At 44.4% G+C, this 72,089-nt stretch overlaps 1 protein-coding gene across 1 annotated transcript; it reads right to left on the bottom strand.

Moving 5' to 3' along the window:
- Positions 1–37,513: 37,513 nt before the first annotated feature.
- PROSER2 (proline and serine rich 2) lies at positions 37,514–65,200 on the bottom strand. The gene is made up of 4 exons (XM_032221477.1): positions 64,991–65,200; positions 46,271–46,515; positions 39,322–39,553; positions 37,514–38,812 (listed from the first exon to the last, which is right to left on the bottom strand). Exons 2-4 carry the CDS (start codon positions 46,403–46,405, stop codon positions 37,803–37,805), a joined length of 1,377 nt encoding a protein of 458 aa, XP_032077368.1. The 5' UTR covers positions 46,406–46,515; positions 64,991–65,200; the 3' UTR covers positions 37,514–37,802.
- Between the last annotated feature and the right edge of the window lie 6,889 nt (positions 65,201–72,089).

Raw genomic sequence — 72,089 nt, 5'->3', positions numbered from 1 at the left:
GATGTGGTGGATGTGGTGTGGCTTGTGGGTGTGGTGTGGCTTTGTGGGCGTGGCAGGGTAAGGATACTGCAAAATCCCATTCACATCCCACCACACTAACCTGCTTTCCAGCTCCGTTCTCCTGTCAGGGCAACAAAAGAAGATCAGCTGAGAGGCAGGGGGGCGGGGCCAGCCCCATTTGCCGGTTCTCCGAACTACTCAAAATTTCCGCTACTGGTTCTCCAGAACCTGTCAGAACTGGTCTGAATACCACCTCTGATGCAGCGGAATTGCAAAATGCTGACACTCTGGACCTTATACTTGCGAATGGCATCTTGACCCATGTACAGGTAGTCCTCGAATTCTGACCACAATGGAGCCTAAATTTCTGTTGCTAAGCGAGGCAGTTATTAAGTAAATTGTACTCCATATTTCGACCTTTCTTGTCACAGTTGTTAAGTGAATCGCTGCAGGTGTTAAGTGAGTCACATGGTTGTTAAGTGAATCCAGCTTCCCCACTGACGTTGCTTGTCAGAAGGTCGCCAAAGAGGATCCCATGACCCCAGGACACTGCAACCGTCATAAATGTGAGTCAGTTGCCAAGCATCCCAAGTTTTGATCATGGGTCCATGGGGACGTTGCAATAGTCATAAATGTGAAAATTCTTATGTCATTTTTTTCCAGGGATGTAACTTTCAACAGTTACTAAATGAACAGTTATAAGGTCTATCTGTATGTATGTGTATGTGTATATGTGTGTGTGTGTGTGTATGTATGTATGTATGTATGTATGTATGTATGTATGTATGTATGTATGTATGTATAAAGGATGCAGTGGCTCAGTGGCTAAGACTATGAGCTTGTCAAACAGAAAGGTCAGCAGTTCGGTGGTTCGAATCCCTAGTGTTGCGTAATGGAGTGAGCTCCCATTACTTGTCCCAGCTTCTGCCAACCAAGCAATTCTAAAGCATGTAAAAAATGCAAGTAGAAAATAGGAACCACCTTTGGTGGAAGGTAACAGCGTTCAGGGTGCCTTTGGTGTTTAATCATGCCGGCCACATGACCACGGAGACGTCTTCGGACAGCGTTGGCTCTTTGGCTTTGAACGGAGATGAGCACGCCCCCTAGAGTCAGGAACGACTAGCACATATGTGCGAGGGGGACCTTTACCTTATCTGCATATATCACAGTGGCTACATTCCTGAACCAGCTGAAATGTCTTTATTGATGTATTTATTAATGGAATTTGCTCTTCTTGAAATCTAAATATCCTTTCCTCCAAACTCTTTCAAAATAGCCCAATTTTGTTTTAGTTTATTTTCCCAAGGTTGGGCTCTGCTAACTGCTAATTTGTGCCAGTTCTATTCAAGAACGTTGAATATGATGGAGGAATCTTGAAGAGTCAGCTTTCTAACCACTAACCGCAAGGAACCTGGTTTGAGGAAAAAGGAACTCGGCTGTGCCCGAAACCACAGTGTTAATTCATGATGTGGCAGCTGGACTTAACCCAAGAAATTTTCTTTAGCTGCACATCCTGGTATTAAATAAATTTCTCTTTCGAAGAGCAATGGATCTCCAGCAAATAATAGAGTTGGAAGGGACTGTTCTGACCCAGCCTTAGAAGAAGCAAGAAACAGACTCCTTGTCACAAAAAACCCTACTTACCTTTTGTGAATTAATGGCATTCACCCACCGAAAAGTCCAGGCAATAGTTCTTCAAGGATTTAACTGCAGTACTGACCTTATCAGTTCCTTGCGATAATTTTAAGGCCATGAGCTTCCAGCCTAAAAGTTGCAAATTAAGTTCTGGCAAGCAGTCCTTGTGGCTTGAAACACAATGAGCAAAATCTTCAGAAATGCGAACTGTTGTCTCCTACGACAACCACTCCTCTTTCTATTTATTCCCCAGCCAGGGAGGGGCCATTCAATGTTCATGTGTGCTTTGCTTCCTTAGTCGACTCCTTGTCCTCCGTTGTTCCCCTCTCCTAACAGCTCTGCGCATACATGCATCTGGAACAGGCCCCAGCTGCTCTTCCTCCTCACTCATCTCAGCCTCCAAGGCAGCTGAGAAATGTCAGACGGCCCTGGCTTTATCTCTGCGTCCAATGCAGACACCACATCAGAGCCTTCCCGGACTCCAGCACTGGCCCAAGTTCCTCCCCAACCTCCTCATCTTCCAAGTTTCCCGCTAGCTCCACTGGCAGTTGACGGGCCACAACAGGGACCTTGGTGGTCTTCTACTCCAATTCCCTATACAGGCAGGAGATGCTATACCAGTGATCCCCAAACTTTCTGGCTTGGCGGACTGGTGAGGGGATGGTTCTACGCAAGCGACAGGTATGTTCGTGGGCGCAGGAGCCCGCATAAATGGAGCTTTATGCTTGAGCCCTTACCACTCACACCAATGAAGCTGCAAGTGCTAGCCAACAACTTGCACAGCCCAGGTCTGAATGGGCCATGTGCCAATAATTATGTTGGCGGCCCAGGGGTTGGGGACCTCTGCCGTATACCATTCCAGACAAATGGCTATCCTGTCTCTTCTTGAAAGAGGTGATTAGAATTAGACACAATTGGACAGGGGAAACTTTTACCTTTTTATTTCACTCTAGCAAAACCAAGTCTTTAGGACCTTGCGACGATGTTCCACAGGGAAGGAGCTTCTTGGTCCCGTTAGATGGACTTTCTTAAAAGAGATGAGCTGTAACATTCCTTGCCTCCCTGCTTTGGCGGATCGATAGATGTCATTGGGAAAAGACATTCCTTCAAATAACCCGGTTCCAAGCCACATAGGGCTTTGAAGGTGACAACCAGCCCCTTGGATTGGACCAAGAAGCAAATTGGCAGCTGACGGAGATGATACCTGTGGACATCAAGATCCACCCCAAAATTACGTGGACCGCAGCATTTTGAACCCACTGAAGCTGCCAGATACTTTTCAAGGGCAGTCCCTTGTAGAACACTTTGCAACAGTCAAGATGGGAGGTGACTAGGCCATCGGTAACTGGGAGGAAGGATTGTTGGTGTCACATCTTCTCATCAGGATATTTCTGAACCCTACAGAGATGAACAGCAGATGGAAACTCCAAAGTTTTGAAAAGGCAGCTACAAGTTGCTCATTTCCAGACTTCAGAACTAACCTTGTCAAAATTTGGCAGGCTCTGTCGTGTGATTGCCAACTGATTAAACGCAACATCCTTGCTCTTGTGCTTTCTCAGTAGTTTGATCTACAAAATAAAAAATCAGATGAAGTTTTTCCACTGGATGGATATATAAACCGTGTTGGATGTTCTTGTCCCTAGAATCAACCACCGTGGAAGACACGCGGAAAACAGGCTCTTATAGAAGTTGGCAGCCGTCCCTTAAATATTTTTTAAAACCATATAAAGATGTCAATTGGTAAACCTCACTGGGGAACCGGTGAAAGAAGAGAGAGGCAAGCTGCTATTAAAATGTCTCGGTTCCTATTGAATGTAATTTCGATGCCATCATTAATAACTCATGTCACAACAAGGGAATTATCCATCTGTCCTGGAGATGATTAAGTTGGAGCCCTCAAGCTTTTTTCCCATCCCAAATATTTAACACAGGACAGAGAGAACATCGGAAAGGAACAATCAGCGCACACATCTGGTCAAACTTTGCAACAGAAGAACCGTGGGCTCAAAGCTTTCTCTTGCTGCTCTTTCTTTATCTCTATTAGTGCTACCAAAATGTTCTGCCAACTGAACGATGTGACAGCTTTATGTTTTGCTGTCAGTGCTGAAAAAGAGAGATGGCAATAGCAGAACCAGAGGAAGTATGAATGGAACAAGTCAAATTGGGAGATGTTATTTATATCCTGCCGGTATTTTTTTTAATCAATTACTCAAAGCACCAAACATATCTTGTGTGTGTGTGTGTGTGTGTGTGTGTGTGTATAAATCAGCTCAAACCCCCACTGGCAGTTAAAAGGAAGAAACAGCCGAGATCTCACATTGCTCCTGGAAGCACGAAGCCTGAAGATGATGAATGAGACTTTGTCGAAACGTCGCCAAGACACCTCCAATTTTATGTGGGAGAAATCCAACACACGCACACATACATACATGGTCTTGTTGTATTTGGGTCTTTTCCCATGTAAGATTGAGATTGTCTTGGCAACGTTTCAGCAAGGTCACACTCGCCATCTTCAGGCTGGGTTTTGGGCTATATATATATAATATAATATAATATAATATTATATTATATTATATTATATTATGTATGTATGTATGTATGTATGTATGTATGTATGTTGTATTTGTGCTCATAAATAAATAAAGGGAGACTATTTATTTATTTATTTATTTATTTATTTATTTATTTATCAGCACAAATACAACAAATGTAACAAAAAGGCAACAGTAAAAATATTGGGTTTCTGCCTGGACGGTCTCTTGTGACGAGCCGAAGGACAGAGAATGGAAGTAGTGATCTTCCTCCCATATTTGGGCATACCGGGGGGTTGTAAAATCTAATATATATGTAGATAGATAGATAGATAGATAGATAGATAGATAGATAGATAGATAGATAGATAGATAGATAGATAGATGATAGATAGATGATAGATAGATAGATAGATAGATAGATAGATAGATAGATAGATGATAGATAGATAGATAGATAGAGATAGAGATAGAGAGATATAGATATAGACATAGACATAGACATAGATATAGACATAGACATAGATAGATATAGATACAGATACAGATACAGATACAGATTCAGCAACAACACTGTGTGGTAGGTTGGGCTGTGTGTGTGTGTGACGGGCCCCAAAGTCACCCAGCTGGCTTTTCATGCCTAAAGTGGGATTAGAAGCCAGTTTTTTCCCAAGTTGCCAAGAGAAGTCCATATAAGATCTACCAAGAAAGCAAGTAGAACACAAATACTACAAACAGCAAGAGATATAAGATTGCACTACTAATGGAAGGATACAGGATGATGTAATGCAATGTTATAATAAAAACTAATTTAAATTTAGTTAAATTTAGAATATTACCCATTAAATGAAGTAATAATAGTTATAGTCAAATAAATGATGGATAATAATCCATATATATATATATATATATATATATATATATATATATATATATATATATTAGATTGATAATTGGAAATTTTATATAAATTGTAAGTGAGGACTATGGAGAGGATGCACAAAAGTTTTGTAACCAAAGATAAACAATTTTAATAGAATATAATATAAAAATGTAATATTACGGATGGTTTTAGGATGATGTAATGAAATGCTATAACATAAATTTATTTTACATTTAGCATATTTCACATAAAAAGATGTAATAATGGTTATAGTCAATAAACATTTAATAATGATAATTGTGTACATATATATTAGATGATGATGTGAGATTCTATATAAATTGCAAGTGAAGACTATTGTGAGGAAGCACAAACGTTTTGTAACCAATTGACATAATGTTCGAAACTGGAGGATGGTTTTTATATTTTGTGTATGTTTATGTTTGTTTTAAAATAAATATTTTTTTTAAAAAAAGAAGTCAGGTTTCCCAGTTAGCAGAAGTTTGTCTTTCCAGTAGACCTGGTAATGTATTGTAGGAAGTTATCACCCACCCATCTCCTAGAAAAATGAAATATCCTGGGAAATAGTTTTTATTCCACCATATCCTGCAAACACCTCAACTTTCTTTCTGACGACCCCCAGATGCCCAAACAGGCTATCTTAAATTCCTGTTGTCACCACAACCCACTTCTAGAAACCACCAAAGTGGAAAAGGTTGTGTTTTTGATTCAATAGAGATGGCCCAAAGCCGATTTACTTAATTTACATATAGTTAGTCAATCCTAATGAAGGCAGAAGAAGGTTGCCTTCCTCATTCCCCTAAGCTAGAGGATTACTCATGGCTTAGGGCAGGGAAGGGGAACCATGGCCCTTTCGTGACTTGTGGACTTCAGCTCCCAGAATTCCTGAGAAAGAAGTGGGGAACCATAGGGCTTTCGTGACTTGTGGACTTCAACTCCCAGAATTCGTGAGGCAGAAGCGGGGAACCATGGCCCTTTCGTGACTTGAGGACTTCAACTCCCAGAATTCCTGAGCCAGGGGTGGGGAAACCATGTCCCTGTTATGACTTGTGGACTTCAACTCCCAGAATTCCTGAAGCAGAAGTAAGGAACTGTGGGCCTTTCGTGACTTGAGGACTTCAACTCCCAGAATTCCTAAGCCAGGGGTGGGGAAACCATGTCCCTGTTATGACTTGTGGACTTCAACTCCCAGAATTCCTGAGGCAGAAGTGGGGAACCAGGGTCCTTTCGTGACTTGAGGACTTCAACTCCCAGAATTCCTGAGCCAGGGGTGGGGAAACCATGTCCCTGTTATGACTTGTGGACTTCAACTCCCAGAATTCCTGAAGCAGAAGTAAGGAACTGTGGGCCTTTCGTGACTTGTGTACTTCAACTCCCAGAATTCCTGAGGCAGAAGTGGGGAACTAGGGGCCTTTTGTGACTTGTAGACTTCAACTCCCAGAGTTCCCGGCTAGCTCAGGAATTCTGGGAGTTGAAGTCCACAAGTCACAAAAGGCCCACGGTTCCCTATCCCTGCCCTAAGCCATGAGTAATCAGATTTGTCTTACCGTGTTGAGGAAGCACAGTTCCGTGGTTTGCAAGGTCAACCGAGGGCATATTGGGTGGTGTATACAGTTACTCAGCTGCACTCTGCGCAATAAATCTGTTAATCAAATTGCTGGTGTTACTTCTGAGTAATTAATATTTCCCTGTTAATATGCTGAAATCCTTTGGGGGGGGGAAGCTCTAAGACCATTATGAACTGAGACCATAAAGCAGTTGTCAAAGCAGCATCCCCACAAAATTCTAAGCTGCGATTGTTTAATTCCACTCTGTTGCTGGTGTGAGTTTGCAGGACAGCCTAAAACTCTTGATTTACAAATTTTATTTGTGCCAGAAGCATCATAATTAAAATAAGGCATACTAGATGACTTAAAATTTTAAAGTGCAAAATATGTACAAATTAAACAGATCTTGCGTGGAAACTGGCTCCCTTAATTGCATTTGTCACACTGCCATGAGATTTAAGTATACAATGATTGGGACACAAAGGGTAGGTAAATAGATTAGATTAGATTAGATTAGATTTGTTTTATTTATATGCCGCCCTTCTCCGGGAGTGACTCAGGGCGGCGAACAACTCAAAAGGGGAAAGGGGAAACATAGAACACAATACAAATAGTTAAAATAGGCAAGAATCACACAACCACACAGGTCGAGAGGGGAGGGAACTCATCAACCCCAGGCCTGCCGGCAAAGCCAGGTTTTGACGGCTTTTCGGAAGGCCTGGAGAGAGGTGAGGGTCCGAATCCCTGCGGAGAGTTCATTCCAGAGGGCCGGAGCTGCCACAGAGAAGGCCCTCCCCCGGGTAGTAGCCAGATGACATTGGCTGGTAGACGGAACCCGGAGGAGGCCAGCCCTGTGTGATCTAATGGGTCTTTGGGAGGTAATTGGCAGCAGGCGGTCTCTCAAGTACCCAGGTCCAATACCATGAAGGGCTTTATAAGTTACGACTAGCACTTTGAAGCGTATCTGGAGACCGATCGGTAGCCAGTGCAGCTTGCGGAGGATAGGTGTAACGTGGGTGTACCGAGGTGCACCCACAATCGCTTGCGCGGCTGCGTTCTGGACGAGTTGAAGTCGCCGAATACTCTTCAAGGGCTGCCCCATGTAGAGCGCATTGCAGTAGTATGCATATGTGTTGTTGCCTGCATGCCATCACAATCACAATCACAATGAAGACACCGGATTGCTCCATTCATTCAGGGAGTCTCTGGATCTTGTTTTACACGTACTTACAAATGAAATTGTGCCATAGTTTAGGGACAAGTGTCTACATTCACACACCAAAACTAGCACAAACAAGCCACACCTTAACTATGTGCTGTCAACTTTGTGTTCTGCTTCTTTCTCCTAAACCTCAACTCCAGTTTTCTTTCCCTGGGTGCCCCAAAGTTTAAATCCGGGCACGCATCAACCCAGGATCGGATTAACAGAATAACAAGCGTTGGAAGGTCCCTTGGAGGTCTTCTAGTCCAACCTCTTGCTGGAGCAGGAGGCCCTATATAAGATGTTAGACAAATTATGTAGAGATTCTCTGTCATCCAGGTCATGGTGGTCTCCCAAAGAACCCTTTTTTTCAGGAGGCAGTTGAACTTTCTGGGTTTTTTTTCTTCGAAGATGTTTCACTTCTGATCCGAGAAGCTTCTTCAGCTCTGGATGGTGGGGAATGGAAGGATTTGTACTCCTTGCAGACAGCTGGTCATTTGCATCCTTTTATATGACCCGTCAAAACCACGCTCGACTAAACCGCGCCCGATTAAAGCGCGCCGCTGACGTCATCAACAGGGCGACAACAGCCAGCGCGGAGAAAGAAGGGCGCTTTAAATAGCGCTTTGAAAGCAAGCCGATTCAACTTAAGGTAAGGGTTAGCTTTAGGGTTAGCTTTAGGGTTAGGTTAAGGGTTAGGGTTAGGGTTAGGGTTAGGTTTAGGGTTAGGATTAGGTTTAGGGTTAGGATTAGGTTTAGGGTTAGGTTAAGGGTTAGGGTTAGATTTAGGGTTAGGTTAAGGGTTAGGTTTAGGGTTAGGTTTAGGGTTAGGTTAAGGGTTAGGGTTAGATTTAGGGTTAGGTTTAGGGTTAGGTTAAGGTTAAGGGTTAGGTTTAGGGTTAGGTTTAGGATTAGGTTTAGGGATTAATTTTAGGTTTAGGGTTTACAGCGTGCTTCTGTCTCCGCGCTGTTGTCGCCCTGTTGATGACGTCAGCGACGCGGTTTAGTCGGGCGCGGTTTAGTCGACCGCGGTTTTGTGGTGGAACCGCCTTTTAGAGGGTCTTTGAAGCCCTTGGAAGTTTATCTCTGTCCTCAGGGTCACCTGAGTTAGTGCTCCTGGTTCCAGTAGCCTGCAATTTTTTCCCTCTGGAAATCCATTCCTACTCCCACACCATTCAAAGGGTGTACATCCCAAATTCTATAGCTAAACATCTGTAGAGATTCTCAGTCCTCCAGGTCATGGTTGTCGCAAAGATGCTTTTTTTTCCAGGAGGCAACTGGATTTTCTTTTCTTTTTTTCTTTTGAAGACTTTTCACTTCTGATCCCAGAAGCTTCTTCAACTCTGAACAGGCTAGTGGGGGGAATGGAAGGGTTTATATTATATTCCTTTAGAGCAGTGGTCTCCAACCTTGGCAACTTTAAGACCTGTGGACTTCAACTCCCAGAGTTCCTCAGCCAGCAAAGCTCTGAGAGTTGAAGTCCACAAGTCTTAAAGTTGCCAAGGTTGGAGACCACTGCTTTAGAGTCTCCACTAGCTTGTCAGAGCTGAAGAAGCTTCTGGGATGAGAAGCGAAACGTGTTCAAAGCAAACAATTAAAAAAAAAACCAAGTAACTCCAGTTGTCTCTTGAAAAAAGCGCCTTTGGGGAGACGTCAGACCAATGGGTCTCTCTTGAAAAAGCCTGCAGTAATTCACACGCTCTTTACAAAGCGGGTCAGGCGCTTCGTGGACGAGGGGGACAATGACCCCCGTTGCCTCGAGACACGTGGTGAGCCCAATAACCCACCCTCCTTTGGTGCTCGGTGACCCGGGGTCCCGCGTGGCGTGTGAACCCATCATCCCCACCCCCAGCCTCTCCATCTTCCGCGTGGCAGAGCGCAGCAAAAAATAATAATATCCCGATTAAGCTTCGCAGTTTTTCCAAAGCGCCAGCCGTTTGCAAACGTGGTCTTGGGAGGGGTTTTTTTTTGGGGGGGGGGGGAGATTTGCAACCCGGCCCCACTGCGGACTTTTCCGCATTCCGATCCAGCCCGCGAAGCCAGCCACGCCCGAGAGCCTGAACGAGCCTCCCGAGGGCTCTTTAAATAGGATCTATAAATACGAAGGGGCAGGTTGGCCGTCCATTGGCTGCTGCTCCCGAGGGCTTGGCGCAAGGGCGTCTCTTCATTGGAGCAGGAGGACTAGAGCTCCTCCCCTCCTCCCCCTTTCTCCTCGCCTTTCAAGCGGGAGGGGCTCGCTGGCTGTTTGCAGCCTCGCCGTGGATCGCTTTTGCTTTTCCGCGCAAAACTGGAGGGTTGGGCTTGAAGAAGGGGCAGCGTAAAGCTGCCGGGCGCTCTGCATCCGTGCAGGGGAATGGTGGTGGCTTTCTTTCTTTCTTTCTTTCTTTCTTTCTTTCTTTCTTTCTTTCTTTCTTTCTTTCCCATCTTTCTTTCACTCCTTCCTTCCTTCTTTTCTCTCCTTTCTTTCTTTTTCTTTCTTTCTCTCCTTCCATCCTTTCTGTCTTCCTTTCCTTTCTTCATTCCTTTCTTTTTCTTTCTCTCTCTCTCTCCTTCTTTCCTTCCTTCCTTTCTTCTTTCTTTCACTCCTTCCTTCTTTCCTTCCTTCCTTTCTTCTTTCTTTCACCTTCCTTCCTTCTTCTTTCTTTCTTTTCTTCCTTCCTTTCCTTCCTTCCTTTCCTTCCTTCCTTCTTTCTTTCTGTCTTCCTTCCTTTCCTTCATTCCTTCCTTCCTTTCTTCTTTCTTTCACGCCTTCCTTCTTTCCTTCCTTCCTTTCTTCTTTCTTTCACTCCTTCCTTCCTTCTTCTTTCTTTCTTTTCTTCCCTCCTTTCCTTCCTTCCTTCCTTTCTTTCCTTCCTTTACGTTCCTTCTTTCTTTCTATCTTCCTTCCTTTCCTTCCTTCATTCCTTCCTTTTTCTTTCTCTCTCTCCTTTCCTTCTTTCCTTCCTTCCTTCCTTTCTTTCTCTCCTTCCTTCCTTCCTTTTTCTTTTTTCTTTCTTTGTTTCCTTCCTTTACCTACCTTCCTTCCTTCTTTCTTTCTCTTCCTTTTTTCTTTCCTTTCTTTCTCTTTCTTGATTCCTTCCTTCCTTCCTTCCTTCCTTCCTTCCTTCCTTCCTATTCTGCCAGGATTGAAAGAAACACCACCCTCCACATTTAGTTGCACCAACAGTGGGTCAGAACCCAAAGTGGAAAACTTTGCCTCTTCATGCAGTGTGGTGTGGATTTTGGTGTTAAAGTAGCATTTCTCAAACTGAAGGTGTGTGGACTGAAAAAAGAGTCACTTAAAAAGTGTCCAATGACTGTTTTTTCACACGGTTGAACGACTGTTATGGTACAGGTGGTCCTCGACTTACAACAGTTCAGTTAGTGACCGTTTGAAGTTGCAATGGCACTGAAAAAAGTGACTTGGGACCATTGTTCACACTGATGACCTTTGCAGCAGCACGTGAGATTTACATTCGGTTGCTTGACAACCGACTCATATTTATGACGGTCGCAGCGTCCCAGGGCCAAGGGATCACCTTTTGCGCCCTTCCAACCAGCAAAGCCAATTTCGCTTAATTGCTACTAATTTAAGAACTGCCGTGATTCACTTAACAAATCTGGCGAGAAAAGTCGTAAAGCGGAGCAAACTCGCTTAACAAATGCCTGAGCCTGAAATTTCTGTTGTTAAGTGGGCTGTTTGTTAAGTGAGCTTTGCCCCATTTTACGACTTTCCTTGCCACGTTTGTTAAGCGAACCACTGCGGTTGTAAAATGAGTAACCCGGTTGTTAAGTGAATCTGGCTTCCCCATTAACTTTGCAGGTCAGGAGGTTGCAAAATGGGATCACGTGACCCTGGGACCGTCAAAAATATGAGACAGTGGTCAAGCACCTGAATGTAAATCCCTTGACCACGGGGATGTTGCCTAAGGGTGGAAAATAGTAGTAAGTCACTTTTTTCAGTGCCGTCGTAAGCTCGAACCCCCACTAAGTGAACCGTTGTAACTCAAGGACTCATGTTTTGGTTTTCCCATTTCCGCACAAGCCACACTGCCAAAGGGGGTTAGTGAGAAGGAGAAGTTCTGTTTAGTTTTAATTTGTCAAGTGAATTTTGCTCTTATTTTACCCCCCAAAATAACACAGCTTAAAATTGCAGCCCCAAATTTCTAACTGTTTGTTTATTGGATTTATATGCCGCCCTTCTCCCAAAGGACTCAGGGCGGCGTACAACATAAAAAACACACACATTACAAAAGTTAAAAAGGAAATTAAATAAAGCATCCCAAAACAAACCCAATTAATATTAACAATTTAAAAATTAGATTAAAATTAACAATTAAATTAATTCTATATTTTATTTTGATCAGGCCAGGCCGGCTTGCTGGAAAAGCCAACTTTTTAGGGAGCGTCGGAAGGACCGGAAAGTTGGGGATTATACGAAGCTCCGGGGGCAGCTCATTCCAGAGGGAAGGGGCTCCCACAGAGAAGGCTCTCCCCTTGAGGGTCGCTAGCCGACACTGTCTGGCCGACGGCACCCTGAGGAGGCCAACTCTGTGGGATCGCACTGGACGGTGGGAGGCTACCGGTGGCAGTAGGTGGTCTCGCAGGTACCCTGGGCCTAAGCCACGGAGCGCTTTAAAGGTCATAATTAGTACCTTGAATCGCACCCGGAAGACAACCAGCAACCAGTGCAGGCTGCCTAAAAGGGGTGTGAAATGGGAGCACCTAGGTACCCCTATGATAACCCGCGCGGCCGCATTCTGGACCAGCTGAAGCCTCCGGGTGCTCTTCAAGGGCAGCCCCATGTCAAAGCTAAAAAAACCACGCTGAACTGCCCGGACTATCATGGTGTTGTTTATGGAGAGGGTGAAACCTGTACATTTCCATTAATATGCCCAAACGCAGTTGTACAACCGGTCGCACTAAACCCATGATGGCAAACCTGTGTCACAAGTGGCACGCAGAGCCCTCTCCGCAGGCACGTCAGCCGTCGGCCCAGCTCAGCTCTATCGCATATGCGCACACGCCTCCTGCCGGCCAGCTGATTTTCGGGTCTTTGCCACGATTGCGTGGGACACATGTGGGAGCCATGCATGCGCGGGAGTGGTGGTGTTGCATGCACATGCATGGGGGACATGAGGGAACACGGGGGTGTGGTTTTTAGTTCCAGGGAGGCCTACTAGGCCCAAAACGGGGTGCAGGAGTGGTCGCATGTGCAGGAGTGGGAGGGAGCATAGGGGGGTTACAAGTGCATGCGCAGGGGAAGAGGGCGTGTGGGCGTGTGTTGTGCGCACATTGCATTATGATTGTGGGCGTACGCTTGCGCACGTGCTATTGTGCACACACACACGCTTTCAGCCCGCGATGACGAAAGCTTAGCCATCCCTGGACTAAACGATGATTTTGCCATCTGCCTAACATTGTTTGAGTGGCAAACAGGCATCCTCTGGTCTTCCTTTTAGCGGGAGATGCCGAAGGTTTAATCTACTGGATATAAAATATTTTGCATTCTTTCTCAGCTTGTGGGAGGGAGTTTTCCCCGTCCCTAATTCTCTGGCTCCCGGATCTCTTAGCATGACGGTTTGCGTCACTCCCAGCCATGAATTATGGGACTTGCAATCCAACATCACTGGAGAGCATTAGGATGGGAAGGCTCTTTCATTGCCAATGAATTTTAGGATGGTTGATGGGTTTATCATGAATCCCAAAGTTTTGCTCCCTCCCCTTCCTATTTCTGCTCATAGCTTTTGTCCTCCTCCTCCTCCTCCTCCTCCTCCTCCTCCTCCTCCTCCTCCCCCTCCTCCTCCTCCTCCTCTTTATCATCTTCATCTTTGTCTTTCCTCCTCCTCTTCCCTCTTTCCTTGGCTCCTCCTCCTCCTCATTGTATCCTTCTCCTATTCCCCTTCTCCTTTTTCTCCTCCTCTTCCTCTTTCCTTTGGCTCCTCCTCCTCCTCATTGTATCCTTCTCCTATTCCCCTTCTCCTTTTTCTCCTCCTCCTTCTCTTCCTCTTTTTTGTATTCATCTTAGTCCTCTTCCTCTTCTTTCCCCCTATTTCCTTCTCCTCTTTCCTTTGGAATATCTTAATCTCCTCCTCTTCATTGCTAGTCTCCTCCTCTTCCTCCTCTTCCTCTTTTTCTCTCCCTCTCAGTCCTCCTCTTCCTCTTCTCCTACTTTCCCCACATTTCCTTCTCTTCTTTCCTTTGGAACATCTTAATCTCCTCCTCCTCTTCATTCTACTCTCCTTCTCCTCTTCCCTTCTCCCTTCTCCTCTCCTCCTCTTCCTCTTTTTGTATTCATCTTAGTCCTCTTCCTCTTCTCCTTCTTTCCCCCCCATTTCCTTCTCCTCTTTCCTTTGGAATATCTTAAATCTCCTCCTCTTCATTGCAGTCTCCTTCTCCTCTTCCTCTTTTTGTCTCCCTCTCAGTCCTCCTCTTCCTCTTCTCCTACTTTCCCCACATTTCCTTCTCTTCTTTCCTTTGGAACATCTTAATCTCCTCCTCCTCCTCTTCATTATACTCTCCTTCTCCTCTTCCCTTTCTCCTCTTCCTCCTTCTCTTCCTCTTTTTGTCTTCCTCTTTGTCCTCCTCTTCCTCTCCTCCTCCCCCCCCCCATCTCCTTCTCCTCTTTTCTTTGGCTCTTCTTGTAATCTCTCCTTTCCATTTTCTTCTGCTTTCCCCTCTCTTTATCTGTCTCCTTCTGCTTCTTCTTTCCTTCTTCTCCTTCCTCTCCTCTTCCTCCTCTTTCCCCTCCTTGTCCTCCCACCTCTATTTTGCACAACCCGCATAATTTTATTGTAAAAGGTCTTTCAGAAAACCAAACATTGTTAATCCCTGGTGTTCCAGGAACTTACATTCGTTCATGATTCCATAACCCCTCCAAGCAGAGGTCAAAGCTAAAAAAAACCATGCTGAACATTTCCTGCCCAGAATTCGCCCTTCTGGACAATATTTGAAAGTTTTAGATTTCAGTAAGAGACTGCCCTCTATTGGTGGGAATAGGCATCAGCTCTTCTGCAGTTTAAAAGAGAGGATTAAGAAACAAGAGAAAAACAGAAGAGAAGAGAATAATGGAGTGGAATTGAAATAAAAGAGAATAGAGTAGAGTAGAGTAGAGTAGAGAAGAGTAGAGTAGAGTAGAGTAGAGTAGAGTAGAGTAGAGTAGAGTAGAGTAGGGTAGGGTAGGGTAGGGTAGAGTGTTCACCGACAAATGTGTGCACGACAAAAGCGTGCCCACAAACCCTTGGCGAGAAAACAGCGAGGTCGAAATCACGCCCACAACAGCGCGCCGACAAAAGCGCACCATCAACAAACAACGCGAAAACAAGGTAATAACCCTAACCCTAACCCCAACCCCTAACCCCTAACCCCTAATCCCTAACACTAACACTAACACTAACCCCAACCCCAACCCCTAACCCCCAGCCCCTAACCCCCAACCCCTAACCCTAACCCTAACCCCCAACCCCTAACCCTAACTCTAACCCTAACCTTTACCTTAACCTAATCATGCTTTTGTCGGCGCGCTGTTGTCGGCTCGCTGTTGTCGGCGTGATTTCGAACTCACGGTTTTCTCGCCGCGCTTTTGTCGTGCACGTATTTGTCGGGTCACGGAGTAGAGTAGAGTAGAGTAGAACAGAACAGAATAACACAGTTGGTCTTCTAGTCTAACCCCCTGCTTAGGCAGGAAACCCTACCATTTCAGACAAATGGTGGTCCAATCTCATTTTAAAAAGTTCCAGTGTTGGAGCACCCACAATTTCTGGAGGCAAGTCATTTCACCGATTAATTGATCTGTCGGAAAAATACTCTTTGTTTCTAGATTGCTTCTCTCCTTGATTAGTTTCCACCCATTGCTTCTTGTCCTGCCCTCAGATGCTTTGGAGAATAGCTTGACTCCCTCTTCTTTGTGGCAACCCCTGAGATATTGGGAGACTGCTATCATGTCTCCCCTAGTCCTTCTTTTCAATAGACGAGGTTAGACAGAGAGAAGCAACATGAATGAAATGAAAGATGAATGTAATGGCATTTTTAAAAAAAAGTTTAATGGAAAAATCCTGCAATTCAATTAATTGGACTGAATCATTTTTCTAGAGGGATATTTTGTTATACTTAAACTGAGCCAAGATGAGTGGTGAAATATCACTTAAAATAAAAGGAGGGCAGGGAAGTATTGTGATATTTCATTTCACCTGTTTCAGTCTCCATTCTATTTCAAGTTTATCTCTTCCTTATTTTAGACATACCCAATTCCGTTCTTCACATGTTAACCCCCTAATCATCCTGGTTTCTCTTCTCTGCACTCTTTCTAGAGTCTCAACATCTTTTCTATAGTGGGGTAACCCAAACTGGATGCAGTGCTCTAGGTGAGGCTTTACTAAGGCTTTATAGAGTGGTATTAGTCTGTCACTTGATCTTGATTGTATCCCTCTGTTAATGCAGCTTAGGATTGCATTGGCTTTTTTGGCTGCCACCGCACACTGCTGGCTCCTATTTAGCTGGTTGTCCACTAAGACTCCAAGATCCAAGGGAGCCGAGGTGGCGCAGTGGTTAAATGCAGCACTGCAGGCTACTTCAGCTGACTGCAGTTCTGCAGTTCGGCTGTTCAAATCTCACCGGCTCAGGGTTGACTCAGCCTTCCATCCTTCCGAGGTGGGTAAAATGAGGACCCGGATTGTTGTTGGGGGCGATATGCTGACTCTGTAAAACCGCTTAGAGAGGGCTGAAAGCCCTATGAAGCGGTATATAAGTCTAATTGCTATTGCTATCCCTCTCACAGTCACTGCTATTAAGCCTGGTTTCACCCGGTGTATATGTGCAATTTTGGTTTACTTTACTTTTCTCTACGTTGAATTTCATTTTGTTGGATAGGACCCGGTGTTCAAGTCTGTCAAGATCTTTTTGAATCCCAAGCTTGTCTTCTGGGGTGTTGGCTATTCCTTGCCAGCTTAGTGTCCTCTGCAAATTTGATGAGTTCCCCATCTGTTGTGGCCCAGCAGGAGCTGTTGGAGCTGCCACCAGACTCCGACAGCGAGGGGCCCTATGAGTCGGCTCTGGAGGATGTGGAGGACCCTGAACAGGGTTCCGACTCCGAGCAGGGTGCAGAGAGGCTGGATGGCCACCAGGAGGCGCCTGAGCCTTGGACCAGTGGGGAGGAGACAAGGGAGAGTGAGTCGGACGCCAGCAGTGAGTTGTTCCTGGATGCACGGCACCGAAGAGCTAATAGGCGTCAGGAACAGTTGCGCAGTTACAGGAGGTAATTGCACTCAGCTGGTGGTCATTAGGCTCCTCTCCAGACTATAAAAGGACTGCTTGTGCCCATGCCCCTCTTGCAGAAGTCAACGCAGGAACGAATGTCGGAGAACATTAGTGTGAGCTTGACAGGCTGGATTATCTGTGCTGGATTGCTGCCCAAGCTTGTCTGTGCCAGTTTGCTGCCAAGGACCTGTCTGTCTGTTAATTAAATGCCGTAACTTATCCTTGGCTCGGAGTGTGTGTTGGTGTGGGATGAGGGGGGTCAGAACACCCATCTATCCCATCATCTAAGTCATTTATGAGTGCATTGAAGAGTCCTGGGCCCAAGACAGAACCTTGTGGTACTCCACTACTTTCTTCCCTCCATGTAGACATAGATCCATTAAGGGTTACTCTTTGAGTACAGTTTGTCAGCCAGTTACAAATCCATGAAGCTGTTGAGTCCCATTCAGTTGACCAAACTGGTTCAACCTTGTCTCCCTCTTCAGAATTGGCCTTTAAGTGCTGGCATTGAAACTGAATTGCTATTTCGTGCTTAAGGAACAGGGTTGAATCAATTTGCCCTCCTTAAACACATAATAGTAACAGTCAGGATCCTCCCACTTCCCAGCATTGTAATCTTTCCTGCTTACCTCTTTGGCTTTATTCTTTTTTCCCCTCTGTTGTTCTTGTTGTTACTGTAATCAGGGAAGTGCTTCAGGGGTGGGTTCCGGCTTCATTTACTGCCGGTTCACTCAGCGATGCGCTATACGTCCATGTGCAGTATTAAAAAAATTGCTTCTGGGCATGCGCAGAAGCAAAAAAACAAGACAGGCGCCACCAATAGAACTGGTTTAGATGTATGGGCGGCTGAGTTACTACCTACTCGGCTGAACTGGTCCGAACTGGTAGGAACCCACCTCTGAAGTGCATATTGCTTTCCGTTTCACAGTCAGTTTGATTTAAGTATTATAAGTCTACGGAGTCTGTTTTTTTTTTTTTTTTCCTATTTCTAAGATGGGCATTAAAAACAGCGCCACCAGGTGGCACTGCTGGCCTCTGTAATTTCATGCCAAGTTTGAATCTGGCATTTACAGAACAACACTTTGAATTATAACTTCCAAACTGCAATGCTGTACAAGAAAATACTCAGCAAGGAGTCTCTGAAAGTCACAAACAAATCTTCACACTAATGAAACGAACAAATTGTCTCCTGCAAACTCCACTCCCCACTTTCGCTCCTCTTTATTCCCTCTGGGAGGGGCCATTCACCGTCCACCTGTGCCCTTACTCCTGAGTTGATCCTTGTTCCTTAACTGTTCCCTTCTCCTGGCAGCTCTGTGTATGCACACATTGGGAACAGGCTCCAGCTGTTCTTCTGCCCCACTGATCATCGTCTCTGAAGGCAGCTGATAACTGTCAGACGGCCCTGGCCCCCTCTCTGCTTCTGACGCAGAGTCCTCGTCCGAGCCTTCCCCAGACTCCAGGACTGGCCCATGTTCCTCCCCAACCTCCTCACTGTCTGAGTCTGCCACCAGCTCCACTGGCCGCTGGCGGGCCACAACACTGGTATTTTACGGTTTAAAATCTATTTATAATTCCCAGCCAGCGACTAAATGGCCACATTCACAGAACACACTTATAGGCTTTGCAATAAACCGAGCTATAAACTGGCCCGAATTGCAGAGTTTACCCAACGTGATAAGCCACAAAACCAGAGAACTGAGCCAGACCATGAATCAAGGTTGACAGCAGCCGTGCCTGAAATACTGGATGAAAAAAAGCAACTGTCAGATTAACTACGATTTACTTGCACATGTCTGGACGTTGCCCGTTGGGTATTTCTTTTGAGCTTCATTTTTTAAAGTTTCTTTGTTTGGAAGTTAATCGATAGGCATTTAACAGCTTTGTAAATAATGAGACTGGGACTAATCAAGCTTCGGGCAAGCTTTAAAAGGTAAACAAGCGTTATTGTTTAACAAGGTTGTCAATAACAGCAATTAAGCAATTAAGCAATTAAGTCAAGTGTCAATTCTGTGAAAGTTTGCTGAAGATTAGTATTTTCCCTTTCCCATTCCCTGTTAAAAAAAAAACCCTCCGTTCCTTGTTAATGCAGAATTACTGAAAGATGCTTTCAATCCTCATCATTTAACGACCCCATAATCCCTAGCGGGGTGGAATCTGGGCAACTGAATGGAGCTAGGAAAGCGTTTAATGGCCGGTTGCCCTTCCTGTCGCCAATGCACAGCTTTGTTCCGCAGCTATATTCGCATTGTGCTCTGGGAGAGAAATATCAGCCTAGGATCAAACACACAGCCTCCTAATTGTGAGGCAAGGGGTCTACCCCTAGGCCACTGCCCCACTCTACTGAAAGATGCTTTCAATCAGAGGTGGGTTCCTACCAGTTCGCACCTATTCGGTAGAACCGGTTCGTCAAATCTACCGAACCGGTTAGAAGAGGTTCCACCAGTGGACCCGGAAAGCAGGCCACACCTACACAAGAGGTTCCAAAAATTTTTGAAACCCACCACTGGTCCTTGGATATGATTATTCTACACTATCATGCTCATATTTATAAAACTCAGTGCCTCTGTGAAAGGTAAGGATGACAACTGCGTTTGTGGTGCAATCAGAACATTGCGTGTGTTGAAGTTGTTTTAACTCAAACCAAAGATGCCTTTTAAAAAACAAGTTTACATCATATTCTTATGCATGCCACTGCTGTGTGTGAGGTAATTTAAGGTGGTTCTGACAAGTGTCATCGGCATCTTCATATCCGGTCACATGGATGGCAAGCCACTCCCATCCGGTCACATGGGTGGCAAGCCACTCCCACAAAGGAGGCCACACCCACAGAGTAGGTTCGAACAATTTTTGAAACCCACCACTGCTTTCAATGTTGATGAGACATTGCCACAAAAATTGTGCTACGTTGCAGGAAAGTCAAGGTTTGCCAACTACACAGCATTTGCCAAAAATGCTACCAAATCTAAAGCAAGCTTTGAAACTGGTAGCCGGAACAAATATTTAGATAATGGCACACAATTCATCCATTCAAGGCTATCGTCTTTAGGCTGCCAAATCCACATGTCCAGCAGATGGCAGCAAAGGATTAGCATTTTTTTTTAAAAAATCTCTGTCGCCATCAAGAGGTCATCTTGGATTAGGCAAGCACAGGTAATCCTTGATTTACCACCTGTGTCAATTAGTGACCGTTCAAAGTTAGAACAGCACAGAAAAAAAGGGATCTGTGACCGTTTTTCACACTTATGACCATTGCAGCATTCCCCAGGGTCACGTGATCAAAATTTAGACGCTTGGCAACTGGTTCATGTTTTATGACGGTTGCACGGTGTCCAGGGATCACGAGATCCCCTTTTGCGACCTTCTGACAAACAAAGTCAACGGGGAAACTAGGTTCCCTTAACAACGGTGTTACGAAGTTAACGACTGCAGTGAGTCGCTTAACAATGGTGGCAAGAAAGGTTGTAAAATGGGGCAAAGCTCAAGATGCATCTCGCTTAGCCACAGAAATGTTGAACTCAGTCCTGGTCGTAAGTCGAGGACTGCCTTTAGAATGGTCAACAAAGGCACAAAGGACCCACTCAATCATTTGTTGTTGCAGTGGTGTGCATTATATTTGTCCCCCTAATTGAAGTTCCAACCCTCTTGAGCAAAATTCAGCTTAGATCCAATTCCCAAGTTGCCTTAAGGACTCTTTCGAAACCATGCTATTCCATACTGCAGAAGTCCTCAACTTATGACCACAATTGGAAGCAGAATGTGTCTTTTAAGCAAAATGGTTGTTAAGGGAGTCATGCCTAGCTTTCTGGCCATAGTTGTTGCTAAGCAGATCATCATTAAGTGAATTAGGGAGTCATTAAGTGAATCTGACTCCCTTCCCCTTTGACTTGGCTTGTTGGAAGACAGCTGAGAAGTTTGCAAATGTCAATCCACTCATCCTGGAGTGTTGCAATCATTGTGAGTGCATGCATGAGGGGAAAAAGAAGAAAGAGGTAAGGAGAGGAGGGTGGAAGGGAGAGGAAGGGAAGGAGAAAGGGTAGGAAGGGGAAGAGGAAGAGTAGGGGAGAGGTAAGGGAAGAAGAAAGAGGTAAGGAGAGGAGGGTGGAAGGGAGAGGAAGAGAAGGAGAAAGGGTAGGAAGGGGAAGAGGAAGAGTAGGGGAGAGGTAAGAAGAAAGATGTAAGGAGAGGAGGGTGGAAGGGAGAGGAAGAGAAGGAGAAAGGGTAGGAAAGGGAAGAGGAAGAGTAGGGGAGAGGTAAGGGAAGAAGAAAGTGGTAAGGAGAGGAGGGTGGAAGGGAGAGGAAGAGAAGGAGAGAGGGTAGGAAGGGGAAGAGGAAGAGTAGGAGAAAGGGAAGGGAAGAAGGAAGGGGAAGGAGAGGAGGAAGGAAGAAAGTAGAGAAGGGAGGGAGGGAGAAAAGAAAGGGAAAATAAGGTCGTGTTACAACAGGCGGAAGGGATGGTAAGCAAAGCAACTCAAACTGTATATTATAACCTATTAAATGAAATGATAAATGTATAAGAATGACAAATGTAAAGAAGAAGAATTATGTGAATATATACTTAAAGTGGTATGTAAGAGAATTTAAAAAAATTAAAATTTTCGGGGGGGGGAGCAACTAAAAAGTAAGCGCCTGCCAAGCACCTGAATTTTGGTCATGTGATTATTGGGGGATAGCTACTACGGCTTTTCAGCGCCTTTGTCACTTTGAATGGTCGCTAAATGAATGGTTGTAAGGCGAGGACATCCTGTAATAGATTGACTGGAGGCTTCTTCTGAAGATAGGCAACCAATCCACTGACATGTAAATATCATGGGAAACTGGGTATGTCTAGTTTGGGGGTCGGCAACCTTAAACACTCCGAGCCACAAAGCTCCCAACCAGAAGTCCCCCGTTCAATTCTGGAGCCAACCGGAAGTCAGGTTGCCCTACCATAGAGTCTCCTCCTAGTGCGGTGTCTTTTTTCCTCTACCAACTGAAGTCCGGTTCCCCCACCATAGAGTCTCCTCCTAGCATGGCATCCTTTTTCCTCTACCTGTCCTAACCGAAAGCCCTATCAATTGTGGAGCCAACTGGCAACAGGGAGCCGCAGCAGAGGGATGAAAGAGCCACATGCGGCTCCAGAGCCACAGATTGCCGACCCCTGGTCTAGTTTAATGAAAAGAAGGACTAGAGGAGATATGATAGCAGTCTTCCAATATCTCAGAGGCTGCCAGACAAAAGAGGGAGTCAAGCTGTTCTCCAAAGCACCCAAGGGCAGGACAAGAAGCAATGGGTAGAAACTAATCAAGGAGAGAAGCAACTTAGAACTGAGGAGAAACTTCCTGACGGTAGGAATAATTAAACAGTGGAACAGTTTGCCACCAGAAGTTGTCGGTGCTTCAGCACTAGGGGTTTTTACGACATGGGGACTCCTGTTCAAGCAGTGGGTTGGACTAGAAGACTGCCAAGGTCCCTCTCAACTTTGTTATGGTGTTATTCTATGTTCTGCTCTATGTTCTATGTATGAATCCCATCTTCCTGTAAGGTGAGTATGAATTTGAGACCAGTTATTGGGCAAATGCAACAAAGGATCCACAGCCAAATTTTTCAGCGATGCGATCGACCGAATCCAATTTAGCCCTTTGGAAAAAAATCAAATCATGTTTTCATCTGCCTCTCAAGATTAATTCAAGTGTAAATTAAGGAAAAGAGACTGGTCCACTTCTTCAATAGCTAATCAAATTAACCATACATTGAGTGGAAATATTTCTCTCTGGCCCCCTAGGAAAGCATCACGTATTTCAGACATGAGTTTTTAATAAAATAAAAAAACTTCTTTTGGAATCGATTATTCCACTCTCTGCAAGACCGTTTCATCAGCAATCAATAACTGGGACTCTGTAATTGAATAATGATTGATTTAGCTGGCTAGAAATGCATTTGGTTAATTCCTGGCTTTCTGAACTGCAAAATAGGGCCAATAATCCAACGTTACTTGGGGTTAAATTAATAAAATTACAAAGAAGCACTGCAACTTCTAGACAAATCTTCATACACAGACGCTCACACATGTACATGTGCCAAGAAAGCAGCTCAACAGGTAATGATACATATAGAGAGTTGATAAATAGATAAATTATAGAGAAGAGAGAGAGAGAGACTAAGTGAGAGACAGATTAAATAGAGATAGATAGATGATAGATAGATAGATAGATGAAAGAAAGATTAAATAGTGATTAGATAGAGATAGATGATAGAGAGAGAGAAGATAGATAAATTGACAGACAAATGAGCGAAAGAGATTAAATAGTGATTAGATAGATAGAGATAGGTAGGTAGATAGATAGATAAATAGATAGATAAATGATAGAGAAGAGAGGAAGAGAGAGAGAAACAAATTAGATAGATGTATGTATGGATGGATGGATGGATAGATGATAGATAGATAGATAGATAGATAGATAGATAGATAGATAGATAGATAGGTAGGTAGGTAGGTAGGTAGGTAGGTAGGTAGGTAGATAGATAGATAGATAGATAGATAGATAGATAGATAGATAGATAGATAGATAGATGGATGATAGGTAGATATAGATAGATAGAGAAAAGAGAGAGACAAGATAGATAGATAAATAGAGAGACAGACAGACAGACAAATGAGAGAAAAAGATTAAATAGCAATTAGATAGAGATAGGTAGATAGATAAATAGATAAATGATAGAGAAGAGAGAGGTAGAGAGACAAATGAGATAGATAGATAGATAGATAGATAGATAGATAGATGAGATAGATAGATAGATATAGATGATAGAGAAGAGAGACAGACAGACAAGATAGATAGATAAATAGAGAGACAGACAGACAGAAAAACGAGAGAAAGAGATTAAATAGCGATTAGATAGATAGAGATAGATAGGTAGAGATAGATAGATAGATAGATAGATAGATAGATAGATAGATGATAGAGAAGAGAGAGGAAGAGAGAGAGAGACAAATTAGGTAGATAGATAGATAAATAGATAGATACAGTTTTTCCCTGAAAATACGACCTACTCAGAAAGTAAGTCCTAGCTTGAGTTTTTACATATGCACCCAATATAAGTCCTGCCCTCAAAATAAGCCCTAATGAAGACCCCACCCATTCCAGGGTGCACGGGTAAAAAGTAAGCTCTGGGTCGATCTGAAGCTCTGTTATTAACTACAGAGGCCTTCAGGAAAGCCTTGCTGGCTGCAGAAGAAATGGGCTGAGGCCTGGCTGCAGCTATCCAATACCAAAGAAGTTCCTGAGGGCTTCTGACATCGAAAAGCAGGCCAGGGGCGATGCACGCGAAGGAGGTCAGTGGACAACCCCCCACCCACCCCTTTATTCGGAAAATCGAGGCCGAATATCAGCTTGTGTGCTGGAGCCGACAGCAACACCTCGCGTGCCCTCAGAAATGCCTTCGCCTGGACTTAGGATCTGAAGCAAAATTGCTGGATTTTAGCAATTTGGGAGGAAATTTATCGCTGGAGTTTTTACCGTTTGGAAAAAGAAAGCCGATTTTGTTCTGAGGTTAATTTCTCCCAATATTTGCTCTAGGGCGTAATCTTTCTTCCTGCCAAAGTTCTATTTGGTGAGCCTAGAAATCCATTTTTTTTTAAAACAAAATATTTTATTACGGATGGCTCTGCTTTAGAAAGAAAACCATGAAAAGAGCGCTTTGTTGAAGATTTTACGTTACGAAGCACACAAATTAATGGGGGTGGCCAACTTAGAAGAGAGGAATAGCAGGAAGGGGGAAAGAACGGTTTAAGGAGGGTCACCAACCCAACTTATGATGGGACAGGACATCCTATGTCTTTTTGCAGTGAAAAGGAACTCAACCTCTGGAATATTTCCCCATAGATGCCCCTTCCATAAATACACATGCACACTTTTTATCAGGATTCTCTTTCAAATTGCTTAATGCCGGTATGCATAATTCTGTGCCCTGGGTAGCATTTATCTTCACAACAGCCTTGTGACAGCCAGGGTGAAATCCAGCAGATTCTGGAGAACTGGTAGCGAAAATTTTGCATAGTTTGGAGAACCGGTAGCAGAAATTTTGAGTAGTTCGGAGAAACTGACACCTCTGGCTGGCCACACCCACATCTATTCTCTGCCTCCTGAGTCCCAGCTGTTTGGGAGGGAATGGGGATTTTGCAGAATCCTTCCCCTGCCGTACCCACCAAACCACGCCCACAAAGTCACACCACGCCCACAAAGCCACACCCACAGAACCGGTAGTTAAAAAATTGAATTTTACCATTGCCTTGTGAGGTAGTTTGCACTGAGCAAAATGAGAATGTTATACAAAAAACCATCTTCCGTAGCTTGCTAGGGATTTGAATTCAGGACAAGGCCCTGCATTAGAACGTAGAATAGAAGATCCTAGGGATCTTCTAGTCTAACCCCAAGCAAGAGACCCTATACCAAATGGCTGTCCAGTCTCTTGCAAAGCTCCAGTAATGGAGCACCCACAATTTCTGGAGGCAAGCTGTTCCACTGATTAATTTTTCTAACTGTCAGGAAATTTCTCCGTAGTTCTAGGTTGCTTCTCTCCTTGATTAGTTTCCACCCATTGCTTCTTGTCCTGCCTTCAGGTGCCTTGGAGAATAGCTTGACTCCCTCTTCTTTGTGGCAACCCCTGAGATATTGGAACACTGCTATCATGTCTCCGCTAGTCCTTCTTTTCAGTAGAATATGTTAGGCAGAGAAAAACCAACATGAATGAAATGAAAAACGAATGTAAAGGTTTAGTGGAAAAGCCTTGTAATTCGATTAATTGGACTGAATCATTTTTCTAGAGGGATATTTTGTTATGCTTAAACTGAGCCAAAATGAGTGGTGAAATATCACTGAAAAAAAAGGGGGGGAGAGGGAAGTATTGTGATATTTCATTTCACCTGTTTCAGTCTCCATTCTGTTTGAAGTCTTTTGAAGTCAAAGGTTGCATATTTCTGTGGTTGCATAATGCAGGCGAGCGGTTCCTATTTAATTTACAACGAGGTTTACTCTATTTCTCTCTCTCTATAAATGGCTGTGTGTCAGGAGTGGTATTCAGCAGGTTCTGACCAGTTCTGGAGAACCAGTAGCAGAAATTTTGAGTAGTTCGGAGAACTGGTAAATACCACCTCTGACTGGCCCCACCCCCCCCATCTATTCTCTGTCTCCCGAGTCCCAGCTGATTGGGAGGGAATGGGGATTTTGCAGTAACCTCCCCCTGGAGTGGGGAGGGAATGGAGATTTTACCATATCCATTCCCTACCGCGCCCACCAAGCCACGCCCACAGAACTAATAGTAAACATTTTTTAATCCCACTACTGCTGTGTGTGTTTGTGTATGTTCCAGCATAACTCTGGAACGCCTTGAGCAATTTCAACCAAACTTGGTACACAGATGACTTACTTTTTGGAAACAAATACTGGGGGGGGGGGAAGATACTCCTAACACCCCCCGGAGAGTGTGTTCTGTTAAGATACAGCCTGTACTGCCTTAAAATGGCTTCTACTGTACTGCCGTAAATGGCTTCTACTGTACAGCGCAGTGGAGATATCATGGTAATGGCTTCACATTACTCCACAAGGGGGCTCCCTCTGGTAAGGGGGAAAATCCATCATTAGAAATTATGTTTGGTCCGGACATTTTCCCCCCTATAAATAAATACCCGGGCAACGCCGGGTTATGAGCTAGTAAATAAATAAACAATATGTTTCAACCACAACTTGGTACACAGATGACTTACCTTCTGGAGAAAAATACTGTGTGGGTAACATCCCTCAGGTGTGTGTGTGTGTGTGTGTGTGTTCTGTTAAGATATAGCCAGTTGTGCCTGAAAATGGCTTCTACCATACTGCCTTAAATGGCTTCTACTGTACAGCGCTGTAACGGCTTCCTAGTACTCCACAAGGGGGCTCCCTCTGGTGAGGGGGAAAATCCAACATTAGAAATTGAGGTGACGTTCATGGAAGGAGGGTTGGGATAAATAAATACCTGCGTTATCAGCCGGTTTTCTATAAAGGAGCAAAGGTTGCTCGGGCTGGCTGTGATAAGAATAGCCTGGCATATAGACAGGCAACCAGGAAGAGTTGCAACAGAAAGTTGCAGAATGCTCCATTTGATATCTCTTCCTAAAATCTATTTATTTATTATTATTTTATCCTACCTTTATTACTTTATAACTCAAAGAATAACTCAAGGTGGCAAAACGATTAGTACTGTTATCATTATAAAGGAGTCATTATCTTTAGTAGTATTGGCAGTTTGGTCTTACAGTTCTGTTTTGGGTAGGTTGTATTTTTTTCATGTTGAAATATATATTTATATATATAAACAATACATCAAACTAGCCGATAATCCGGCGTTGCCCCAGTATTTATTTATAGCGGGAAAATGTCCGGACCAAAAGTAATTTCTAATGTTGGATTTTCCCCCTTACCAGAGGGAGCTCCCGTGTGTAGTACTGTGAAGCCGTTACCAGGGAAGTTACTGTACAGTAGAAGTCATTTTATGATAGTATAGTGGAAGCCATTTTAAGGCACAACAGGCTGTATCTTAACAGAATACACACCCTGAGGGGTGTTAGAGATGTCTTACCCCCACAGTATTTTTTTCCAGAGAGTAAGTCATCTGTGTACCAAGTTTGGTTAAAATTGCTCAAGGTGTTCCAGAGTTATGCGCGCATGCGCACACATACATGCACACAGAGCCATTTTTATATATTTAGATTCTCTATACAGGAAGTCTTTGATTCAGGGACAAAACTGGGACCAGAATGTCTGTTGCAAAGCAAGGCTGTTGTGAAGTGAGTCTTGGCCAATTTTACAACCATTTTTTGGGGCCACAGTTGTTAAGCGAATTGCTGCAGTTGTTAAGTGAGTCAGGTGGTCATTAAGTGAAACCGGCTTCCCCATTGATTTTGCTTGTTGGTCGGAAGCCAGTTGGGATGGTCACCAATGGCAATCACAACTCAAGATGTGTCAACCTTTGTAAATACATGCTGGTTGTCAAACACTAAAAGTTTGATTATGTGACCATTCTACAACGGTTGTAAGTTTGTGGACCAGTTCAGGGGTGGGTTCCAGCTGTTGCTACTGCCGGTTCACTCAGGGACGCGCTGTGCATGTACGTATGCGCAGTACAAAAAAATTGCTTCCACGCATGCGCAGAAGCAAAAAAACCAAGATGGTGGCGGCCACAGCACCACCGATAGAACCAGTTCTGGGGCGTGGTAGGCCGAGTTACTACCTACTCGGCCGAACCGGTCCGAACCGATAGGAACCCACTTCTGGACCAGTTGTAATATACATTTTTCAGGGCTGTTGTAACTTCCAGCAGTCGCTGAACATAATGGCTGTAAGTTGAGGGCAACTTGTTCTTTGGGGGGGGGGGCACCCACAATCCTTATGTGGAGATAACAACAGCAACAATAACAGTGTTGGAATTTGCAAATGGAAGGTGACGGACTTTGGAAGACAAATTTAGCAATCAAAAGCTCTGGAGGTCATGCTAAAAAAATTCACAAATATTTTGACATGTTAAATGCACTGGGCTTAACACCAGTGATTTAGCAAAAACATGTTTTGTTTGGAGCTTTAGATATACTATGAAAACACCTCCACTGCTCCTTCCTTCAAACATCAGAAAATACTTAAGAAAATACTTAAGTCTAAAGACGGATATTCTTGGAATTGATAGACAATAATCATACCATCAATGATATCGAAATGGCCCTTGAATCGGCTCAATGAACAGCACTGGCAATCCAAAAAAGGAAAAGAGGCAAACTGGTGAAATAAAAGATATTTGTTCAGGTCAGAGTTTTGCAAGCTTGGCCACTTTAAAATACGTGGACTTCAACTCCCAGAATCCTCCATTCAGAGATATGGTTAAATCACATGATATATAGTTAAGGGAACTACCTTATTTTTCGGAGTATAAGACGCACTGTTTTGAAGAGGCAAATAAAAAAAAAAGTTTTTGCACTCTGCAGACCTCTCGTTTTTTGTTTTTTTTAAAGCTTTAGGACGCTTGTAGAGTGCTCCTGGGCCTGGGGGGTGGGGGTGGGGCCACAAACGAGCAAAAAATGACCCATTTTTCATTCATTTCTGCTCTCCCCAGCATCCAGGAGCATCTGAAAGCCTCCTAAAGGCTGTGCACGGCCATTTTGATGAAGGGGCGGGGTTTCAGGAGGCCAAAAATGCTGTATTCAATGTATAAGATGCACCCAGATTTTCAGCCTCTTTTTTGAGGGGAAAAGGTGTGTCTTATACTCTGAAAAATACGGAAGGTACATTCTAGCCCCGTGATGGCGAACTTATGTCACGTATGCCACAGGTGGCACGCAGAGCCCTCTCTGTGGGCACACATGCCATCGCCAGCTGCTCTCCTGGTTTCCGGCACACCCATGCAAGCTGGCCAGCTGGTCTTTGCGGGTGCAGCCACACTGGAAAACGGCCTGAAAACAGGCCAAAAAACCGCCCCCCAAATAGGCCGTTTTCTAGGCCGTTTATAGGTCTGTTTTTGGGGGCCATTTTCAGGCCATTTTTCAGGCCGTTTTTGGTCTGAAAAATGGCCTGAAAAACACTTTGAAAACGGTTGGGAAAATATCCAAAAAAAACAGCCAAAAAATTGTCAAAGCCCAGACTGTTTTTGGACCATTTTCAGGCCATTTTGAGGGGCGTTTTTTTTGGGGGGGGGGGCGTTTTCAGGCTGTTTTCGGGCCATTTTTTGGGCCGTTCTTGTCCTGAAAAACGGCTCTAAAAATGGCCTGAAAATACCCCGAAAAACAGCCTGACAACAGCCCAAAAAACAACTAAAAATGCCCAAAAAAACAGGCATGCCCACGCCGGCCAGTTGGTCTTCGGATTTCTGGAGCTCCAGTGCGCATGCCTGCGCATTCCGGTTTGGGCAGTGGGTGCCAAAAAGGCTCGCCATCACTGTTCTAGCCTATTGAAGAGAAGGATTAGAAGGGACATGGTAACTCTCTTCTAGTACTTGAAGGACTCTTAAAGAAAAGAGGGAATTATTCTATATTATTTCAGACAAGGGATTATCCAGTCTCTTCCTAAAAACTTCTGGTGATGGAGCGCCAGTGGTGGGTTTCAAAAATTTTTAGAACCTCTTCTATAGGTGTGGCCTGCTTTGGGGGAGTGGCTTGCCGGCCATGTAACTGGGTGGGAATGGCTTGCCAGCCATGTGACTGGGTGGGCGTGGCCAACTTGTAAAATGTGGTGAAACTCAGTTAACAACGCTCTGCTTAGCAACCAAAATGATGGCTCAGAAACTCTGGCATTTGAAGCACGCAAGTCTTAAAGCTGTCAAGTTACAAGACCCTTGCACCACTAACCCTTTAGAAAAAAAAACCCCAGGGGTGTTCAAACTTGACAGATTTAAGACTTGTGGACTTCAACTCCCAGAATTCCTCCTCTTGCTCTTCATCTTGATGATGGGCGGATGGGCGGGGGGAGGGAGCTGGAACCGGTTCTAAACGGCACTGTAGATTTGTGGAACCTCTTCTATAGAAGAGGTTAGAACTGGCAGGAACCCACCCCTGTGAAGCGCCCACAAATTCTGGAGGCAAGATGTTCCACTGGTTAATTGTCCTCAATGCCAGGAAATGTCTCCTTAGTTCTAAGTGGCTTCTCTCCTTGATTAGTTTCCACCCATTGCTTCCTGTCCTGCTTTCAGGTCCTTTGGAGAATAGGTTGATTAATTTCCTCTTCTTTGTGGCAACCCCTTAGATTTAGGAAAACTGCTCTCACGTCCCCCCCTAGTCCTTCTTTTCTCTAGACTAGCCAAACCCAAATCCTGCAACCCTTCTCCATATATTTTTCTCTCCAGGCCTCTAATCGTCTTCACTGCTCTTCTTTGCACTTTTTCCAAAGTCTCAGCATCTTTTTTGTAATGGGGTGACCAAAAACTGGATGCAGGATTCCAGAGGATTTGGGGAGTTGCAAGTGATACTCATGTGTAACTTCCACCCTGAGGGGCAAATAACATGGGTTTTGTTATTTGTTAACTAACACAGTTGGTTTGTATTTTAATCTGATTTATACTCTGTCTTTTAAAGCGATGTTCAAGATTTATTAGCTTTTAACATTCCTAAACTGGTAAATAAGCTGGAGGCTAGTTCCTGGTAAGAAAAGTTTGTTAGTACAAATTGAGGTCTGGCTTATCTCTTGTGAACCCTAAACAACCTTTCTCCTTACAATTTATTCCCCTTCGGACCTCATTTTAATAAACATGTATGCTATTATCCTGTCCAAGCAACTGTCCTCTTTTAGACTTCTTTGTTATGTTAACGATAAAAGGGAATGCAACAGGGGTGGGTTTCAACCGGTTCGCAGCGGTCCCCGCGAACTGGTTGGTCGGCGAACCCGGAAGTAAGTAACTTCCTGGAATGGCGAAGGGCCCACCTGCCTGCGCGCGCTCCTTACTGATCTTTGAAGGCTTCTGTGCTTCCACGCAGGCGCATGGCACATACAGCGCCTGCGTGATTCTCCGTGAGCAGTTGGAGCATCGCGCAGGCGCTACAACGCATGCGTGAACTGTGCGCGTGCATGAGGATGCCGCCGGCCCTGTTCCAACCAAACTGGTTGGAATGGGATAAGCAACCCACCACTGGAATGCAAGCTACAGATCGGGATTCCCTCTTTGAATGAGGAATCCCTTTTGCCTGAATATTCTGATCAATTGTAATAAAATGATCTTGTCTCAGTTTGTCTCATTGGAAAATGTGCACACCGAGGCAGGAGCCTGAAAAGGCCATAATATTTGGCCATCAACCCTCACCTTTGCCTTAAACAACTGTGTGGTTTTTTTTTTGCCCAAACCTGGCTGCTTTAAGGCACGTGGACTTCAATTCCCAGAATTCCCCAGCTTCCAAAGTCACTAAACAAATGATTTTGAGTCTAGGGCTACCTGTAGCTGGAGTGTTGAGTTTTTTGTTTTGCTAACCTTCTAGTCTTCACCAAACAACACGAACAATGTCAGGAAAATGATTTAGTAACTTGCATAGCCACATTTTTGTCACTTGGCTGAAGGAATACGGCTTCTTTGTGTTCCAGCCCCAAATGGAGAAGAAGGAATGCTTTGATATGATTCAATCTATCAGCAACCCTGAACTGCCAAGAGAAGGATTGGAGGCCGGAAGGTAGGAGCAGCTTGCTCGTGGGGATAACTGTAGAATTGTTCTTTCTTTTCTAACATACGTGATTGCCAAAAACAGATTTCCCATTCATAACGTCTTTGTTGTCTTCAATTTCTCTCTTGTATGTGTGTGTGTGGAGGGGGGGGGGATAGGTTGAGGAATACAATGGCATTTTGCTATCTCATAGGCAGTGCTCAGTTTCCAAATCGAAAAGCCGGATCTTTTGCAGTGCGAGATGAACAGTTCAAAACTCATCTTTCGTAACCTTAAATGACCTCATATTTCTAGGTTCCTTTCTCCTAAATCCTTGGAAGGATTATAAAGATTATAAAGATGACCAGTCCCTGAACATGTGTATCTAAAATGCATGGGATAATTTTTTTTAGTTAATTACTCAGTAAGTTCTTACACTAACTTCCTCCCTTTGCATGGGATGTTCCATCTGGTGGTAATGGGTGGCTGCATGGATAATGTCATTCCGTGGTTAAATCACTAGATGGCACTGTGTCTCAGTGCTGTCAGGCATTTCTTGTGCAGTCTTATGCTCTCTTTCAAGGCCATCAAAAATGTTTTCAGTTACTTTCTTGACCAGTGTGCCCCCTCAAAGTCAATTATGAGAAGAGATCTGTACAATTCAGGTTCCTCATGCTAAACACAACACTTTCATCATATCTCGTGATTAGCCAGTGTTTTCATAATTAGCATTAATATATTATATGTGGGAGCAGCATCCACTTCCTTTTACTTTCAATGATTCTATTCTGATTAATTGGTTAATCATTTGCAGCCTCCCTCCCGGCAGGATTATAATACTGGAAACACAAGGTGGCTTCATTTTGGTGCAATTTCAGATCATTTTGCAAGGTTTTTGAGGAAGAGGGGAATAAGAGTTGGAATAGTCGGTGGTTGTCTCCGAATGATCTCCCGATCCCATTACTATCCTTAAATTTCCTCTCAAATTGGTTGAAAATATGCAGGCAACCGATTTTGCTAGTGGGCTCCAGCCCCACACATATTCTATTCTTTTTCCCCCTCCCCACTTGGGGTTGCAGAGATGGTATCCAGCAGGTTCTGACCAGTTCTTGAGAACCGGTAGCAGAAACTTTAAGTAGTTTGAAGAACCGGCAAATACCACCTCTGGCTGGCCACGCCCCATCTATTCTCTGCCTCCCGAATCCCAGTTGATCGGGAGGGAATGGGGATTTTGCAGTATCCTTCTCCTGCCATGCCCACAAAACCACGCCCACAGAATCAATAGTAATTTTTTTTGAATCCCACTAGTATAGGGTTGCTGGGCGGTGCTGAATCCTGAAGTTTGCTACTGGACTTTTTCCTGGGAGGTTAGATGACATTCATGTGAGGGACCCACCCCATAATGTCAGGTCTGCCTGAGAGTTTTTCATAGATGCATTACAGAATCAGTTTGGTCTGGTGATAAGGCACCAGGATGGAAGCCAGCAGCTGGTGAGTTCTAGTCCTGCCTTAAGGCATGAAAACTAATTTGTTGGACTTTACAGGTGGACCTCAGCTTGTAGCAAATCATAAATTTTCTAAAAAAATTAGAAAATAAAAATTTAGTGATTGTTCAAAGTTGCAACAGCCCTGGAAACAGTGACTTAAGACCAGAGGTGGTATTCTACCGGTTCGGACCGGATTGCCTGAGCCGGTAGCAGAAATCGCTGGTGGCTCTGCCCACTGGCGCCCGACTCTACAGCACCCCATTTAGGCCATTTTTTCTCCAAAAGCACATGCGCGGAAGAATCTGTGCATACGCGGCGGTGGCATGTGCAAGCAAAGCCAGCGTGTCCGCACGCTCACATATGCGAACTGGTGGGAAAGGTAAGTGTATACCACCCCTGCTTATGACCATTTTTCACACAATCATTTCAGCATCCCCACAGTCACGGGATCAAAATTCAGACGCTTGGCAACTGACTCATATTTATGACGGCTGCAGTGTCCCAGGGTCATGTTGTGGTGACCTTCTGCCAAGGAAGAGCCGAGGTGGCGCAGTGGTTAGGGTGCAGTACTGCAGGCCACTTCAGCTGACTGCTAACTGCAGTTCGGCGGTTCTAATCTCACCGGCTCAAGGTTGACTCAGCCTTCCATCCTTCCGAGGTGGGTGAAATGAGGACCCAGACTGTGGGGGTGATATGCTGACTCTGTAAACCGCTTAGAGAGGGCTGAAAGCCCTATGAAGCGGTATATAAGTCTAACTGCTATTGCTATAAGCCTGTGTTTCTCAACCTTGGCGACTTTAAATCCTGTGGACTTCAACTCCCAGAATTCCCCAGTCAGCTTTGCTGGGGGATTCTGGGAGTTGAAGTCCACAGGATTTAAAGTCGCCAAGGTTGAGAAACACTGCTATAAGCAAAGTCAACGGGGAAGAGAGATTCACTTAACAACCATCGTGTTACTAATTTAACACCTGCAGTGACTCACTTTAACAAGAAAGGTCGTAAAAAAGGGGGGCCAAACTCACTTACCAAAATGTTTCACTTTACAACGGAAATGTTGGGCTCTGTTGTCGTCGTACAACAAGGACTATCTGTGCAGGCAAGGGGCGGGGGGGGGGGCGGGCGGGAAGAGATGTACTTTTGGACTTGCAACCAGTGTATCCTTACAATACAGTGAGTCCTTCTGTGGGTGTACTTCTTGTTCTGAACTATCTCGCAAGGCTGATGCAACCCTAGGAGAAATTTCAAAGAGGCGATTTTCCAACCATCCCAACAAAAGTATCATGAGACGGTTCTGGGAACAGAAGGATATTTATTCTAGTGAAATCACAGGCGGCGCTATTGCTTCAGCATGAGGTCAACATGACTAGCTTACTCGTCACAGGCCATCATCACACCATGTCGACATAAAGAGGGCTTGAGATGAAACGAGAATTCACAGCATTGCCGCTACAATATACTTTAGCTGAAAGGATCCGACGGGTAAGGAGGGCATCGAGTCCAAGAAAAGGCTCTCTTTCTTATCACGCGGGGCAATTTCTGGGCTCCTTACCTTCCAGGGCTACACCCTGGAGTAAGAGAGCTGCATCCCCAAGATCCATAATATCAGAAGTGCTGGCTCACGTCTGCCATTCGGTACCAGTTTGCCATGAACCCGTGTGTGCATGTGTGTGTGAGAGAGAGGGAGGGAGGGAAAGTGCTGGGGGAGAGTTATGTTTTCGTAGATTTTCACGAGTGTAGGTATGCTGGTCTTGTTGTATTCGGGTCTTTTCCCGTGTAAGATTGATTTTGTCTTGGCAACGTTTCGGCGACGTCCCACTCGCAATCTTCATTAAGCTGAAAACACCAGCCTGAAGATGGTGAGACCTCGCCGAAATGTTGCCAGTATGCACGCAAATATCAGTTCTGGCTTTGGCTTACAAGTGATCTTAAGATATGTGCTAGTCGTTCCCAACTCTAGGGAACGGTACTCATCTTCATTTCAAAGCCGAAGAGCCAGCGCTGTCCGAAGATGTCTCTGTGGTCATGTGGCCGGCATAACTAAATGTTGAAGACGCACGGAACGCTGCTCCCCTCCCACCAAAGGTGGTTCCTATTCTTCTACTTGCATTTTTATGTGCTTTCGAAGTGCTTGGTTGGCAGAAGCTGGGACAAAGTAACGGGAGCTCACTCCGTTGCATGGTGCTAGGGATTCGAACCGTTGAACTGCTGGCCTTTCTGATCGACAAGCTCAGCGTCTTAGCCACTGAGCCACCGTGTCCTTACAAATGGTCTTACAACAGTTCATTTAGTGAACGCTCAAAGTTACCACGGCACTGAAAAGGGTGACATGACCATTTTTCACTGTTACAACAAAGTGATCACGAGGCTTTAGGACGATTGTGGTGTTCCGTGGTCCTGTGAACACACTTTCCGATCTTTTGACAAAGTCAATGGGAAATCAAGATGCACTTAACAACTGGATGCTAACTTATCAACTACGGTGATTCACTTAACAACTGTGGCAGGAAAGGTCCTAAAATGGGGCAATATTCACTTAACAATCGGAACGCTTAACAACAGAAATTTTGGGCGTTAGTGAACTTCAGCCACTAAATGAACTGTCATAAGTCGAGGACTACCTGTATCAGTTCTTTACGTCACTGGATCCTTCACTCTTTGGTAGGCTCCATGTACAACTGTGTACCTAGTTCTAAGAGCTTATGTGAGCTTACATCTGGACAACCTCCAGATGTGTGGATTTCAAATCCAAGCCCATCTGGAAAGTGCTCGAGTTGGGCTACCCTACCTTAATAGAGGTAGTGTACCCTGTAGTAGATGTGGTAGAGGAAAGAGCAGATTATCATATGCTTCAATGTGAAGCCTAGGAGGTCAGAAAATGGGGTCACCCAAGATTGCAACCCAGACTTATGACATATTGGGTCCCCCTGTTGTGGCCCACCAGCGGCTAGTGGAGCTGGTGGCAGACTCAGACAGTGAAGAGGTTGGGGAGGAACATGGGCCAGTCCTGGAGTCTGGGGAAGGGTCGGATGAGGGCTCTGCGTCGGAGGCAGAGATGGGGCCAGGGCCATCTAACAGTTATCAGCTGCCTTCGGAGTCGGAGATCAGTGGGGCAGAAGAACAGCTGGAGCCTGTTCCCGATGTGCACATGCACAGAGATGCCAGGAGAAGGGAACAGTTAAGGAACAAGGGCTGACTCGGGAGTAAAGGCACAGGTGGATGGTGAATGGCCCCTCCCATAGGAAATAAAAGAGGAGCGAAAGGGGAGTGGAGTTTGCAGGAGACAATCATTTCATTTCCTTAGGGTGAAGATCTGTTCCTGCCTTCTTGCCAAGGAATTGCTGCTACAGCGTGGCGTTTGGAAGATATCGGCCTGGCAGTTCTCCAAGCCTGATAAAGGTCTGTAGTTGTGAAATCTCATGAAAGACTGTTTGCCAGGACTTTGCGGAAGAGGAATTCCCTTTGACCTAAATAAAAGAAGTTTTATTGGGACAAGGAGTCAGCTTCACGATCTTGGGAAGCCTAGGTCAGAACACCCCGATCATTTTTACACGACTGATTTTTAGCAGCACAGGGACCGGGAAGTTCCAGGAAACAGAACATGGATGCAATGGGTCCTTTTGTCAAATCCAGCAGGCCCGATATTTTTCAAGCTATCAACCAAGCTGAAAATGTTTGCGACAGTCTTGCCAGCTACTCTGCAAAAGCAATGATTTGCAGTGTTAAATACTTGCAACAATCAGAGATAGCAGGTTCATTACAAATTTGAGCTGCCCGATACATGGGGGATATATACATTTATCCTTACAAAACTCCTTAATACAGTCCTCTTGGGATCTTTTGGGTTTTATCCAAGGGATTCCGATGTACGTGGCCAGTGATACACACAAGGCTTACACATGGACTGTCCGTTGACCTTCATTTAACTTGACACTCTCATTTTCACCTGGGCTTTTATGAATGGCCTTGAAGTCTTCAATAAGCACGGTGAGTTCATGTCAAGGACATCCATCCCAAATGCCAGCAGAGAACAGTGGTGTTCCAAACACTTAATATTTCCTTCGCCTGCATGATAAATAGAATGGATTTCATTGGAATTTGTCAATCTGTCGTAATGTGCTTTAGATGTTCTTCTCGTTCCATTATTCTTTCAGAAGTCCCAGTTTTCGTAGAGCCTCCCTCCGGGCTTCTTCTGTCGAACCACGGCCGGAAAACTGTACTGTGACACCTTTGGAATGGAGTCCTGCAGATTTGGGCAATGTGCTCAACTTTCTCTGTATGTCGAGGATGAGGTCTTGTTGGGGTTGTCCAGAAATACTTGGCCAAGCAGACTTGCCATCCACAAGGTCAACATCTGGCTTGACAGTCATTGTTTTGTTCAGGGTGGGTAACAAATTAGGATCCTTTTTCATGATTTCATGGGTGTTTTGATAGTCATTTGGTGTACCACATTCTTGTTCAGGCCTCTCATTCTTTGTGGTGGAAAGGATTTTGAGAGGATGGATGAGGTGGGCCCGAGCAAGAGTTTTCTCAACCAGGCTTAAACTACTCAAGGGTTTGTGGTCCGTGGACTCAGAAGGTAAATCTCGTAAAGGCAAGCTTTGGCTGGGACCCAGAAGTCCACGCTTCTGCAGCCTCTCTTCCAACTCATTTAGTAGCAAGGCTGAAGCGTTGACGTTGGCCAACACTTGAGCCTTGCGCTCTTGAACGTTGACGGCTGCCTTGGAGATGATTTTGCTGAATTCCCGCTCGCTGGCATTGGTGAAGCTGATGTTTTTCGGGAACCTCTGGGGTTTGGGAGCAGTTGGAGGTGGGGCACAAGGCTTGACCTGCTCCCTACTGCAGAGAGTGGAGGAAGTGGAGATGGTCCTCCTCTTGTTGGGGTCCCTTTCCTTTAGAGAAGAAAGCGAGGAAGAACTGCCTTCTGCCTGCTGCTCCAACAATTTCTCGGCAATCAGAAGTGGTGTGGGGATGGAGTGAAGGAGCTTCGGATGCGGTACAGTAGGCTGAATGGGATACGTCTCACAGACCGGCAACGGAGGTGGCGAAGGCGGTGTTGGCGGAAGAGAAACTGGATGGAGACAGACATCTTCTTCTGATGGTTCAACATCCTCCAGCTTTGGCTCATCCAGCTTCCAAGTTTCCTCTGATGCTAGGAAGAAAAACAAAAGAACCTATTAGATCTGTTTTAGAAGTTACGCGGAATGGTCCCGAGGTCTACGGAAATTCTCAGTCATGCAGGTCATGGTTGTCCCGAAGGTGTTGTTCTGACCTAGGTTTTCTGAGAAAGCATAAATCACACGCTTAGTCCCAAAAACCCTCTTTTATTTAAACGGATGTAAATTATGGTCATTCACAGCCTGTAATGATTCACAAGCGGTGAATGTGAAGAGTCCGACAGATGTCTGCTCGAGTTGCCAAAGTCTTTCAGATAAGCACCCCCCTTTATCTTCCTTGAAACACTGCCAGAGACCTAATGGCCAATTAGTTTTGCAAAGCCAAATGTCTCCCAGTCAAACGGAACTTCTCAAGAGTTTGAACCGAGCAGAATGAACTAATTCTGGTCGGTTCAACTCCAACTGAACAATCTTATTCCTTGGAAGTCCGCCTCTTTAGTTCCCAGAACACAAATTCACACCTGGGCAAATAGTTTCACTTTACCTGGTTCCGTGCTGCTCTCTGGTGCTGATGGGACCAATTCTATCAGCTCTTCAGACCCGGAATGGTCAGGTGTGTTTTCCTCCACCAGCTTTGGGGAATTGCAGAAGACCCCACTGTCGTGCAAGCCTTCCTCCTCCTCCACACCGTCATCCAAAGAATCCATAGTTTCTTCGAAAAAAAGTAGGACGTCCTTTTCTTCGTGAGTTAAACCTTTCAACCGTTCATCTTCATCCTAAGATTTAACCACAAAAGGCAAACTCAGGTTTTTTTGTATATGAGAAGGTACAGGCAGCCCTCGGCTTACAACAGTTCATTTTGTGACCTTTTAAAGTTAAACCAGCACTCAAAAAAAAAAAAGCAATGGATGCCTTTTTTTTCCACCTTTACCGTCACTGCAGCATCCTCACCTCACACGGTATCAAAATTCGGATGCTTGCCAACTGGTTCGTATTTATGATGGTCACAGTCTCTATGGGTCATGTGATCCCAGGGGTGGGCTTCAAAAATTTTAGCAAGCGGTTCTATGCCTGGCTGCTGGGTGGGCGTGGCCATGGTGGGTGTGGCCTAGTCGGCCTCCTGCACCATGGTGGCGGAGGGGTGTTTTTGCCCTCCCTGGGCTCCGGAGGCTTTCCTCGAGCCTTCGGGAGGACGGAAATGGCCTCCCCAGGCTCCGGAATCCCTCTGGAGGCCAGAAACGGGCCCATTTCCAACCTTCTCAAACTTCCAGTAGGCCTGTTTTTCTCCCTCCATGAGCCTCCGCGCATGGCTTGTACTTACCTGCATCCAAAATTGGCTGTGTGGGGACTCCTGGGAGGGGTTGGGTGGGGTGGGCATGGCCAGCCAAGAGTGGGATGTGGGGATTCTCCGAATTGCACAGAATCTTAACTGGAGGTTTTCCCGAACCCCTGCGAACCTCCAGCAGCCAACCCCTGCCCAGGATGGTGCAGGAGGCCAACTAGGCCACACCCACCATGGCCACACCCACCCAGCAACTGGGTAGAGAACCGGTTGTTAAATTATTTGAAGCCTACCACTGGAGGGGAAGGGGGAAGGCAATTTTTCTCGCCTGTCTCAAGTCAAATTACTGGGACAATTTACCACCAGAGATGAGAAATCGCTTAATTGCTGCTGAAACAGTACACCACAGCAACTTGCTAAGTGCTGCGCGCAATTATATTGTTTCCACCTTGCCTTAAAACCCGTGCAAATAAAAGCCCTCAACACAATTTATCCAAGCACAACAATCCAAAAGAGCAGCCTAATTATAGAATTACAAGACTGGGCGAACCAGTCCTTTTCGCCTTGGCAGGAGGTGACGGCTTTTGTTTGGCAGTAGCGATTTGAGACAAAGCACCCAGAAAAAAAAAACCCAACACATCCCAAGCAAAGGCTTAAAAGCAATTTTAAGAAGACTGCAAGAAGAAGAGTCAGAGGAAGGCAGCCTAGAACAGGGGTCAGCAGCCTTAAACACTCAAAGAGCCACAAAGGTCCTAACCAGAAGCCCCGCGTTCAATTCTGAAGCCAACCGGAAGTCCGGTTCCCCCCACCATAGAGTCTCCTCCTAGGGTGGCGTCCTTCTTCCTCTGCCGACTGGAAGTCCAGTTCCACCATCAAGTCTTCTCCTAGTGCGGCATCCTTTTTCCTCTACTTGTCCTAACTGAAATCCCTATCAATTGTGCAGCCGACCGGCGACAGGGAGCCACAGCAGAGGGACGAAAGGGCCACATGCGGCTCCAGAGCCGCAGGTTGCCTACAGCTGCCTTAGAACCACCTCCTGTTTTGCAGAAGACTAATGTTGAAATATTGAAAACCTAGAACCATCCCATTTAGAGAGTGGCAGGCCAGAACCACTCCTATTATGGATGAAGGGACAGATCTATACAGTCTAAATGACATTTGTTTATTTGAAGAATGCAGATAATGCCCACAGCCCAGAACCACCGATTTTATAGAGAAATGGGGACATCTTCAACCTAGAACTGCCCCTATTTGGGATGAAGGGTCAAGGAACGGACTGCCCAGAACCACACCTGTTTATAGACAGAAGGAGCAGATTCAGAAAGACTAAATGATACTTGCTTTACAGGAGAATGCTTTTTTTATAGAATAACAGAGTTGGAAGGGACCTTGGAGGTCCAACCCCCTGCCTAGGCAGGAAACCCTATACCATTTCAGACAAATGGCCACCCAACATCTTCTTAAAGACTTCCAGTGTTGGGGCATTCACAACTTCTGGAGGCAACTTCTGTTCCACTGATTAATCGATTAACCGTGATGGAGAACCTATGGCACGCTTGCCACAGGTGGCGTGCCGAGCCATTTGTTAGGGCACGCGAGGCATTGCCCTGTCAGCTCCAGCGCGCGCCAGCTAACCAGCCTTCATTTTCAGAGCGAAAAACAACCCAACGCACAAACCAGAAGTTCGGGAATGGACTTCCGGTTTGCCCGTAGGGGTGTTTTTCGGAGGCTTCAAGAGGGTTCCAGGTTGCCCGTAGGGCCATTTTTCACCATGCCACACCCACCAAGACACACCCAGAGAACCGGTAGTAAAAAAAAATTGAATCCCACCTCTGGATCAGACTGTTCCAACTTTGAAATATCTAGTTTGTAGGACCGTAGGGAAAATGACGTGCTTGTTTTTGGTCGCCCCGTCTGCCTAGAGCCCCAAGCCACCACAGTTAGCTTGGATGCTCACATGCTCATCAGGCAGGTTGAAGCATCACCCGGGCCCTCCTCATGTCAATTAATGAAATCATCCGAAAACACCAAAAGCCAAAGAGTAAATTAGGCGCCACGGAGCAGGCAAGGAAGCCGGATAATATAAGAGAGGTGCAATTTGTGTAGCTCCAAGCAATATCCTCACCCTTCTGGGCGCACGCTTGAGGATGAAACAGACACAAAGATGCGGCTAAGATGATAATTAAATGCACAGAGAGAGAATCAGCTCCGCTTTGACGTCAAACGTTTTTGCTCAAATCCTCCGGGAGTTACCGCCCCACCCCCCCAAACCAAGTATGACACGTTGAGATTCTTCCAAGCTGAGGTCTTTATTGTTTTCACACCTACAGACAGACTCTTGCTAAACTGAAGTAGCTAATTATCTACATTGAGCCTATACGGGTAGTCCTTGACGTACAACCATTCCTTTTTGTCCGTTTGAAATTGCCACGGCCCTGGAAAAAGTGACTTACGACCGTTTTCCCACTCTTAACAACTGCTGCAGCATCCCCACAATTAAAATTCGGATGTCTGGCAACTGACTCATATTTATGGCGGGTGCAGTGTCAGTCCTGGAGTCACGCGGCCCCCTTTTGCAAAGTTCTGACAAGCAAAGTCAATGGGGAAACCCATTCTCTCCTTCCTTCCTTCCTTCCTTCCTTCCTTCCTCTTTCCCTCCCTCCATTCCTTCTTTCCTCTCTTCTTCCTTAACAGCCATGTTAATAACTGAACAACTGACTCAAGAAAAGTCATAAAATTGGGGGGGGGAGGTCACGTAACAACTGTCCCGCTTAGCAACAGAAATTTTGGACTCAATTGTGGTTGTAATTGCGGGGACCACCTATGCTTTGGAAACTATTAAGGAGGAGTTGTCCTCATCCTCTTTCTCTCACATGATATCTGGGCTTAGTTGCCTCTTATTCCTCTGGAATTGTGGGACGCGGTGGCTCAGTGGCTAAGACACTGAGCTTGTCGATCAGAAAGGTCGACAGTTCAGCGGTTCGAATCCTAGCGCCCTGCATGGACTTTTTGCATTAAAAAAACCCCCACCTTTTGATTTATGGTTTTGATTATTAGGATAGATTACACAGTAGAAAGAAGAGAGTCATGATGTAACAGTGGAAAAACTGGATGGAAAACTGTGACCAAGTCACCCCAGTTCTTCTCTTTGTTAAGACTAGATTTATCCAATTCCTGCAACTGTTCTTAATGTGTTTTAGCCTCTAGCCTCCTAATCACCTTTGTTTCTCTGTTTCCGAATCTCCACATCTTTTTGCCTCTTTCTTTTGACATTGAGGGACGCAGTAGCTCAAAGTCACTGAGCTTGTTGATCAGAAAGGTTGGCAGTTCAAATCCCTAGCGCCGCATAGCTGAGTGAGCTCCCGTTACTTGTCCCAGCTTCTGCCAACCTAGCAGTTCGAAAGCAGGTAAAAATGCAAGTAGAAAAATAGGAACCACCTTTGGTGGGAAGGTAACAGCGTTCCGTGCGCCTTCGGTGTTTAGTCATGCCGGCCACATGACCACGGAGATGTCATCGGACAGCGCTGGCTCTTTGGCTTTGAAACGGAGATGAGCACCGCCCCCTAGAGTCACAAACGAGTAGCACATATGTGCGAGGGGAATCTTTAGCTTTTACCTTACTCCTCTGGAATGCAGCCCCTCCCTCCTAGGAATCTGCCTCCTCCCTACGTTGCATCAAAAGGATGGCTTGTGTGAATGGAGAAGGTCCTTTTCACCTTGTGAAATCTCACATTACGTCAAAAGATATTCCAGCCAGGTCACCTTTGATAGGTATAGGTTGTGCTACTTTTGCATTATTCCTCATGTTGCAATGGTTTGATCATGTAGTAACCCATGAGTAAATTGCAGTTCAGCGTCAACATTTGGAAGGGCTTTGAGAATTCATCCAAAGCTTTTTGTGGGGGAAGGGGGAGAGAAAATATGGTTCTGGGAGTGTTGCGCACTTTTTCTGTAGTTCGTTCTGATTGAGGTTTCCCAAGAGCATAAAGCAAACTCCTTGTCCCAACAAAAACCTCTTTTATTAATTGACTGTGAATTCTGCTCATTCACATCCATCAAAGTCTTTCAAGGGAGGATTTACAGTCACAGATCTTATCTGGCTTGGAGAGCTGCCAGGCCGATATCTGCAAAACCTGGCAAGGAGTCTCGGAGAGTCACGAACCAATTAAGTGAACTAATTGTCTCCTGCAAACTCCCCTTCCGCTCCTCATTTATTTCATCTGGGTGGGGCCATTCATCGTCCACCTGTGGCCTCATTGCCAAGTCGACCCCTGTCCTTTAGCTGCTCCCTTTGTCTGGCAACTCTGCGCATGCGCACCCTGGAAACAGGCTCCAGCTGTTCGTCTGCCTCACTGATGTCTGACTCTGAAGGCAGCTGATAACTGGCATATGGTCCTGGTGCCCTCTCTGCCTCCGACACAGAGCCCTCATCCGAACCTTCCAAGGACTCCGGGACTGGCCCATGTTCCTCCCCAACCTCCTCACTGTCCAAATCTGCTGCTAGCTGCGTTGGCTGCTGGCGGGCCCAATAGCTCCCTTCTTTTGAGCTATCCTGTCCTGTTGCTCCCAAGAAGGAGGATTTTCCCCATTGTCTTGAAAACCTGACCAGTTGACTGTTAGATTGGGAGAAGATTCATTCATTCATTCATTCATATCTCATCTTTATTGTTTTTATAAATAAGGCAGAAAACGTACAGAATACTCCTTCCTATTTTCCCTACAACAACAACCCTGTGAGGTGGGTCCGGCTGAGGGAGAGGGACTGGCCCAAAGTCACCCAGCTGGCTTTCGTGCCTAAGGTGGCACTAGAACTCCCAGTGTCCTGGTGATTGACTCAAGATCTCCCAACCAGCTTTTGTGGTTAAAGTGTGAACATAATTTATTGTTTTCTGATGATTGGCCCAACTTACCAAAACTTCTTTGGCCCAATCACAATGAGACTGTGGATTCTAGTCCCACCTTAACCATGAAAGCTGGCTGGGAGATCTTGACTTTGGATCAGTCATTCTCTCTCTCTCAGCCAACTCATCTCTCAGGATTGCTCTTGCGGGAAAACAGGAGAAGGAAGGAGTATTATGTGTGTACACTGCCTTGAGCTACCGTGTTTCTCCGAAAATAAGACAGGGTCTTATTTTCTTTTGACTCCAGAAATAAGCGCTTGGCCTTATTTCGGGGAGGTCTTATTATTTCTGAGGTGCAGGACGCATCAAATGTGGTCACCTTATGGCTGCTGCTGTGTTGCAATATTTCCAGGGAGGGCTTATTTTCAGGGGAGGGCTTATTTTAGTGCATGTGCTCAAAAGCCCGATTGGGCTTATTATCCGGGGAAGTTTTATTTTCGAGGAAACAGGGTACTTAAAAAGCGTTAAAGTTGGATAAAGGTAAAGATTCTCCTTGCACATATGTGCTAGTCATTCCTGACTCTAGGGGGCGATGCTCATCTCTGTTTCAAAGCCAAAGAGCCAGCACTGTCCAAAGACGTCTCCATGGTAATGTGGCCAGCGTGACCAAACGCCGAAGGCGCATGGAACGCTGTTACCTTCCCACCAAAGGTGGTTCCTGTTTTTCTACTTGCATTTTTTACGTGCTTTTGAACTGCTAGGTTGGCAGAAGCTGGGACAAGTAACGGGAGCTCACTCCATTACGGGGCGCTAGGGATTCGAACCGCTGAACTTCGAGTATCTTAGCTACTGAGTCACTGTGTCCTGTTTTACATCTGTTTAAATTGGGAATTTTAATAAGTACTGGAATTTTACTATCATTATCAAGGAATTTATCTTCTCTGGCAAGGCAAGGGAAGGGAATAGAAGGACAAGAGAAAAAAAATATGTTTTATTTCCTGCAAATAAATGTGGCCACTCCTCAAATACTGGAAGATTGACTTTGATTCTACTTGCATTTTATGTGCTTTAGAACTGCTAGGTTCTAAAGTAATGGGAGCTCACTCTGTCACATGGTGCTAGGGATTCGAACCGCCGAACTGCCGACCTTTCTGATCAGGAAGCTCAGTGTCTTAGCCACTGAGCCACCGCGTCCCTCTAAAGGTGGATACAAATCTAATAAATCATTTTTAAAAAAATTCAAAGCAGGCCACCAATAAGATAAATTACCCACAAGGTATCCTTCCTTGCCCAACAACTGCAATCCAAAGCTATATATTCTAGCCGTACAATATAAAAGTTAAAAGATGCTTCTGTCTCCAGGCACTTACCAAAATTGAGTGTTTTCGATGCGGGCAACTTTTCCCACTCTCAAGATGATGTGTGTTTTCCAAGTTTCCCAACTGGACCTCCGAAGGAATTTCATATCCCATTCCTGAATAGTCTGACACCATGTTTCTTGGCATTCCCCACCTAGAAAAATGTGTCCTTTTTGGTAAGAGAGTCTCTTTCTCATGCAATGTGAAACACTCACGGAACTCGAGCAGAGATTTTCAATTTTTTCCGCCCAGCCGTTCTGCAAAAAAAAAGGAGAGAAAGAAGAGGAGAGAAAGGTCATTAAATTGAAAACAAAACTCCCGGCGTGTATTGCTCTGAAATGAAATTATGAATGACTTTAATAGAATATTGTGAGTTACACGGATGAACACACAGTATTTCCTTCCCCTCTGGATGCTTCTCCATCTGATTTAACTCACAGACATATACATCAAACAACAGACAGAGATATCCCTTAAGGTTTTTTTTTGCTAATAATTGTTCTCTGCAGGCATTCAGATTCAATCAGCGATCCTGTTTATTAGCAATGCTCTATTTACCTCAATAGATGCTCGAAGCATTCAATGAATATTATAAACTTATTAATTTAATAACTTGCTCAGAATGTAGGGATGGAGTAAAATACTGTTCTGGCCTAGCTTTCCCAAGAGCATGAAGCAAGGTCCTTGTCCCGACCAAAAAAACCTTTTATTACTTTGCTGAGAATTCTGCTCATTCACATCCAGCAAAGTCTTTCAAGGGAGGATTTACAGTCACAGACCTTATCTGGCTTGGAGAGCTGCCAGGCCGACACCTGCAAAACTTGGCAAGGAGAATCACAAACCAATTAAGCAAACTAATTCTCTCCTGCAAACTCCACTCCCCTTTCGCTCCTCTTTTATTTCCTCTGGGAGGCGCCATTCAGCGTCCACTTAGGGCCTTACTCCCAAGTCAACCCCTGTTCTTTAGCTGTTCGCCTGCCTCACTGATGTCTCACTCTGAAGGCCGGAAGAACAGAACTGAGGAAGCTTCTTGGATGAGAAGTGAAATGTTTAAAAGAGTAAAGTAATTATAGACATGTTTTTAGAGGCAGGAAAGCACCTCCCCCCCAGTCTTTCTTAATAGCCCGCAGCAGATGCCAGCACGTAAGGAGATAAAGAGCTTATTGAAAGAAGACGTTAGCTATATAGATGGCCCCATTCATAAGCAAGGCAAAATACTGCAGGCGGAAATCCGTTCAAGACGGATTTGCAGCAAAGTTTGACAGCTAAAAAAAAAGCAGAATGGTAGGATTAGAACAAGCATCCCCTCACCTAAGACCCAACACAGGACGAAAGCTATTAGCCACACGAAGCCCACATTGCACAAACCCCAAACTTCAAAGTTACAGAAACTAGAAAGATCCATCCACGTATTCAGCCAGTTCGGCTGACCCAGAGCCGCACGATTTCATTGTGTGTGGCTTTGTTCAAGAGCCGAGGTGGCGCGGTGGTTAAATGCAGCACTGCAGGCTACTTCAGCTGACTGCTAGATCAGCAGTTCAGCGGTTCAAATCTCACCGGCTCAGGGTTGACTCAGCCTTCCATCCTTCCGAGGTGGGTAAAATGAGGACCCGGATTGTTGTTGGGGGCAATATGCTGACTCTGTAAACCGCTTAGAGAGGGCTGAAAGCCCTATGAAGCGGTATATAAGTCTACTGCTATTGCTATTGCTATTAAACTTTCTTTCCAATCGGCCTCCATGTTGTTTCCGGCATCTTTCTCTTAGCTCGGAACTGAACCAGGTGGATTTTTTTCCCCTCAACCCTGGGATGATGGGAAATAGTTTAATTTAAAGCTTCAGGAATAAAGGTTATCAGACTGAAACACCATCCAAAGCCAGAACAATTTGTACTAAGCACTTTTTTTTTTTTTTTTTTTGCAATAAACAGCAATTGGGCAAAGCCCAAAAATCTAACCAGCCACATTATATAGCATTGCACAACGAGGAAACTTAACCTATATGGAAGTGGATAATCAAAACAAATGCTTGCTTTATCTGTAGTGAATTAATGGCTTCCATCCAGAGACATTACAATAGATGCTATATATGCCCAAGAGATAAGAAGAGTTGATAGTTAAGGGGTTGATTTCTGTATGCTTATTTGGTTATGACTTGCAGGTTTGAAATAGGCCCTCGCAAATCTTGAGACCAATAAAACCTGCATTTCTAGGGCAGCCAGCTAAAATTAAACATATCTCAAGGTTTTCAGGTGCTGCTAAAACTGGGGATTAAGACATCTAAAGGAGAAGGAGCTCATTAAAAAATAAATAAATGCGAACACCTGAAACAAGAAATCGCTAAGGAAAAGACATTTCCTACCAAAGAATTCATCTGTTCAGAAATGGATTTCTAGGGCAAGGTGCTTTTGACGTTTGGGGGTTTTTTAATCTCGGCTGCCATTTAGATATTTTATTATGTTGTGGTTGCTTAGGATGATTTTAATTCCCGTTAACTGCCCGGAGTTCAAGATTTGGAGATGTGCAGTCGTAGAAATGGAAAGAAATGGAGAGAAATAAACAAACTCCCATGTCCTTTAAAAGTAGCTGGCCAGGATTTTGAGCAATAGGAACGCACACCTTAAGCCAAAAACAGAAGATATTTGCTGTCTGGTAAACAGTGGAAAGAGCAGGGCTGGTGCACAAATCACACTTTGGACCCCCAGAAAAGCAGGAAAGAGGGGGGAAAAAACACGAGCAAAGAGAATCTTATCTTTTCAATGCTTCTTCTGAGACCCTCTTCCCCAACCTGGGCCAGGGGCTTTCTGTTTTGAAGGAAAAGGTGTAATCATGCACTTTCCCCCCCCCCCCCTGACTTCAGCTGCCTGTTCCATCCCTGCTGTCTTGCTAAAGCAGCTTATCAAGAGTAAACAAGCCATTTGCAAGAAATCTGGGTGTACTAGAGTTCAGAAATAATTTGACTGATCACCCAGATAGTTATTGCATAAAACATAAGAGGGAGCGGGAGGGAGGGAGGATTCTAGTCTATTCCAATAAAAAAAATCAATAATTCCAGGGAAGAGAAAGGAAGGAAGGAAGGAAGGAAGGAAAGAAGGAAGGAAGGAAGGAAGGAAGGAAGGAAGGAAGGAAGGAAGGAAGGAAGGAGAGAGGTGACAAAGAAGGAAGTGAAGTGAAGGAAGGAAAAACAGGAGACAGATGAAAGAAGGGAGGAAGGGAGACAGAAAAGACAGGAGAGGAAGGAAGGAAGGAAGAAGAGAAGAGAGGAAAGAAGGAATGGAGGGAGGGAGGGAAAGAGGAAGAAAGGAAGGAAGGAGAGAAAGAAAGAGACAGGGGACAAGGAAGGAAGGGAAGGAAGAACAGGAGACAGGAAAGAAGGGAGGGAGAGAGAGAGGAAGAAAAGACAGGAGAAAAAGGAAGGAGGGAAGGAAGGAAGAAGAAAGGAAAGATGGAAGGAAGGGAGGAAGAAAAGACAGGAGAAGGAAGGAAGGAAGAAGAGAAGAGAGGAAAGAAGGAATGGATGGAAGGAAAGAGGAAGAAAGGAAGGAAGAGAGAAAGAAAGAGACAGGGGACAAGGAAGGAAGGGAAGGAAGAAAAGGAGACAGGAAAGAAGGAAGGGAGAGAGGAAGAAAAGACAGGAGAAAAAGGAAGGAGGGAAGGAAGGAAGGAAGGAAGAAGAGAGGAAAGATGGAAGGAAGGGAGGAAGAAAAGACAGGAGAAGAAGGAAGGAAGAAGAGAAGAGAGGAAAGAAGGAATGGAGGGAGGGAGGGAGGGAAAGAGGAAGAAAGGAAGGAAGGAGAGAGAGAAAGAAAGAGACAGGGGACAAGGAAGGAAGGGAAGGCAGGAAGAACAGGAGACAGGAAAGAAGGGAGGGGGAGGAAGAAAGGGAGGGAAAGAGGAAGAAAGGAAGGAAAGAAAGGAAGGAAGGAAAGAAAGGAAAGAAAGAATTTCAGAACACTCATATTTGGCTCACATAGTACTTGAATTCTCATACGGCATATAACAAATTCCTGACTTCAATCTGTAACAATCAGCACGATCCTCAAGGGCATGTATATAGAGCTTGGGAAACATTCCCTGAGGTCTACTCTGCCTGGCTTTTTAAATGAATGATTGTTTATTAAATAATAATGAGCAATGTTATTAACATTTGACAATCAGTTTAAAGATGGGAACGCAGCAAGTTGCGCATAAAGCGGAGCCTCTCTTCACAGGGAAGCCGAGGCCCCAGAAGGGAATTCAGACAAATCGATCGGCATGAAGGCCTCCTTATGAACAATTCTCCACCCACAGGGATTATTTTATAAGAGGGACCCCTACAGTATATATAGGCCAGGGGTCGGCAACCTTAAACACTCAAAGAGCCACAAAGGTCCTAACCCGAAGCCCCCCGTTCAACTCTGGAACTGACCGGAAGTTCCCCCACCATAGAGTCTCCTCCTAGCACGGCGTCCTTTTTCCTTGACCTGTCCTAACCGTAAGCCCTATCAATTGTGGAGCTGACCAGCAACAGGGAGCCGCAGCAGAGGGATGAAAGAGCCACATGCGGCTCCAGAGCCACCCCTGATACAGGCTGACATTTCAAAATATCCTCCCCGCCCCACAAAGCTAAAAGACGTCCGATGATCTGCGGCTTGAACCAAGGATGCTGAATTCCCACAAAGACATTAAGTTATCTGTGAATTATCAGCTCTCCCTCTCATTATAACCCATCTCACAGAATGCTTTGAGGGATGAAACCCGCCATGCGGGATCTCCAGCTCCTCAGAGAAAAGGAATACATGTAGTCCTCAACTTACAACGGTTCATTGAGAGACCAGAGTTACAGCCGCACTGAAAAAAGTCATTACCATTGCAGCGTCCCCATGATCTAATTTCAGAAAGCTGGTCAACTGACTCATTTTTATGACGGTCGCAGTGTCCTGGGGGCCATGTGACCCCCTTTGGCGGACCTTCTAACAAGGAAAGGCGATGGGGAAAGCCAGATCCGCTTAACAGCCGAGTCATTAACTTAACAACGGCAGGGATTCATTTAACGACTGTGGCAAGAAAGTTTGTACAATGGGGCAAAGTTCGTTTAACACTTGTCTCACATAATAACAGAAATGTTGGGCTCAATTGTAGTCATACTTCAAGGTCTAGCTGTACAGATCGACACAGAAGAAAGATCTAAATCGGGGTGTGTGTGTGTCAAACTCAACACCTGCAGGCCGGATTTGGCATGCGGCAGGGGTAGGTTTCTCGCCCCGTTCCAACCGGTTCGGATGCACGCATGCGTTCTAGCGTCTGTGCGATGCTCCAGCTGCTCCTGGAGGATCGCGCAGGCGCTGTATGCATCCTGCGCATGCGTGGAAGCACAGAACTCGTCAAAACTGGGTAAGGAGCGCGGGCGGGCGGGCCAGTCGCCGTTCCCGGAAGTTACTTACTTCCGGGTTTGCCGACCAACCGGTTCGCAGGGACCACCGCGAACCGGTTGAAACCCACCCCTGGCATGCGGGGTGCTTAAATCTTCCCCACAGGCTGGCCTGGAAATACCAAAGAACTGGCCCATGATGCCTCTGCTGACCAAAATGGGACCCGGGGGGGGAGGCACTTGTGCCCCTCCTGAAGCCTCCTTTCGGCCTCCTTCAGCACACTGCCAGCCAAAAACGGCCCCTTTTCGGCTGGCAGAGTACTGCAGGAGGCCAGGGAGGCAGAAAACGAGGTGCAGAAAACATGCCCTGTTTTGACCACCAAAGTGCTACAGGAGGCTTTCCAGGCTGAAAACGTGGCATGGGGGCTGTATGTGGTCCCCCCACATCCTATTTTGGCTGGCAGGATGCATCCGTTCTGTCTCCCCGCCCCCCACTGGCCCGCAGAAGAGAACTACAATGCTGATCCGGCCCTCAAAGAAATCCATTTTGACACCCCTGATACAGATGTACCAAACTCTACTTTGAAATTGGAAGTTTGCATGGTCAAGGCCCATCTCTCCATCACTAGGAATGGTAGTTACCACTATTCTTCTACTCATTTAACATGGATCTCCTGACTGGGGTGGCCATTAGTGCATTACTATTTAGTTTTGAGTTCCAAAATGACTTCCGTTTGGTTTTCAAACCATGTTCTTGGCGGATCTAACTGAGGAGACGACGACAAAGCCACGAAATGATGGCCTTTGTGGTTCGAGAGATGACTCAAAAATTACATTTTAAAGTCACAAGGTGGCCCCTTACCTCAAGGCTCAACTTCTGTCATGCCAGAGGCACGAACAGTAAATGTTAATTAGAAGCGAACCACAAATTTTGGAAGACCAGTAATTTAATTTTAACTGGCGGTCATTATGTTGAGTTGTGAGACCGAGCAGCGTGACAGGAAACGAGGAGCATCCTGCAATCTTAGCTCTTCCTGGTGGCTTTGAAATGAGCTGTTTCCCAGAATTCCCAGGGAGTTTTGGAATTCTGGGAGTTGTTCTTTTGGAATTCTTTGGCGTTCCGGGAGTAGCCAACGCACCTGAAGAAGTATCTGTTTGGGAAAGGCTGAACTGCCTTATTAGTTGTATGGCATCTTCCACCTCCTCTCCATAGTTACGTTTCTTTCTCCATAGAAATACATTTCAAGAATGCCTTTGCAGCCAGAAATGCAAATATATATAGTTGCAAAGGAATGTCTAAAATGCATTCCTGAGAAGGATAGGCATGTAGATAACGAAACACGCTTAGAAAGAAACTGTCTATCAAGTCCCTTCAAAGGATGCTGACTTTTAATTCCTAGCATTTTTCCCTGCTTACCTTACTGGTTGAAGATTGCACCTTGCTAAGGTCTACCTAGAAGCAGGTCAATACCTGAAACTGCCTTCCTACTGAAGCTCCAAAAGCACAGAAGTTGTGAATGCTCCAACACTGGAAGTTTTTAAGAAGATGTTGGATAACCATTTGTCTGAAGTGGTATAAGGTTTCCTGCCTAAGCAGGGGTTTGGACTAGAATACCTCCAAGGTCCCTTCCAACTCTATTATTCTATTCTACTCTATTCTATCCTTGATGATGAACCTTGATGCACAATGCAGATGGACAATGGACAGTTCTCTGCCTCAAAAGAAGAGCCTATTTTGTTTTTAAGGAATTATATTCTCAGCCTGTTGGACTAAGCAAGCTGGATTTAAAGTTAAGCAAGGTCGGCCTTGGCTACTAAACGAATGGGAGACCCCCATGATTTGCAGGCTTGGCAAGGTAAAGATAACAACATCGTCAAAGAAAGACTTGGCAAACCATTACTAATTTGTTGCAAGAAAACTGCAGGGATGTGTGTCTACCGAATGACCAGGAGTCAAAATAAAGCTTACTGTTTAGCTAAACCAGGAAATCTCCAAAGTGGGCAACTTTATGACTTGTGGACTTCAACTCCCAGAATTCCTCAGCTAGCTTTTTTTCCCATGGAATGGCTGGCTGAAAAATTCTGGGAGTTGAAGTCCACAAGGCTTAAAGCTGCCAACTTTGAAGACCTCAGAACTATATAATGTGTCAAATTTATCGTTTATCATTCGATAAATTAAGGCTGAAGGAGAAAGTCTGGATCAAGGTCACCCGTATGTGCCTTAAGCAGGATGAGAAACTAGCTCTCTTGCACCTAGTTTAGCACCTGATTCACTTTACCATCCTGGTTTATGGATTGAGACAGAAGCACTGGTTTAAAATCCCCCACCCCACCCCAGGGACCTTCTAATCCCATGTTTTTCAAATTTGGCAACTTGAATATGTGTGGGGTTCAACTCAACTCAACTTTATTTTACTTAATTCGCTTAACAACTGTCTCAATTAGCAACAGAAATGTTGGGGTCAATTGTGGTCATAAGTCGAGAAGTACCTGAAAGGCCACTGCACAAATTGCATAAATCCAACCTATTTTAATAGATGCAAAAATCCAAGAGGAAACTCCCAGGAATTCCATTCATAATAAACTGATTTTCATCAGACAGAAGTTCAGGAAAGTGTGTCCCAGTGGAATGATGTGGAATTATATAGTTTGAAACCTGAGCTAAAACACACCCTACAGCAGGGGTCTCCAACCTTGGCAACTTTAAGACTTGTGGCCAGCTGGGTGAGGAATTCTGGGAGTTGAAGTCCACAAGTCTTAAAGTTGCCAAGGTTGGAGACCCCTGCCCTACATAAATCCCCCCCCCCCAATGATATTTCAGAGTTTCAAAACAGGCAGCCATCTAAAACACCATTATCAGTTTCCAGAACATAGAAAACGTATTTGGTTGCCTCCTTTAACTATTAAGAGAGGGGGGAAAAGAAAACTGTGAAAAGAAAGAATGGAAGGGATTGTTATCAGGGGACAATCCTCCCCTCCCATTTTGCAAATAGAAGGTTATCTCCCAGTAGGATACTTGCACAATAAAAGCACCCCTAACCTCTGGATGATGGTATACTATAAAGGTAAAGGTTACCCTCGCATATATGTGCTAGTCATTCCCGACTCTAGGGGGCGGTGCTCATCTCTGTTTCAAAGCCGAAGAGCCAACACTGTCCAAAGACGTCTCTGTGGTCATGTGGGCCGGCATGACTAAATGCCAGAGGAGTACGGAACCCTGTTACCTTCCCACCAAAGGTGGTCCCTATTTTTCTACATGCATTTGTTACATACTATCGAACTGCTAGGTTGGCAGAAGCTGGGACAAGTAATGGGAGCTCACACCGTTTCTCGGCGCTAGGGATTCGAACCGCCGAACTGCCGAAATTTCTGAGCAACAAGCTCAGCGTCTTAGCCACTGAGCCACCGCATCCCTGGTGTACCTATCCGGCACATAATTCTGCAGTTCAAACTTCGAGTGCCCTTTCCCATACTTTTAGGGAGGGGTTAAAATGGATTGCACACAATTTAAATATTGCCCTGTAATGTGTTTCACCAATAAGAGGTTCATGAATGAAAGACATCATACCTAGATTGATTCAGAGTGAGATAACATCTGTTGGTCCCTCCTTAAGCCAAATATTATTGTCTGGAATTGTACATAAATTGTGCAGGAGGAGACAGTTTAGGAGTTGCCGATGGAGGTAATGCAACCTTCCTGCCTGGTTCTGAATCACTTTCTCCCTATCAAACCCAGCTCTTCTTATCGTACATTACACAAGATTTTGCAATCAGCAGCTCCGAGACAAGAGGGGGAAAAATGGGCCAACACATTTTAAGTAACCTACTTTTTAAAAACTGCTTGCTGAATAGGTCATAATGTGCTGAGTTCATTCATTGGGCTAAATTATAAGCAGCGTGACTAAACTTATATAAAATCTTAGGACTAATTCAACACGTTAGGGAGAGCTCAACTCACAATGGAGCCTGCCCAAGATGGTCATAAGTCATGGAGGTCATAAAGCAAGTCACTCACATGACCGACCTTATTTTATGACCTATTTTTTTTGAGGGGGGGAGCAGTTGTTAAATGAATGTTGCAGTTAAGTAAACCCATTGTTGACTACGGAGCATTTTTACTGAAAACTAGAAATAAACTCTGATTTTCATCAAAAACACAATTGCAGGCAGGGCGGCCCTCTCAAGCTTCATTATCACTGGCAGAGGGTTGCAGGAGGCCGTCGCAGATGGAAACGGAGCTCGGGAGCCCGTTTTCGCTGGCAGAGCGCTCGGCCTGCCAAGACACCTCCACCACAAGTGACGTCAAGCTGGCCACGCCCCCTGGCCACACCCCATGTTCCCCAAGGTCAAACACAATCCGGATGCGGCCCTCAATGAAATTGAGTTTGACACACCTGCCTTATACTATTCCGGACAAACGACTGTCCTTTCTATAGAACAGAACAGAACAGAATAGAATAGAATGGAATGGAATGGAATGGAATAGAATAGAATAGAATGACACAGTTGGAAGGGACCGTGGAGGTCTTCTAGTCCAACCCCCTGCTTAGGCAGGAAACCCTATACCATTTCAGACAAATAGTTGTCTAATCTCTTCTTTAAAACTTCCAGTGTTGGAGGATTCACAACTTCTGGAGGCAAATTCTTACACTGATTAATTTTTCTCAGTGACAGGAAATTTCTCCTTAGTTCTAAGTTGCTTCTCTCCTTGATTAGTTTCCATCCATTGCTTCTTGTTCTACCCTCAAGTGCTTTGGAGAATAGCTTGACTCCTTCTTCTTTGTGGCAGCCCCTGAGATATTGGACCACTGCTATCATGTCTCCCCTAGTCCTTCTTTCTATTAAACTAGACTTACCCAGTTCCTGCAACCGTTCTTCGTATGTTTTAGCCTCCAGTCCCCTAATCATCTTTGTTGCTCTTCTCTGCACTCTTTCTAGAGTCTCCACATCTTTTTATATCGTGGCAACCAAAACTGGATGCAGTATTTCAAGTGTGGCCTTACCAAGGCCTTATAAAGTGCTACTAACAATTTGTGTGATCTTGATTCTATCCCTCTATTAATCTTGCCTAGGGCGGTGTTCACTTTTTTGACAGTTGCAGCACACCACTGGCTTATATTTAAGTGATTGTTCACTACCGTTTTTTGTAAAAATAAATAAAATAAATGCATGGGTTTGTTTATTTACCTACCAGGTGTCAATCCGAGGTTGTATTTATTTTTTTTAAAGCCAACTTTTCATTTTGCAGAAGCAGTGGCTCGTTTCAATCATGTTAGAATCTTATTGGCAAGGCTGGGAAAAAAATAATTCCTGGATATTTAACCTCACTTTTAGGAGGGGGTTGGAAAAAGCAAAGCAAAAAAAAAGGGTTTAAATTCTTGGCATCTCAATTTTTCCTAGCCCTACCTTACAAACTCTTTCCTGAATCAGCACAGTGACTTACTGTTACATCCTCTCTTCTGTTATAAAGCTACCACTGTAAAAGCAAAACTGGACATTATATATCAGATTGGGAGTTGCCAGAATTTTTTTTTTAATGTCTGCAAACCTACACCAACCCAGAAAGGGCAGAAAGCAAACATATTTCTGGAAACAGACAAGGCGGGTTGTACCCTCTGGCTTTGAATTCATGCAACTCCCTTCATATATACTTAGAAAATAATAGGTGTGGTAATCCAACATTCTTCGAAAACCAAGAAGAATTCTCTATCAAATGGTAATGCAGAAATAAAGAATGCACCCCAAAACTCGAAACGGCATTGCTGAGGAAAGAAATGCACAGTTTTTGAAAAAAAGGAGCAGAGAGAGTGAATGAGAGGGGGGAAAAAAACAGAAGATCAGAAAGAAGGAACAGAGGGGGGGGAAATCCCAAGAGAAAACTATTTCCTGCAACCAGCTGATAGAATAATATGTGGCTCACAAGAAGCTCAGAGGATAATAAATCGATTAAAATCTTAATGATACATGTGTTAGTATTTACATATAAATTTTTTCAATACCTGTATAGTATAAGTATAAAAAATAAGAACAAAGTAAAAAAAAAAGTAAAAAAAATGAGAGTAAAATGTTAATTTTTCACTTCTGACCTTTTTATCAAGTAACTTCCTTCTTACTCTTTGTGTTCCTTCTTACACCATTTTAATCCCCAAATCTATCTATCATCTATCATCTATCTATCTATCTATCTATCTATCTATCTATCTATCCATCCATCCATCCATCCATCCATCCATCCATCCATCCATCCATTCATTCTCTGCCTTTATTATTTTTATAAATAGCTTAAGGCAGCCAACATCTCTAACAGGCCTTACAAAATTCTAAAATAATCAATTTAGTCTTTTTTTCCCTTTCAGCAAAAGTCCATTATAAGTTACCATCCAGTCTTAAAAATATATATCATTTTTTCCTGACCGAATCGATCTCCACCATCTCCATGAGTTCTATCAATGCTATAATCCATTCTTCCTGTTTCTTCATTCTTCCATCTTTATGAATACAATAATTTTACTGCCATCCCCATAATTATTAAATTCTGCCATTCTCTCAATGACTGTTGCTAGTATTTCCAGTAATTTCCATGGCCTTTTCCTTTACCAGAATTAAGTTTTTTAAAAAACCCAGCCCAGAAAAAAAAACCCGCCAAAACTAGTCGTTTATGGACAGAAAAGAAATTGGCTATATTTTGGCAAAGCCAAAAGTATTTTAAAGATAGAAATTGGATTTGGTTTCTAATGGAAAAAGAAAACTGCGCTCTTACTCGCTGGGGTTAGAGCATCTTTACACCCAGTTGAGTTGAGTTAGTAACCACCCAGGAGGAAATTTTAACCCTTCACTTTCCTTAGTGCAGCCCAACGGATTACCGTAAATTCGATAGCCATGGTTTTAAGGGTGGTAGCTTTTTCTATAAATAGAGGTTACAGATAATCCTTGAGTTCAGTGGTGGGTTCCTAACCCGTTTACTATCGGTTCGCTGAGAGGGCGGTTTGCATGTGCTGCTCGCTTCGCTAGTGCGTGCGCCCGCTGCACGTTGCTGCGCATGCACAGTTGACTGATAACTGTTCTGCGCAGGCACAAAAACATGCCGGCGACAGCAGAAGAGACCGGGGAACTGGTTCGGGGGCGTGGCAGGCCTGGGTCGCTGCCGGTTCCAGCGACCCAAGCCGCCATACCACTACCGGTTTGGTTGAACCAGTCCGAACCGGTAGGAACCCACCACTGCTTGAGTTATGACCATAATGGAAGCCATAAGTCATAACAGTCCTAAAACAGATCCGTCATATGACTGAGATGATTTTAGGGGTTTTGTGGCAGCAAATACCACCGTTGTAAAGACAACAACATGGTGGTTAAGTGATGCTGCAGTCACTGATCAAATCCATCGATCGCGATGGCACAGTATTGATGAAAACCGGAAGTAAGTGTCGGTTTTTTTTGGCAAAGCCAGCATAAACGTGGCCAAGTGATCGCAGGACACCGCAAACGGCCATGAATGCACACATGTGCAGAGAGGAATAAAATCTTGTTATGCGAGTTACACAAAGGAGCAATTGCCTCAGAAGACTGCTGTTTTACTACTGAGTCAAAAAAATTCATCGCTTGTGCAAATTTATAACTACACCCTAGAGTTTCAGTGAGTAAAAACAGGCAGAGCTGTACTTTTTACAAGGACCGATAGGAGCTGGCTTGCCTGTTTTGAAACAACAATGGCTATCCAACATCTTCTTCAACACTGGAAATCTTTAAGAAGATGTTGGATTGCCGTTTGTCTGAAACGGTATAGGGTTTCCTGCCTAGGCAGGGGGTCGGACTAGAAGACCTCCAAGGTCCCTTCCAACTCTGCTATTGTATTGTATTGTATTGTATTGTATTGTGTTATATTGTATTGTATTGTATTGTATTGTATCGTATCGTATCGTATCGTATCGTATCGTATTCTATCTATCTATCTATCTATCTATCTATCTATCTATCTATCTATCTATCCATCCATCCATCCATCCATCCATCCATCCATCCATCCATCTATTATCTATCTATTATCTATCTATCTATCTATCTATCTATCTATCTATCTATCTATCTATCATCTATCTATCTATCATCTATCTATCTAAATTAATTAATCATTGGAACAGCTTGCCTCCAGACGTTGTGAATGCCTCAACACTGGAAGTCTTTAAGAAGATGTTGGATAGCCATTTGTCTGAAACGGTATAGGGTTTCCTGCCTAGGCAGAGGGTTGGACTAGAAGACTTCCAAGGTCCCTTCCAACTCTGCTATTGTATCGTATCGTATTCTATCTATCTATCTATCTATCTATCTATCTATCTATCTATCTATCTATCTATCTATCTATCTATCATCTATCTATCTATCTAAATTAATTAATCAGTGGAACAGCTTGCCTCCAGAAGTTGTGAATGCCCCAACACTGGAAGTCTTTAAGAAGATGTTGGATAGCCATTTGTCTGAAACGGTATAGGCTTTCCTGCCTAGGCAGGGGGTTGGACTAGAAGACCTCCAGGGTCCCTTCCAACTCTGCTATTGTATTGTAACATTGCTATCCACATTATTTCTCTAACGTGACGAATTCTGCAATTCCCAAAAACTAGCGGGTATGCTTCTCCACCAAATGCAATTTGAATATCATGGTTTATTCCCCCACCCCACCCCCAACAACACAGAGAAAACACATTCTCCCAAAGCATCCTCAGTCTAGAAAGGGGAAACATTAACTAGGTAGATGCCAACCCACACATCAGATAGCACATACCAAGAAGTATTGTGGACTAAGGTGATGGATCAGGACTAGAGTCATTTTAGTGCAGCATCTAATTCAGTCTTTCTCAACCTTGGCAACTTTAAGATGTGTGGAGTACAATTCCCAGAATTCCCCAGCCAGCCATGCTTTGCCAAGATTGAGAAACCATGGTTTACTTAATCATAAAGGTCAACCAATTGCTTGCAGGGTGTCCAGAAACAGAGGATGTAGCCCTTCCTTGTTCTTGTTCCTGCACAATGTAGGGCAGAGGTCTCCAACCTTGGCAACTTTGGACTCTAGGATGAGAGTCTTGGGATTGTCCAAGTTTGGAACTTATAAGATTGTGGACTTCAGCTCCAAGAATTCCCCAGCCAGAATGTCCACAGTTCCATGTTCCACAAGTCTTAAAATTGCCAAGGTTGGAGACCCCATGATCTAGGGCGATAGCCCAGGGTGCCCAAGTTTGGAACTATTTAGGTTGATAGCCTTGGGGTCATCCAAGTCTGGAATTTATAAGATTGTGGACTTCAGCTCCTAGAATTCCCCAGCCAGCATGTCTGCAGTTCCATAATCCACAGGTCTCCACAAAGTTGGACACCCCAAAGAGTGATAGCTCTCCACAGATGTATAATAAAAATCTCAGCGACAAAACAAAAAAAAAAATAGGGAGACACATCACAAGACCTATTAGATCCCACAGACTAGGCCTCCTCCGAATTCCATCTGCCGGCCAATGTCGGCTGGCAACTCCCCGGGGGAGGGCCTTCTCTGTGGCTGCTCCGGCCCTCTGGAACGATCTCCCTGTTGAGATCCGGACCCTTACCACTCTTCCGGCCTTCCGCAAAGCAACTAAGACCTGGCTGTTCCGGCAGGCCTGGGGCTGTTGAATTTTCCAGCCCCATCCGAGGTTACAACTGTTGTTGTATTTTAAATTGTTGTCTTTTATTTTTATTTTTGTACCCCCTTCCCCTTCTGATTGTTAGCCGCCCTGAGTCTTCCGGGAATAGGGTGGCATACAAACCAAATAAAACCTTAAACCTTAAACAACATTGTGATACACAACCCTAGCTCTTCTTATTTGCCTCCTGACATCGGATGTGAGTCTTTAAGCCTTATGATTTGTGTGGTGAGCTTGTCACTGTCTTCCCATCCCTCCTCCCCGTGATCCAATCCAATCTCTTTTAAGCTCTCTGAGTCAATAGTTATTATGGTGTCTAGTGGCAATGAATTCCACAGGGGAACAATGAGCACTCTGAGGAACATTTCCTCAAGATGAGGTTTTCTACTAACCCTGAAGGCTGAATCTATGCCTTAAACTTCTGGAACGCAAGTCATTCCAGTGGTGGTATTCAGCTGGTTCGGACCAGTTCGGCTGAACTGGTAGTGGCAACTTTTGGGTTGTACCTGCCCCGGCTGTATGCCGTCCTATTTAGCCACATTTTCTAAGCTGCGTGCATGCGTGCGAGTAAAGTGGCACGACGAACCGATGGTAAAATTATGTGACATCCACATCTGAGTCATACATATCCTGTCTCCCGGAAAATAAGACCTCCTTGGATAATAAGCCCAATCGGGCTTTTGAGCGCATGTGCTAACGTAGCACGACATAAGCGCGAATGTCAAAAGCGCGCCGACAAAACCGTGGCGCTAAAACCGCGATGTCAAAAGCGCACCGACAACAGCGCGCCGACAACAGCGTGCCGACAGAAGCGCGATTTAAGTTAAGGTAAGGTTTAGGGTTAGGTTTAGGGTTAGGTTTAGGGTTAGGTTACAGCGAGCTTCTGTCGGCGCGCTGTTGTCGGCGCGCTTCAGCGCTCATTCGTCGCCGCGGTTTTGACGGCGCGGTTTTGTCACCGCAGTTTAGTCAGACGCGCTTTTGTCGTTCGCGCATTTGTGATGGAACCATGTGCTAAAATAAGCCCTCCCCCAAAAATAAGCCCTGTCTGAAAATATTGCAACACAGCAGCTCAAAAAAATAATAAGACCTCCCTGAAAATAAGGCCAAGCGCTTATTTTCGGGGTAAACACGGTATTCATTTGCTCGACCCAGGAACAGAGGCACGAAGGATCAATGTTCCTTCAATCCAATCAGATCTTAAACAGAAGCCGGACTATTTTACAACTAGGATTACTGAAAAGATTGTAAAAATAGACGGTGAGAACTATCTCATCCGGAATCCTTCTGCTACAGGCAGTTCTCGGCTTACAACCATTTCTCCAGCAACTGGTCAACGTTACAAAGACACCGGAAAAAAAAAGTGACGTACGCCTGGTCCTTCACTTACGACCTTTGCAGCGTTTGCCATGGTTACGGGGTCAAAATTTGGGTACTCGTATTTACAAAGGTGGAAGTGTCCCAGGGTCACGGGGCGGCCATTTGTGGACAAGGAGAACCTGTAATGATCTGGAAAGGCGGAATCGAATGATATGGGATTGAAAATTTCATCTAATCCTTCTTCGGTTGGTTAAAAAAAATAACTGTTGGTTTCTTGAGCACAATCTGTCCAGAGAAAATAAGAATAACCCCCTGCCCTCCAAGTTTGCAAAAACACCAAGAACAAAACGCACAGGAGTGTCGTTTTTATGTCACTCTCTTTCCTATGCGGTCAGCCTTCGACTTTGCTGTTTGAGTCCCTGCTAAAATCAATAAAGAAATGCTTGCTTTGACGAAAAGAGGGCAAAACTGAATAAATCTAGTTCTTTTGTCTATGAATCCAAATTTCCCTGCGGGAAGGAATCCATGGAGGACTGGCGAATGAAATTTCTAAAAAAGGAATTATTAGGGTGTTGTTGTTTTTTTAATATTATATAAATAGCCACGTGAATCCCAGCTGCTAGATATTTACCCAGTGCTGGCCTTCATAGGAATTGAGTTCTTCTGAATTATTGTTATTATACTTTATTCATTAAACTCAGTCAACTGAGTTATTTATTATTTGGTTAGTTTATTATACTTTATTCATTACACATGAAACTCAGTCAACTGAACATTCAAAAATGCAGTTTTTATTTTATTATTAGATTATTATTATTATGTGGTTAATCTTTGGTGAGATTCACAGCCTTTGGGGCTGGTTGGTAGCTCAATAGCTCGAGTCCTAACCAAGGACTTAGGAACTGTTAAGGTAACGTCGGAAGATATAAGCTGTTCCAAGTAGGGTGGTTTATTGTTATTATTATTATAATTATTATTCTTAATAATAATCTAGGATTAAATTCACATCTAATATTGGTAGGAGTTTGATAACCCAAGTCCTAACCAAATATTAAGAATGGTTTAGATAGTATCTGAGAATATAGGTAGTTCCTAGCAAGTTGGTTTTTTTTTTTAAATTAGAGTGTTCAAGTCCCGTAAATCCAACATTTCCAAATATTGAAGAACTCCTTTAGGTATTGCTAAGAGGGCTCCAATCACAATTGAATTATTATTACTATTATTATTTTGAATTTATAAATTGTCCAACCACTGCCTCTTTGTCAATACCACTTCAGTTTGAAGACTTTATCTCCACAATAATCTTTATGCCCTAATAGAATTCCCCACCCTTTAAACAGTTGTCACTAAATTATTATTGTCATTGTTGTTCTATTATTCCTAAAAGGGCTCCAATCACACAACTAAATTATTATTACTTTAAATTTTATTAGCTGGCTAAATCCAGTGGCCTCTTTGTCAATTCCGGTTCAGCTTGGAGACTTTATCTCCACAATAATCTTTATGCCCCAATAGGATTCCGCACATTTTAAACAGGTGCCATTAAATTATTATTGCCATTGCTGTTCTATTATTCCTAAAAGGGCTCCAATCACACAACTAAATTATTATTATTTTGAATTTTATTAGCTGTCCAAATCCAGTGGATTTGGCATTGTTGTTATTTTATTCCCAAATTTAAAGCCGGGTCTGTCTGTGTCTGTGTGTGTGTCTGTGTGTGTCTGTGTCTCTGTGTGTGTGTGTGTGTGTGTGTGTGTGTGTGTGTGCGCGCGTGCGTGCTGTTGGAACATATCTCTGAGTTTCCAAACTAAGGCTGCATGTATGATAAAAGAGAGCCAGAGGAGATGAGAAAGGAGGCAGCTGGTGAAAATAATGAATTCATTGACAGAGGCTACTTCCATCAAATCCATCCTCGTGTGGCAGATTATGTCTAAAAAAACCAAGGGAGGGAATGAACACCACGCAGTCAAGATCATGAAAAGCAGGAGATCCATGGGTTATTACTAGCCCTTCCCTAGAAACAGCCCTTTTGACATCCACATAAGGAAGAGAAAATGTAAACACTTAGCCAATGGAAGAAAAAAGGGCAACAGCGCAAAGGTTCCGCCGGGTTAAGTTTATACCTCAAGACAAGTTACTAGTCCTCAAGGATAGCACCCGTCCCGTCCTGTCCCTTAAACCCACGGAAGCCTCAGATGAGCCCCAAACTCTCTCTCTCTCACCGTTAGAAACCCCAAATGCCTTTCCGGGAAGTTGGTCCCCAGGATCGCGGCTCAAAGAAGTTGGGGATCGCGTGGTTCAGAGGATCCAGCGCAGGATCAGGATCCAGGATGAGCGCCCCGCGGGAAGACGCCCTTCAAGCGTGAGCGCTTGCAATTTCACCCGCAAGAGCTTGCGATCGCTTACCTGGGGAAAAATCCGACTGGCCGCGCAGGTGGGAGGTTGACTCGCGTGGAAATCCTCAGCGGGTCTCCCGGAGCAAAGGGAAGGGGGGGGGAAAGGATGCGCAGGGGGGGGGGATCGCGCGTGGGACGCCGTATGAATCGCGGCTCCCCGGGCGAAACAGGTGCGAAGAGCCGGCAGGCAAAGCAACACTGGGCAGGGATTAGACGCGGCTTCTCTCTCCGCCTGGTCTGACCGGGACGGGGCGGGACTCCTGCCTCCTCCCTGCGCTCATCCCGCCCTGTGGGCAGCCCTCTGCCTCGCAGCTCCATCGGGCTGGGTCAAGATTCCGGAGCGTACAGAGAGTCCTCGATTTACAGCCATTCGTTTAATGGCCGTCACAAGTTAGACACCCCCCCCCCACTCCTCACGCACCCACTTTTAGAGTCTGTTTCTGTTGGTCCCCTCTGGGAGGAGGTTTCTAACTATTGGTCTGCTTTTGGGAGGGGGGGGGTTGGACTAGATGACCTACAAGGTCCCTTCCAACTCTCTTAATCTGTATCTGTTTTTAGTGGGACTTCCAGATTCTTTTAAGAGTTTTGTTCCCTGTGGCCATCGGTCTGGTGAACTCGCAGGATTTGGTTTTTCTGGCCAAGTACGTGGATACATTCAAACTAGACTCCGATGTTTTTCTGAGTCATCGAATGTACGTATGTGGATAGGTGGGTATATGTATAATTTTATTTATTTATTTTGTCATGTTGATGCGGTGTATATTGGAGGTGGTGACCCTTCGAGAGCTGTATGCAACGAAAGTTCATTTTAAAGTATGCCAATTAGTGTACATTCAAAGTGACAATAAAATTATTCTATTCTATTCTTATTTGTTCCTTTTTTAATTCTATTCTATTCTATAGAATATTTGTAGCTCAACATTGAATTATGGGGTCTTTGGTGCTCTCTGAGTTTTACTGTTTTCTTGAAGATGTTTTATGACCCAACTAGGTAACATCATCAGTGCTAGACGGGGATTCTATTGTTATTCCTATTCCTTTTTTTAAAAGATTTTTATTAACAAACATGTAAAATACACACACACACACACACACAAAAATTAGACGTACACATTTATACAATACAGTGCGAACAGGAACTTCCTGTTTTTTATATTAGCAATCATCAGTCGATATCGCTCACCTTATATTACTTCCCCTTCTATCGTATTTCATTTAGATTTCACCATTCTTAACCCCTCTTATTTTACTCATAACTATTATTCTTGAGTGTTGTTATATTCTTTCATTGATTTTTGTTTCTTTCCTCCATCCACCTATACCATTTATCCCATATCTGGTAGAATTCTGATTCTTCCTTTCCCTGTATTTCTTTAGTTAGTTTATCCATTTCGGCACAGTCCAATACTCTTTCTTATTATTTCATCTTCATTTGGGGTTAATTTGTTTTTTCATTTCTGGGCAAAGGCAATCCTTGCCGCTGTAAGTATATGTAGTATTAAATACTGGATTTCTTTTTTGTATTTCACCGACATAATTCCTAATAAAAAAAACTTCAGGTTTCCATTCTATTTTAACCCCTGTTATTGCCTCCAGCCAATTTTTGATCCTTTTCCAAAAAATTTTTGCCTCCTCACAGGTCCTCCTATTCCTATTCCTATTCCTATTCCTATTCCTATTCCTATTCCTATTCTTATTCTTATTCCTATTCTATTCTATTCTATTCTACTCTCCTATTCCTATTCCTATTCCCTTCTCCTCTCCTATTCCTATTCTCTTCTCCTCTTCCTCTTCCTCTTCCTATTCTCTTCTCTTCTCCTATTCCTATTCCTATTCCTATTCCTATTCCTATTCCTATTCTCTTCTCCTATTCCTATTCCTATTCCTATTCCTATTCCTATTCCTACCCTACCCTACCCCACTCCACTCCACTCCATTCAACAATTGTTTCTTGTCCTGGTGCTTTGGAAAATAGGTTGACCCCCCCCCCTTTGTGGCAGCCCCTCAAAGGCTGGAATACTGCTATCATGCCACTCCTAATTCTTCTTTTCTTTAGATTTTAGATTGGCCGATACTTGTACAGAAACTACGCCAATGGGGCTTCCGCGATGTGCTTTTCTGTGGGGAATTGGACCTGGGTTGAAGAATTCATACCACATCCTTAGGAAAGGCAGATTTAACGAGTCAGGGGCAGCCCGTGCCGTCCCAGCCCATTTTGCTGGTTGTGGTTCAATGCCTTGCCGTGAAGCCAGAAAGCGTAACCGGATGGAATGAAGCGTGTGAATGCAGCCCTTGAAGAGAAAACTATACTCACGGGTTAGTTTGGCTTGTTTGTGTGAACACAACACACTAAGCTTTGGAATATCCCAAGGCAATTCATTTGTTTATAAAAAGTGTGATCCCCAAACTAAGAAACTCTTATCATTAATTCATGTGACACTCTTAATTCGCACAAAATTCTAAGAGAATGCCTGGATTTCAGAGGCAAGCTTCAGTGGCAATCAATGTCAATCTTCCAGTATTTGAGGAGTGGCCACATTTATTTGCAGGAAATAAAACATATTTTTTCTCTTGTCCTTCTGTTCCCTTCCCTTGCCTTGCCAGAGAAGATAAATTCCTTGATAATGATAGTAAAATTCCAGTACTTATTAAAATTCCCAATTTAAACAGATGTAAAACAGGACACGGTGACTCAGTAGCTAAGATACTCAAAGTTTGGCGGTTTGAATCCCTAGGGCCACGTAATGGAGTGAGCTCCCGTTACTTGTCCCAGCTTTTGCCAACCTAGCAGTTCAAAAGCATGTAAAAATGCAATTAGAAAAATAGGAACCATCCTTGGTGGGAAGGTAACAGCGTTCCGTGCGCCTTCGGTGTTTAGTCATGCCGGCCACATGACCACGGAGATGTCTTCGGATAGCGTTGGCTCTTCGGCTTTGAAATGGAGATCAGCACCGCCCCCTAGAGTCGGGAATGACTCGCACGCAATATGCGGGGGAACATTTACCTTTACCTAAAACAGGAAAAAACTTCTCTCCTGGCTGATATCAAGGCTTAAGACCAAGAGTCGCTTCTCATGGAATGGGTGGCTACACGGTATAAATTTGATTATTTAATAAATAAAATGTCCCATGACATTTCTAGCATAGACGGAATGCCAGTCCATGTGTGTCCATGCGTGAACATTGAGAACAGAAAAGAACCATGCTTTCATGAACTGGGAATGTATTCAACACCTGATTATGGTGTGTAAACCTTCCAATCTGTATCCTCCATCTCCCTTTTTTTCAAGAATGACTCACCCCATTATGCCATCATGGGCAGCAATCACATGCAGCTCACTCAAAAGGTGCGACTGACTCAACTCTTAAAGGAAAGCTGTGCGATAACGCAATCCAGAGATTATTTCTGATAACATACCAAGGAGCTGCCGTGTTCACAAGACATGCTTATTATGGTGAATGATGGTTCGCTGAAACCCGTTTTGGGGCTGTGTGAGTAACGTATTGTGTCACGGGTTATTTTTAAAGTCAAATTTACACAACCTGTTTGGGCTAAATTGGAACTTTTAAATGTATAACTAGCCGATATCCCAGCATTGCCCGGGTATTTATTTATAGGGGGGAAATATCCGGACCAAATGTAATTTCTAATGTTGGATTTTCCCCCTTACTAGAGAGAGCCCCCTTGTGGAGTTACTGTGAAGCCATTACCATGGCAACTCCACTGCACTTTACAGTAGAAGCCATTTTATGGCAGTACAGTAGAAGCCATTTACAAGCACAACAGGGTGTATCTTAACCGAATACACACCCCGAGGGGTATTAGAGGTGTCCTACCCCCCACAGTATTTGTTTTTCCAGAGAGTAAGGCATCTGTGTACCAAGTTTGATTGAAATTGCTTCAGGTGTTCCAGAGTTATGCTGGAACACACACACAGAGAGCCATATATTTAGATAAATAGATATGATATAGATATAGTTATAGATATAGAGATGTAGATGATGATGATGATGATGTAGATGTAGATGTAGATATATAGAGATAGAGATAGAGATAGAGATAGATAGATAGATAGATAGATAGATAGATAGATAGATAGATAGATAGATAGATAGATAGATAGATTCAGAGGGTTGTGTGAATGCAGCCAGTAGTTTATTTACTACTGAAAATAAGCTGGAATTAACCTGCCACCTGGTATGAAACCAAGCACATTCTGTTCCCTGTTTTCCTCCTTTCTGTGATGACGTTCATTCATTCTGCTAAGCCATGGTTTGTTTCAACCGCAACATGTTGGTGGAGTTCACACAACCACTAAGCCCGAACCAAATAAATCGCGTTACTATAAGATTTAGCGTAACGTGTGAACCAAGCCACTCCGGTTTCTATATCTTAGAGGAAGGTTATGCTAGAAAGATTTCTTGGGTCACACTGAAATTTTACATAATCTTGAAATGTACCACAGTGTCAGAGAGACAGCGCAAGATTTGAGCATTCTTACACGCTGTGTTGTAAATCTTCTGCTCTTATGCAACAAAGGTGAGATTTCAGGAATTTGTTTTTGTTTTTTTAAAGAAAATAATACTATGGTGCAACATTGAAGGACAACTACCGTATTTTTTGGAGTATAAGATGCACCGGAGTATAAGATGCACCAAGGTTTTGAAGAGGCAAATTTAAAAAAAAAGGTTTCGCACTCTGCAAACATCCCAAAAATGGCTCCGTTTTTCACGAAAACTGGTCCATTTTTGTTCAAAAAAAGGGCATGAATAGCCTTTAGGAGGTTTGTAGAGTGCTCCTGGAGGTGGGGGTGGGACAAAACCAAGCAAAAAAAAGGCCCATTTTTTGCTCATTTCTGCCCTCCCCAGCCCCGAGGAGCTCTCTGAAAGCCTCCATAAAGCTATGAGTGGCCATTTTGGTGAAGGGGCTGGGGTTTCGGGAGGCAAAAAATTCTGTATTCAGTGTATAAGACGCACCTAGATTTTCAGCCTCTTTTTAGAGGGAAAAAAGTGTGTCTTATACTCCGAAAAATACGGTAGCTCAGCTACAAAGGCCGATTATCCATGTACTTGGCCTTTGTAACTATTTGAGAGCTATAGAAAGACAAAATATGGCTTAAATAATTCTTACACAGTGATCGGAACAGCATACAGGAAGAAAAACGATTCTAGCTAATTTTAGAAAAGGCTGATGTTTCCACCTGTTTTCAAACCTTATTTTATTTTTATTTATTTATTTGATTTGTCAAGCATGTAGGAGAAAACAAGTACAAGTATGAATATAACATATACACATATAAGCAGCAGGTATACATAAGAAATGAGTACCTTGCCTAAATGTTAATCTTTGTCTTGAGCAAAGATTAATATAATCATGGTCTTATTTAACCCACTATATCTGATATTGCATGATACACCCAGCCATCAATGGGAGCACAGTGTAAATACAGGGGTCTCCAACCTTGGCAACTTTTAAGATTTGTGGACTTCAATTCTGGGAAGAAGAAAGCCAAGCTAGTCCACTTTACATAATAAAGACTTCTCCACGTCAGCTACAGGAAAGCATGATAATATTGGCCCCAACTGACCACATTGCATCTGAGAACTCAACCAAACCTGGATTCAAAACACAGCCCAGAGAGTTGCCCCTGCATGGCCCCATGGGAGTCTGACAACCAATCAGAATACATTTCTTACACAGGAACAGGAAACAGAGAGGTGGGACTGAACAGGTTATAAAAAGCCTAGCCAAGCCAAGCCTATAAAAAGCCTTCTCTTCTTCTCCACCAACATTGAAGCATGTGATCACCTTTTCTGTTCAGGGTTCAAGCCATGTGGCCCTGTCCACCAATAAACCATCTTTCCAAGCAGACTCCATGTCTCCAGTGTCCTTTTTCCCCACTTGGAGCCGAACCCAGAAGGACATTTCTTTCATCAGTTCTAAGTTGCTTCTCTCATTAGTTAGTTTCTATCCATTGCTTCTTGTCCTACCCTTGGGTACTTTGGAACAGGGGTCTCTAACCATGGTGAGGTTACGACTTGGGGACTTCAATTCCCCAAATTCCTCTGGTTGAGAAATTCTGGGAGTTGAAGTCCACAAGTCCTAAAGCTATCAAGTTATAGACCTCTGCTATGGAGACTGGGGTGACCCCCTCCTCTTCTTTGTGGCGGACCCATAGATATTGGAAGACTGCTATCATGGTCCTTCTGATGATTGATCTTCCACCAGGCTTTTCCTGGCAAGCAGCTACATTGATCCCCTCCCCAAAAAACCTGATGTGCTATGTTTGTATATTGGAGGGAGATTATCCCAGGCATGCTTGTTGTATGGGTTTGCTAAAGTAATTTTTCTCCCCATGCAAAAAGTTACAAGAGCTGTACTAAAGGACGCGGTGGCTCAGTAGCTAGGGCGCTGAGTTTGTCAATGAGAAACGTCGGCAGTTCAGCGGTTCGAATCCCTAGAGCTGCGTAACAGAGTGAGCTCCCGTTATTTGTTAATGTTTATTTCATTTATATGCTGCCCTTTCCCCCCCGAAGGGGGACTCAGGGCGGCTCACAACTCAAACCATGGAAGGGGGATACAGACAATTTAACAACAACACAAACAATACATGATTTAAAACGCAACAATCATACCATTCGAGATAGGGGCAACGGTTCTTTAGCCCCAGGCCTGTCGGAACAGCCAGGTTTTAAGGACTTTGCGGAAGGCCTGGAGGGTGGTGAGGGTGGGAATCTCCACGGGGAGTTCGTTCCAGAGGGTCGGAGCAGCCACAGAGAAGGCCCTCCTCCGGGTAGTCGCCAGTCGACACTGGCCGGCGGATGGAATTCGGAGGAGGCCTAGTCTGTGGGATATAATCGGTCTGATGGAGGTAATTGGCAGCAGGCGGTCTCTCAAGTACCCAGGTGCAATACCATGAAGGGCTTTATAAGTGACGACTAGCGCCTTGAAGCGTATCCGGAGACCAATAGGCAGCCAGTGCAGCTCGCCGAGGATAGGTGTTACGTGGGTGAACCGAGGTGCACCCATTTGTCCCAGCTTCTGCCAACCTAGCAGTTCGAAAGGACGTAAAAAAATGCAAGTAGAAAAATAGGAACCACCTTTGGTGG

The sequence above is a fragment of the Thamnophis elegans genome, chromosome 7 (genome assembly GCF_009769535.1).
Source record: "Thamnophis elegans isolate rThaEle1 chromosome 7, rThaEle1.pri, whole genome shotgun sequence".
Lineage (NCBI taxonomy): Eukaryota > Metazoa > Chordata > Lepidosauria > Squamata > Colubridae > Thamnophis > Thamnophis elegans.
Note: the sequence above shows the minus strand (reverse complement) of the source record. Positions and strands in the feature narration are given on the sequence as shown.

Excerpts from the sequence above, each read along its gene's own strand:
- PROSER2 (XM_032221477.1), bottom strand. The coding sequence starts at position 46,405 with ATGCCAAGAAACATGGTGTCAGACTATTCAGGAATGGGATATGAAATT. Across the intron at positions 39,554-46,270 it reads ATCGAAAACACTCAATTTTG|GATGAAGATGAACGGTTGAA; the intron begins GTAAGTGCCTGG and ends GTTAAATCTTAG. Across the intron at positions 38,813-39,321 it reads AGAGAGCAGCACGGAACCAG|CATCAGAGGAAACTTGGAAG; the intron begins GTAAAGTGAAAC and ends TTTTCTTCCTAG.